The sequence below is a fragment of the Pholis gunnellus genome, assembly GCF_910591455.1.
Source record: "Pholis gunnellus genome assembly, chromosome: 19".
Taxonomy (NCBI): Eukaryota; Metazoa; Chordata; class Actinopteri; order Perciformes; family Pholidae; genus Pholis; species Pholis gunnellus.
In genome coordinates, this window is record NC_136546.1 from 10,074,320 (window position 1) to 10,146,408 (window position 72,089).

Consider the following 72,089-nt stretch of genomic DNA (forward strand, 5'->3'; position numbering starts at 1 on the left):
CATACACAACATATGGTTTGATTCAACTCTGTCCACAAATAAAGGCACAAAACGCCCCTTTATATACTCTCAACAGGCACAAGAAAAATGACAAAAGTGGGGATGAAATAGAGGGAAACATCTGAGAAAAACAACCAAATAAAAACCACAATCTTTATTTCAACTTAATAAACTCTATTAAATAAAGTATACAAAAGGCAAAGGACTATTGATTCCATCTGTTAAAGTGTACAATATCAAATTAGAAAAAGAGGCGAAACAAAACAGTTTAACTTTACAATACGGTACACAAAATATCTTTCCAGTACTGAATTTAAAGCACCGTCAATAAGTAAAGTAACCGCCAACCTACAGAACTATTATGTATCTATTGAGTTTCCTGGGAATTCATTAGTTTACAATTTAAAATAAAGATTCTCTTGCAAATTGTTACTGTACCAAACCAAACCCAAAAAGGTGAAAGCCTTCAAAAGGAGGGAGGTAGTTAAGCCTGTCCAGAGTGTCATCACACCCACACACTCTTCTATCTGTCGCTGGCTCTTTTCCCCTTTTATAGTGATTTTATTTGTTTCTGTGCTGGAAATTCTTTTTCTATTTCTGCCACTACTTTTTCCTGGTGAAATGTATTTGCATGTGGAAAAAAAAAGCAGGAGGGGACATGAAATGTCATGGGTGGGGTTTCAACATGACTTGTGCGGGCGAGGGTAACAACAATCAAAGTTGTAAATTACAGTGTTTTATCAAACACTTTATCGTCATTAACCTCTGTCACTGTATTTGCACTCTGTACTCAAGCAGCGTCCCTTTCTCCTCCGCTACTTCGCCACGCAGATATAAAAGAAGATCATAAACAAACCATATATCCTGAACGAGAGGTCAGCGTCTCTGCTCGTTACACATGAATGGGAAGTGAAATTCGCCGTGGTAATGATGATCGTGTACGTTGACCCACCTTAACAGGTGCACACAAAGCCAACAGAATGTCAGAAAAAGGCCAATCACGCTGACACTGCTGCAGTCAGGAAAAGAAGATCTACTTGGCCAAGAGGAAACATGCGTTTCCACTTTCCACCTGTGTTGGAATAACGGATAACGTGACATTGTGGCAGCCTACTTTCCTGAGCTGGTTTGGAAGTTCGAAAGAAGACTCAATCATCTTCAGGTCTCAAAGATGTCAGACTCGCCACGAAGGTCTTGTCTGTGGATTAAAGTTGCTCCCTGGCTCGTGCTTGGCTTATCTTTCCGTGAGATACGGTCAGACAGAGTCACACACTTTCACGGCACAAAAGAAAATTGACAGATATATCCGAGAGAAAAAAAAAAGACTTCAACCGCTTGAGCAGATCCAGTGTTTTATCAAACACGCTGATGATTGAAGTCGAGTTAAAAACACAACAACCCGAAACACAGTGAGAGAGATGGTATGTTTCATATCTGCCTCTGCAGATAATAACTTGGGAAAATAACTTTTCATTAAATCTTTTATAACCACAAGCATTTTACTTCAGCCTAATGCCCCACTTGTGTGGGAAGCTATTAACAGGTGGACAGCTGTAACCTATACGATAACCTTCAGGATGATCTATGATTCCTATAACACTTCAGCATATTATCACACCTGTTCACATGGATGCTGTAATCTCTCTGAGAGGTTGGATTTGAATCCATTTTCCAGCTTCAGTAATCACTGTTATAGGTTGGATTTAATGCACTGTACCTGTGACCCCCCCTCTAAACAGATGCAGAGCTCTACACAGAAACACATTCACATGCAGTATTACTGTACATGTGAGGACGCTCTCCGAGTCTTCTCTTTAAACCAGGCCGGCCAACAAGTGAGTAATGGGCCTTTGTTTTGCAAAAATGTCGTCACTCTGAAGGCCTACAGCTCTACTCTCTCTCTCACGCACATTAAATGATTTATTTGAAAAACACCAGTTACATTCACGTATATAGCGTTTTAATATTTACAGAGTTTAAGGTTCATTCATGCACACGGTGCTGCAGTGGCTTTGCCTGGTAGAATTGTCAACTCAATTTCAATCCACAGTCTGACATCGCCTCCACTCTAAACTATTTCTGTGGGGACGCATTTGATTTTTCCTAAACAATCACTAGAGACCAACGTAACCGCTCGAATCGATCGGCGTTTTAAGTCAACACTGATGAGTAGCCGCTGGGTTTGCCGAGATTTCTAGAGTGGATCAAAGTGAAGTAATAACAAACTATGTTGGGGCGATTGAGAAGACGCAGCTCGACGACTCTTAACGATAGAGTGACGATGCCGTTAGTCCCGCCCCTTTGCGCCGATTGGCTAATCGTTAGTCCCCCTGCAGTACTCATGTGTGGATTGCATTTTTAACTGAGAAATCGCTGTATCGTGTCACAATGCCAGACAGGGTGCGTTAGGAAGGGCGTCCAACGTAAAAGCTATGACAAATCAAACCCTAAAATTCAAGGAGTCACCATAAACAACAGGTCATTTAGTAACGCCAACTAAAGTCCAGTCAAGTTTGGACAGCTAACAACTCCTTTATTACCAGACTCATCTGCCCTTTGGAGTGTTTTAGTATCTTTCGGCTTTTTGTTTTACTGTTTTGGCTCAATCTCCCGGTGCTCACAAACCAGATGACAGCTGCCGATCACCAAACAGCGGACAAAGTTAACAACTATCTGTTGAACATCGTGCGGCATCTATCAGCTGAAGGGACGGATATTTCCCTCAGGAGTTGGTGGAGACCAAAACAGAGCTACTGTAGACAATAAGGACTAACAGGCTTGCATTCATCAGGTGGAGAGAAACACGACTCCATGTGAGTGCTTCTCCATGTCTGCTGGATGTGTAGATAAGCAACTGTTTGCTAACATTTTCACCTTATCAATTTGAAAAGGTGGTAATATGTCATGCTTTGGTATGCTGCCTCCCGGAGCCCAAATCGAATAAATAAAATTGATGCAGAATAAAGTCAGGAAAAGATTATGGCCCTGGGTAAAAGATAGCAACCCTGACAGTTTGTAGAGGCTGGGACAAGGACATTAGTCTCTGGTATCAAAGTCAGGCACTTTGCACATCTAAACATCCACCCTGACCTCAACTCTAAGAGGTTTTGTGGCAGTTTAATAGCACACTACTAAAAGCTTGTGATGAAAACGTAAACAAAGGTTGGTTTAAGCATTTGAACAAAAGACAAACACTGCTGTTGTTGTTCTCGTGAAGACAGAATGTGTTTGTACAAAGTGTATTAGGTAACCTTAAAGATTCTTGTCCAAACATTGGAGTTTAGTCCCCATATTGTGGGAATAGATACTTGTCACCACAACATAATGGATACACGTATACTTCCTCCCACACACACACACACACACACACACACACACACACACACACACACACACACACACACACACACACACACACACACACACACACACACACACACACACACACACACACACACACACACACACACACACACACACACACACACACACACACACACACACACACACACACACACACGCACCTCTGTGCCACGCCCAGCAGATGGACTCCCGTGTGTCCCCGTGCCTGGGGACCCAGCAGACGGCTAGTCTCTCTGTGAAGTCAGCACTTTAGTGTCAGATCAAATAATTGGATTCACATTTGTCAGCAAACTACACGTGTAACCACACTCAGCAGATCCCAGGAAGAGTGGGGGGTGGGGGTGGGGGGGGGGGGGGGGGGTGGAGGGGGAACCAACAGATTTGGAGACATTTTTAAAGTCAGAGACTGTCTGGGCCTCACTGAGATGCTGACACAGGTCTACTTTCAGTGGATCCCGGTAGAGGCAGCAGTTGAAACTCTCAACGCACAATAAATCCGTATTTTGCTTTACCCTCGGGGACAAAAATCCAATATTGAAAATCTGAAAATTTAAATAACTCAGTGATCCCTTAAGGGTAGAATGTAATCTAATGTGATATAGATACTGCGAAGATGACAAAGCAAGCACAGGACAAGTGGGAAAATTGTACCCGATTACTGTGCATAACCATACCAAAGGCAATAGCTCAATTAAAGCGTTCACATTGTTCACAGTATATGAATAACCCTAATAACACAGGTTTACATGTTTTGTCTGATAATCAGCTGTGCCCGATAGCCTACAGGGAACATTTCCACACCTCAGAATAAGAGACGCAACTGGTCATGCTATGTATTCATTTGTAGAGAAACACAGCTGGTGTCTAATGTGTAATACTAGGATACAGTGCAAGACTGATGACTATTTAGCGATGCAAATTGTGTTACGTTTTGCTGATTATAACTGAAAGAATATCAACATGTGGTCACTGAGATAACCCCGACTGCTGGCTGTCTGCTGCTCTCTGTTTGCGTTTGCTCTCTCTGGTGGCCCTCTTTGAACCAGCCTATAGTGACCATTAAAAGAAGCAGCGTAATCATCAGTTCAGCACTCAGCAGGTATAATACTGGGTCATTAGGTCATTCAATTTGAACTCTGACCCAGTTGCCAATGAGCTCACAGGGAGTGATGTGAGATAGAGAAATGAAGGTATGATATATGGTAGAGACGGGCTTTATGTTTGTCTGAGTTCCGACAAAGTTTACCTGGATCTTGTAAAACAAAAAGTGATGTTGACCATATTCTAGAGGTGCTGTCAGTGGCTTCATCTGAGGCTAAATCATTTGGAAATGTTACCGTCCAATTAACAAGAGCAACCCTTTTTCTATCTTCTTCCATTTATCTTCTCATAAGTTATTGGAATTCTGTCTGGATTAGCACTCATCTATATTGAGACTTATCTTCAGGCAGCAGAAACGTGCAGTAAAATGTAATAAATCTGCAAGACCAAGATACGGACATTACCTCTGTTCCATAAAAAGGGCTTATTAAATGTTTACCAAGTGAGTCATATGCAAGTAGCTCAGTTTGTCCATGGCTCAATAAAAAATGTCTTCTTTTTACCCCTGATAATATTGCTCATAAATAAACTATCGGATACAATTTTCAATCCAGATTTCTTCAAACACACAACCGCTGGCGAGCTCAGCACAGAGGCCCTGAGATCGCCATTTTTGATTCCGTTGAATCAACTTTTAATCAACTGCTTAGTCCAGAGTGAAATATCTTCTACTGCTGTGTTAGATGGAGTTCCATAAGATACCATAAAACAATACAAATGTTAACTCTGCAGCTTCAACTCAGCTTAGCCTAAATTCAGCTTAGACTGATGAAAGTTTAGCCAAATTTGACATTGTAGAGCTGGGTGTTAAGTCCATAATTGATCACTGCACAGAAGACAACCCCTTTAATTTATGGAGGTTGGCATTTCCTCTAGTCGCACTAAAATGTGTTGCCCCGCTGTTGGTAAAGATCAAAATCCAATTTTTCATCCACCCATCAATTTTGTTTCCGTGTCATGCAGAGCATCGCAGCCTCGTGGGATCACTAACACGGTGAGATACTATTGGTTTTGTTGTCTTTATTCCACAACTTTTGCTTTAATTGCTACATTTTATGGCCTTCTTACTTTTGTTTATCTGCATGTGTGCCACACATTTGTGGGTGTGGGCTGGGCTGGTGGCTAAGGGTATTGATGTGATAACGTTTGGCACAATTAGGGATCTGATATTTATACTTCTTGTTAACTTTTCTCATTATTTCTCCTGCAACTATTTCAGGGTCTGTTCTGGTCTGTGTTAGATGTGCAAATAAACCAAACATGTTCTCTACATATCTGAATCACAGCTGGATTTGCTCGTACCGAGTAATGTAGCTACTTCAGAGTTCAAACACTGCAGTACACTGCTTTAGTCACATTGTATGGAAATGATTATTTTTCACTTCATTTAGAACCAAATTGTTGCCTTATGGCAAAATTGCATCAATAGTGACTATGTAACCAAAATTAACTTCATTCTAACATTGCATTTGCTCGTTCATTTAACATTCATTAGAAAATAGTACTTCATTAAAACCTGCTGATTTACCATAGAACAATAAATACTATGTATCCTACTTGAAATAAATACAACTACGAGGGTATTTGAACACAACTATACCATGCATGTTATATTTAAACACACTGACATTTCAAGTGACACAATAGAAAAAGTAACAAAATCTAAGCATGTTTCGATGAAAGATGCATCTTAAATAATGACAGATAGTGTTTATAATGTTTCAAATGTGAATGTGTAAGTGTTTCCAAAATGAATCTCATGAGCCCCAGAAGAAATAATGCTTTTGTTACCTACTGTTGTCAGAGAGGCACAGCGAGGCAGGGGGAAGCCTGTTCACTTTAGATTATGTGTAAGAAATGAGGACAGACACCACTGGACGTCCAACTCTGCAGGTAAAACTTACAATGAAAGACGATCCATCAGACTGTCAGGGACATTACGTGTGTTGTTATGAGAGACATCCTCAGTGGAGATGTCCTCAACAAGCTGACTGTAGTGCTGGCCGTGTCACTCAGCAGTTGTTCTGTCCCGGCCTTTAGTGACCTGAGAATTTGGACACAGTGACTAAAAGGCACAATGAGAAATCCCAAGGCTGGGTGGCAGGATTTCTGTGTTGGCAGGGGACAATCCCTGGATTTGGTGCTTACTCGGCTGTGGATCTTTATACGTTTTTTTAAAAAAAAGAAGGAAGTCTGGGATTATTGTGGCCTTTTGTGCCACTATCCTTTCAAGAAACGTTTGATAAAGGAATGCCTCATCCCCCCCGAAATAAATGGGGGCTGGATTTAACAACAGCAAATATCAAAACATCAGTTCACAAACTCTCACACAACTCGTGCAGTATAATCCAAGTCTCATGTATCCCGTCACATCCTTAGTACACAAACTCATATATGTTCGCCAAATCCCTATTATTTAAAGTTCTTCTTCGTAAACAGTACTCATGGACAAGTAGCACACCTGCGTGTTTCAAATAGTAAGGATGGAGTGAAAATGCATGCGTCAAAAACAAAGGTTTCTTCAAGAGCACAAGGTAACTCAGGGGGTGTAATTGATTAAAATGGTTATTTTGCGGTGAAGTATTCCTTTAAAAGAATAGTTTGGCATTTACTCGTCGTCTTGCACAGAGTTAGATGAGAAGATTGATGCTACTTTCATGTCTGTGCTGAATATTTAGCTACAGCCAAAAGGTGATTAGCGTGGTTTAGCATAAAGACTGTAAACAGGGGGAAACAGCGAAGAAGGCAACACAATTTGCCTATCATTGCTAAAGCTCACTGAATCTGAACACAAACACAAACATAAACACTATCATTTCTTGTTTTATGAGGAGTTACACGCTTTAACTATATTATTTGCAGGGACTTCCTGAGCTTTAGAGGGCCAGGCTCGCTGTTTCTCCCTGCTTCCAGTCTTTATGCTAAGCTAAACTAACCACTTGCTGGCTCTAGCCTGTCAGACCATTCTATTCATTTTCCGTACTGCAAAAATGGATGAGATGACTAGTCCAACAAATAAATAAATTAAAGGATTATGCTAATGTGGCTTTTAATTATGTCAATACGTGTTATAAATGTATAATCAACTCAACATCATTCACTTTCTTCTCATGATGATACACGGCATATTTTTTAGGGTGCTTAACAGATTTTCCCGCATTTAGCACCAAAATGGTTCCGTTTGCTGCAGGATCTGCTGGATTTAAATCACGCCTTAAGGTCAGACTAATATCTCGCTGGATGTGTAGGGACAATCATAGCACTACGATCTATTTCCTTTAGACATGCCCGAAAAGGTCAGATCCTCTGGTTAGAAATTCATGAGACTATCAAGCTTGTTGTTGGCCAAGACATCTCATTTACACCTAGCCGATGTGAGTCAGTGACCTGCAGCTGCCTAAGGGCCTCCTTGTGTCTGGAGTGTATTGGATATTACATGTTTTTTTTCCCCACCAAAGACTGGATAACCTGTGGAATGAACCAGTTAATATAAAGTCTACGTAAAGCCTACAAATACATATTCATCTGTTTTAGCAAATATACACGCAACATGACTTTTTTTCCATCATTTTAGAATTTTATTGAGAGTTTCGCAAAACCACATGACAAACAAGCTATTTTGTTTTATTGGATTTCACCTTGTCGGGTTAATTCTGTCATGTAGATATTCTCATATCATCTCTGTGCTTTGTACAGAATATAGCTTCTTTTTCGTTACCACTATGTGTTGTTTTGCATTCAGTCATTTGCACGAAATAATGGAGAAGAAGAACAAATAAATCATGATTTGTTATCACTCTTCTCATAGGTGGTAAATTCAAAATTCGGAGCATGTCTTTGAGTGAAGGATTGCCTTCCGCACAGCTCTCAGCATGTGGGCTGCTGAGCCGGTGGCTTGCAGCCGACGGTGCGAACGACAACAGAGTGAACAGTGTTTGCCTGGGGGGGGGGGGGGAGCTGGAGGGTGGGAGTTATGCTTTACAGCAACTACGCTGTGGTTTGGGACGGCGCTTTTGGCAGTGAAGAGCGGCGGCGATTAACTTGCCAGTGGGGCGCACGCACTGTGGCTCATATTAATGGACACGTTGCAAGACTGACCGCATAAACAAAGCACAAAGAAGATTTCAACCACACAGAGGGAGGGCGACTTCATTTTTGGCTCATGATGCCAATACTACTGTACATCAAGTCATCAACTTAAGTTACATTAAGTACGTTTTTGGCATTTACATCTAGGATCTACTTTGTGACGTGTCACTTGTACATCCCTGCTGTCTTAGCACACCTTGGTATCATGTCGCACACTCCGTTAGGTGATGCGGGGCTTTTGCCATCGTTTTTTGTAAATCGTGCTCATGCGTGATCGCCTCTGTATTGTTTAATTCCCACTTCCATACCAGTAAGGTGAGGTCGAAAGAGAAATGTTAATTAAAACCACTTGTGAATCGTGCATCGATGGCTACAAACACAAACATGCATGCTGCCGTGTCCCAGCTCAGTCTCCCAGCCTCGCTGCTTTGTCTGCAGGTCTCCCGGGATCCCAGGGAACTCATCTATCTGTAAGAAGCGAGAACAAGGTTTTTGATTTTATTTTTGGCGTGTATAAATTATTCAGAGTGCATCCCCCTACATTTGTCTCCGATGGAGCCTGGCTGGTGTCGAACTCTCTCCATCTAACTCTTACTCCATCTGTCGTTCTCTTGCTCACTCGCTCTGTCTCACAACCCCCACTCCCTTCTTCAAACACACACACACACACACACGGGGGGGGGGGGGTGTGTAGATAAGATCTGTCTTTACCTCATCTCAGTAGGCCTTGGCAAGTACTCTCAGGAATATTGATCATGACACCCTTGTGTGGCAGGCCTTCTCTGCAGCACACAGCAGATAGAGCAGGAACTCTTTTGGGATGACTAGACTGGATTTCAGCTCCATGTTATGAGCTCAGAGTGAGCTCGGTGGCCCAAAAGGTACGGCAGGAAAAGGTACCAACACACCGTGGGGCTCTCAGGGGCTTGGATTAGTCGCGGCGACTCTGCATAGCGTCCCTGCATTATTAATCTAGAAGGAGGCTGAGCCTTACTTTATGTCTTGTGCTACCCCACGGGCTAGACAAACCAATCTTGGTTCGCTCAGACCAGCTGGGAAAAAACCTGTCAGAGGAAGCATAATACTCTATACGTCACTGCACCGAGGTGCTTTTGAGCAACAAACCTGACACTGAATTGTGCAAGTGAAGCTGCTCAGCATCTGATGGTGGAACACTGAGGCTGCACTGGGCAGCTCCCAGGTGGGAATACACTGTATATAGGAGTCGGACCGTGAAGTAGAGCAGAGCTAAAAAAGAACAAGTATGCAAAAGAACATGCGTGCTCAGCAAAAACTTTCCCTGGATATATATATATATATATATTTAAGGGCTCAACTAAGTTCATCCTTTTACAATCTGAAGACACAATTCTGCACATTGCTGCTTTGCATCTCATTATGCTCGTTGAACTTCCACATTAAGTATGCATCCATAAGCAGCGGGGCTACAGTATACTTATGTTGATCTGCAAAAGCCAAAGTGAAGCCAATACACATTGTCCTGTTTTTGAAAAAGCGTTTCACAAGCACAAAATTGTGCACAGTCATGGTCATTCTAACTCCTTAATCCTCACCTGCAGGTGGGTCAGTCTTACCAACTCAGACTGTGCAGCCAAAGGAGAAATGTCCATTAAATGATGCAGAAAACATCTAAGATTTTTGAAAATTTCACTCAGTAAAATTCTTATACAGCAGTTTAAATGAAGAGCTTGAACAAGTTGATACACACATTGCATATGGGATTGTGTGGAACAACATGTTTTTTCCAAACCTTCAAGGGAAAAAGGTTTAAAAAGTCTCACTTTCCATTAAAACTGTTCACTATGAGGTATATATGGATTAACATTGGACCTCAAGCAAGAACATTGTTGTGTTCTTATCCTAAACTGTTCTTACTTCTCTTCTGTGTTGTTTGCTCGTGTGAGGGTTTCAAGTTGAATTCACAAAACCCTCCAAACAGCACAAACTTGTAAATTGCCCGTTTCAACTTGATGAGTGCCACCTGTTCACGAGAAGGTGCCCATTTGTGGGCTTTAGTCATTAGCATAATCAACACACCCAAATTGCTATATCAGGCTACCTGTTCTGCTCCATGTGTGGGCAAGTGTCATTCACGAAAATATCTTCCAAGCGTAAAAAGATGAACTTTACAAAGTGGAGCTTGACGTGGTCTTGTCTGAAAAGAAAAACTTAGCACTCAGCACTGTCAGTCGTAACATTTGGGACCAAAAGGGAAGAAAACATTACAAAAGCTGTCAACACTGTGCCATTGCAGAGCTGTACAGTGGCAGGAAATAAAGAAGGAATAGTTTGAGATTAAGACAGATGCCAAAAACGTTTTGCTAAAGCAAAGTGGTCCATAACTTCGATGGGAGGTGGTCAACGGGACGTGTGACAGCAACTTGCATGAAGACCCTGAGGCAGCTATTGGAGTGTGAGAAAAGTGATAGCTATAGTATAGAATTGCTGTAGCTGTCGCAACACTGTAAACATTACATCAGTTCAAGAAATTCACTAACATCACTCGTACATTTAACTTAGGAATGGATCTGATCATATGACCGCATGAGACTTCTGGAAAGACATGTAGAAATTGAATCGCTGGGAGGACCACAATCAAAATTCGCATTGACCCCCATTGTGTCAAGGTGGATGCAGACATTGCAGTGAAACTAGGACAAAGAAAACCAAAACTCTCCGTATGGCTAGATGCCACTGGAGGTGACAGTGAAAACATGCTTTTTGTTTTAAAAACAATTTGTAAAAAGGTGTTTGCTTTGCAGTGTACTGTTTGTTGCACTAAAAACTCATTACCGAACCTCGGCTGTGTGCCCCTTTGGCTGGGTGACATTAGAATTATGTCATATAAGCATGGAAACTGACATCGTTAGAATCAGCCTCTCGGTAACCTGTGATTAGCCGGGGAGCTTGTTTGCTTTGGGGTATTGCATATGTTATGGATGTTAAGTAAATCGGCAAACATCTGGGATGATATGAATACCCTGAATTTTCCACTAAACTTGGGGAATTAAATAACTCCCGCTGTGCGGCTGATGAACAGCGTGCTCAGGCATCCTAATAAATACTTACTCATAATTTCGACTCGCTCTCACGCTGGGAGAGGGCGACAGGGGCGGCTGCCGAGGTCTCCCTGCTTCGAATGGGCGCATGAGAATAAAAACGCTATGTGTGAGTGTTGGGTTTATTTACTGCCTCTGCGCTCAATTCACGCAAACTGGATCTGCGCTTTTCAAATATAATAATATTGCCTGATGTTTAATTGAGTGATAGAACTTTTACATGAAGATTTATGAGGAAATATGAAAATTGTGACGTGACCCCCCTGACTGAATGTGTGTCAAGAGTGAAATTACACCACAGTGAGAACAAAACAGAAAGTTAAACGCTGTATGTGCTTTCAACAGCGTCCACAAAGGAAGCAAAAGTGGCTATCGATCTTAAAAATACAGTCAAGCCAGTTTATTATCTGCAGACGTGTCCATCCTTCCTCATGTATACGCAGCCAGCAGCCTCCACTGTACCCGAGATGACAGTGGCTAGGATCACAGGGAAGCAGGTAAGTGTGTCGGGTCAAGGGGCGAGGCTGTCATCACAGGGAGACTGGAGCTTGAGGCAGTAATCTAACAGCGTGTCTAATCGAAGCTTCAGACTCCATGACTTCACCCATCTGCATGGGAGTGAGGGAAAAAAAAGAAAAAATCCACTTGGAATTATAAAAACCTTCACCAGGCCAAGCTTCAAAAGCCAGAACTACATGCTCATATCTTAGAGGAAAACATTCCTCACAAACCGATATTAGGTTTTTAGTTATCTGCCGAAATCAAGGAGCTGCACCCTGCAAATAGCTAAAGAGCTCTCTCCTTTAATCCCCCCAAAAGAGAAACAAAACTAAATGATGGAGAAAATATCCCCTGTAGAATTACTCTGATGACTAACATGGATGGGAACATTAAGGCGTATTCATAATAAGGCTTATGGGTAATACCTTTCATCCAAGGCTCCTTTAAACACCTGCTTCCTCTAATATTAACTGGATAATTGTGGGTTGATGTCAGATACATGTGTCTGAATCAACATAATTAAACTATGCATAATCAAACTGACATTGAAACACTTTTTAGGAACTCAGACCAGAATATTTTTGTTGGCGGTCCATTAAAAGCCCGGCAGTGAATTTATCATAGCAGGAGACATTTATGAATACGTCTTCATCTGGTTGGGTGCCAACTGGCAAAAGTGGCTACTCTTCCATTGAAATGCCACGTACACAGTCCATCATATTCTTAGTGTTAATGGAAGACATTTTTTTTTAGAGTACTTCAATTATCATACTCCATGCTGTGCAATAAGAATTTTGCTTTTCTGCATTATTCGCTTGCGACAGAGACAAATGTACAGTCGACGTGAAGAGCTAAACGAGCCAGCCCGGGCTGCTGCACGGACCGGAGCTGGGATCTTGTTAGCCATGCTAGTGGCTTGGCTTTAGAAATGGCAATGTTGGTCAGTCTGTTTGGTCAGCCCAACACTTTAGGCCAGACTGAAATATTACAACAACTATTGGGAAGGATTGTAACGCAATTCAGAGCATCACACTGACCCGTGTGATCACCTGCATTTACCTCCAGTGGTAAACACGTTGTACTCATTACAATATGCAACGTTGGTGTTCCCTTAACTTTTGAGATGAAAGCTTATTCCTCAACCCCCAGCTCTGCCAGTGCCGACATACACTCAAGACTATAAGGCCATAATCGGCCTTCAGGAGGAACAAATTAACCTGTGCAGTAAAGTTAATTGCGCATGCACTTTTAACCAGCGCTTGGTCATCAGGTTTTGAGAGGACAAAGGGATGGAAGCCATCTGGACAGAAGGAACGAGAGCCCGCTCTTCTCTCCGCAAATGTCCAGAGTAGACACAAGAGAACTTTGTCCTTTAGCTGCAGCTCAGGCTATTCTGCTGTCTCACAGTGACACCATAATTACAGAGCAGGGACCAAAGGAAGACAGCCACTGCCCACTTAACCTCCACAGTGGGAAAATCAGCAAGCAGGGGCAATTACACAACTCCTGCTGCACGTCTGAGTCTAACAGTCACTGTCTTTACATCTCTCCGTGTGTTTTCCATAAGATAACAGGCATATGTTCCTCTCATGCCTTTTAGATAACGGATATTTCCTCACATATGCACATCCGAGAAGGATGAAGCAATCCCCCTTTTTCAAAAATATGCCAAATATGTTCTAGTATTAAGATTTAATCACCAGTCTATAGATATGCCAAAGACGTCTGAGCAATCAGAACGATATTTCTGTCATTCTCATTGGTAGAAAGCCCTCAATGTTGTCTCTTTCTGTTGAGGAACGATAACATCTCCTGAGTTTTTGTCGTTGCACCTACTGTGATAAGTGTTTGGCACTGGGCATGAATGGTTGATGTATGGCAGCCCTGGGCGATTATTATCCCCACCACATTCATCTCCCCAAGACCATTGATTTGCAATTAGTCCTGGGGTGATGTTACACACTCAGGTCCCTCCTTTACAACCAGATACAGTATATTCTGTGCGCTGCGCTCAGCTGTTGTTGTCGAGTCCCACTGTGTCGCCCCGGGCTCTAAGTCAGCGTGGATAAAGTATTCAGCAAGTGTGATGTTGTCGACTTCCATCGTGATCCTATGAATTGCTGTGTGTATAAGTATGCAGGTGGAGTGGCGGTGTGTGTCTCCTCCGTCTTCCGCTCCTCCCCCCCCTTTGCGATGTACGCAGGCGGTTTTATCACACCCTGACTTGGAAGACAGATGGCTTTGAATAGGGGAGCCTAATGTAAAAGTGTGTGGAGTGTTGCGGAGGGGGAGATAAGCAGCAGCCGGCCATTTCTCTCTGGCTGTGTCGGGGTACAGGGCCTTAAATCACCTGTTATCTCCTGCAGCCTCAGCCAGACGCTAATGGTCATCACAGCGGGCTGAACCCTGCAGGCAGCAGCGGGGGGGGACGAGGCGGGGGGGGGGGGGACGAGGCGGGGGGGGGGGGACGAGGCGGGGGCTGGAGCTGTGCTCTCTCCTCTCCACAGCTGCAGCAGCAGGCTTCACACAGAGGGATAGTGGATGCATGCTTCAGCAACAACATTAGTCTTTGTGCTGTACAGTAGAACAGGCGTCCCATCAAAACAAAGCCCATTAGGTTACTGTAAAGTGTCTACACTATCACTATCCAGGCAGCCTCATAGTATCAAAGACGGGATATTCCGGTTTCTTACAACTTGTCTCAATTTCTGAGATTTGGCCATCTTTGTGGTTGGTTTTGATGGACACTTTACCCATTAAAAGAATTGCTGAGGTATGGGAAGACAGCAACGTCACATCAGCAAAGTCCAGTGGGGCAAGAACCGTGAGATATTCTGACAAGTTGGGAATGAGCCCAGGTTTGAGCAGTATTACCCAAACCAGGCGCAACAGCCGTGGTGGCTAAGATAAAGTGAGACAAGGGGGGTCTCTCTTGAGCTGGCTTTTGGGTTTACGTACACATTTATCAATCGTGTAAGTATATATTTGTATATGTATTTAAGTGTGACCTCTTCTAGAATATCTTCCCAACAAACAATCCTTAATATCAAGTCAGAAATTTACAGAAAGAGACAGACAGACAAAAGACAGTGCAAAGGCGAGAGAGAGACAGAGAGAGAGAGAAAGAAAAAATGAATTGCCCTTAATAGAGTATAAAGCGATATAATTAGTATGCAGCTTTTATTCCCAAATCAATATAAACAAATCGTTTCCCTGCAGCCCAGTATCATATGATCCATGGTCTGGTATTGGTCCACAGCCTAGGGATTAATAACCTCTTAACCAAACCATTTTATTGAATGGTAAAACCAAACGTGAGAGGTAATTATACCCGGTGGCACAGGAGAACGGTCTGTACATGCAACAGTGGTGAGTACAGTTGGACTGTAAACCATGTTGGATGTTTACTACGTACGGTTTGGGGAATAATTTCAAACATTGCCTTCATTTTCTCTCCGAAATAAGTCTGAACCAGGGGTTTGATTACAGGGCCTGAACACTTACAGTCAGTTTGTTACTATGCGCAGCGCGGTCTTACACAAACACGCTCTTTATTATCATTGGGAAAAGATGATGTCACATTCTTCCGTGTGCCAACATTTGAATCAGAATCAACTATCATCAGACATGTGATGAGAGTCGGTGGGGCTGTTAGCTGAGGGTCAAATGATGTCCGTTTGATCATGACAATATCTAAAGTTTTCATTTCAGGCCTTTAAATCCGGAATAATTGGCTGCTCAGAGACGCTTTCCCCTATCTTGACAATTACTGATATTAATGATGGCCAAAACTCGGAAAATAAGACCTACGCTTGACAATAAACAAAAGTTATCCTTCAAGACATGCTGTCACAATATTACAGTCACTGCCATCATTACCATGTACTATATCTACACTACTACAATGTCAAGAACACACTCAGTCGTCATCAGGCCGGCAACACAAAGCACTTTTGCAACAAAGGAAGCTGCAGAGAGTCGAGTGGCCGCGGGCTTCATTATATTGTGTGACATCGCAGCAGTCTCAGGCGAGCTGTGCTCTTCATGAAACCGTCAACAACTCCACTGTTGTTACCTGCAACTCAGGAAAACACTTGTCAGGCATGTCCTGCTGATATTTCTGACAGAAATCAGTGCACTACCCTCAGCCCCAAAATGAACACATACAGTTATCGCCTCCTCTTCCGCCTGCAGGATGACAGCAGTATGTAGAGCTGCTATTGACTGCTAGCACTATGTTGCACGAGTATGAACATGCAATCCTTTTGGTCTTTAAGTAAAAATAAATCAAGGCACAATGCATGGCAGAGTATACAAATGTAGTGTACAATCACAGCAGTGAAAACTTTATGTCCAAATACACGGCAAGACTCGTTTTTAGGTGTTGTGTTAAACCCTCTGTATGCAGCAAATTAGAAAATACATATTCCTCATTTCATTCATAAAGACAGACAATGTGGCAGCAAGTGATTTTTTTTGTAGAGTTTGAAGTGGTAAATAACAATTTAGTCCTCAGGTGTATCTGCACTCCATTAGAAACATTGATTTATTGGATTCACAGCAGGGTTCCCTGTTTAAGTACAGTACGCGCGCCAAACAAAACGCTTTTGTTCCTCTTGAGTGATGACGTACTTCTCAGCGGGCTGAAGTTGGCCCTGCTCTGTGCCAAGAATCAGGTTTATAACAGGTGGCATTCAAAATACGGAGCTAATAAAAGCAAAGCTGCGGCCGATTGCCGAGTTGATTTAAATTGAAAAGGAGCAAGATTCACACCCTATACAACCGTCTTTGCCTTGTGGAAAACCCGACCGTTTCTTGTTCTAGTTCCTCCGCTCTGCTTTGAAGTGGCCCAGGTACCGTAGGGCAGACTTCACTTCTTACTGCTGCGCCAACAGAGGACTGATTGGCGCTGGCCAGGACTACAATAATCATTTCCATTTCCTCTCCCTTTTTCCATGAGTCAGTCAGAATTAATTCAGCTGCCCTTTACAAGATTAGAGTTCCACCAGGCGATGGCGTACCCACTTATCTCTATGCAATATGAATTCCATCAGAGTTACACGGACACATTGAAATCTTGGTCCATGTTCTTGGAGCGCTAAAGGACAGGTTCACCATTTTTTTTTTTTTTGTCCTAAAGCAACACTCGCATGCCCATATGCAAATTGAAAAAGTGATTGGTCGCTCTAATTGTTCATATGTGAAGGGATTGCTCTCTCGGCCAATCTGTGCAGGCTTTGGCTATGGGTCTGATGATGGATGAGCCTCTGGGGTGACCATGTAGCCAGCAGATATCGGCGCATAGCTCGTTGTTTACAGTCCGGATAGGAACTTGGAATGCATATCATGTTGCCGACAGATTCTGCATATGAATGCAGAATAAGTTTATTGAGATTATCTCTCAAGGTGATCCCGGTGTGATGGAGACAAAGGCCAAAGTCTTAAATCTATCAAATTCAGACGAAGCTAATTCAGCAGTTTGACTTGTATTTAAATCAAGCGTGTGTCTTTCAAAGTAAGTCTTTTCAGCCACACCAGCTGCACGGCCTTTATGGATGGCAATGTCAGTCAGTCCACCACTTTGGTCCAGACTGAAATGTCTCAACAGCTATGGCATGGATTTCCATGACATTTTGCGCAGACATTTAAGATGCTCAGAAGATTAATCCTTATGACTTTGGTGATCCTCCACGAGGCTGTCATTTGTGATTCAGAGTGAAATATCTCATCAACTATCGGCTGGATTGCTATGAAATTTGCAACAGATACTCAAAAGTCCCGAGAGAATAACTTCTATTGACCTAAAACCTGCTTACATGGAATACAAAATGAATGACATTCGCATCAGCCTCAGCTGTACTTTGTGCTAATTAGCAAACGTTGGAATGCTGACGCTCTGAGATGGCGAACCAAGTAATTAATACCGGCTAAACATCGGCACGTTGGAGACATCTCTGTGTTTGCGCGCTGATCTTAGCGCTTAGCTCGACGCACCACTGTGCACAGGTAGAGCCTCGTGGATCGCTTGTTGCTATGGCCATGCGAGTGTTGCTTTAAGACAGACTTTTAAAGATAAAATAAAAAAAGTAACATGTTGACACATGCGTTTGGAAATGGATGAGGCACTTAAGATGGGACAGATTCCCTTTCAACGCACAACTTTCATGTGGGAGGCAAACGGCTCGAGCGCCGCAACAATTAGACCACAAAGGCAGAGAAAGAAACCCGGAATGCTCTCGATCAAGAGCGGAGTCCAATTAACAGAATAATTAACTGAACCAACGTCGCTCTTAAACGACTGTTGCAGGCCACTGTGACAGCGACGAGTGCATTTTAATTAAAGTGCCCTCCAGTTAGCGTGTGCGTTTAGAAAGCCCACGAGGGACTCTTTCCCAGTGAATTGAGACATTCAATGAACTGCTGTACGCTGCATGTGCATTATGAAGGCTTTGTCAACGTGGGCTAAATTGGTTGCGGATTGTTGTCAGGCAGGAGGGGGGGGGGGGGGGGAAACGAAAAAAAAGAAACAATAAAACTATTATTCTCCCTCGCACACACCGAAACAGCTCATCTCCGCTACCGGCGCCGTGGGTTTCCTTATGGGTGTCCAATGAAGCATGCAGATCAGCGTTGAAATTAAAGAGGGATCTGTAATGAAACTCCCAGAGCCCCCTCAGTAAGAAAGTAACAAGACAGCCCATAAATAAGACACACAGAACGAGACCATAAACGATTCAGACGTGCAGGAAGTAGGAGACGAGACGAGAGCAGGAAGTCTACGGGTGTGTTTTGGCTCCGTGGGGAGAAATGTTTGGTATTTGGGGCAGAAATGTCACGTAGCCGTCACGAGGAATATCTAAATGAAGAATGGTAATGTCTCTGTTGGAGGTATTCAGTTTGAAATGTAAATCAAAGACAGATTTAAGAGCTTTTACTCTGTAATGATTGGAAAATGGATTGACACTAACTGAATGATTTATAAAACAAACTACTGAAGGTGTGAGTGGAGCTCTTATCCCGGATGCCTAAATGATTTCAGAGGCAGGGTTCTCCTTTTTATGGAGGTATCAAAAGATGAACTTCAGGTAATGACTTTTACTCTTCAAAAATAGATAGATAGATAGATACCCTTCAGGAAATGAACTCTTCAAATATTAAAGTAAGCCTTGATTCCCAGTTTGGAATATGTGTAATGTAGTTGAAGCATGTTCAGCCTGATTGAACGAGCAGGTGTCGCCGGGTAAGAACTGGAGGAGCAGATGGCGAACAGAATCGGGCTGAAAGGGGGGAAAAAATAAAAAATGCCTCGTTGGTTTCTCAAGTTTATTCGATCTGTGGTTATCAAAGACAATGCCCAAGAACATAAGTTATGAAAAAAAGCCTTCATGATGGGGACTCTGAGTTTGAGATGACATAGCATTATCATTTTAAAACATAGGCATATTTTCTCATTTATTTTAAAACAGCAATGTTAAAAGTAAAAAAATAAACAAACAAACAGATGGACAGGAAGAGACAGCAAGAGATGCCGAAAAAAGGACATTATCTCGGTGGAGTGCTTCTTTTGGTGAGCCTCGGGACGGCTCCTGTGTCTGTGTGTGTGTGTGTGTGTGCGCGTGCACCATGAGTTCACCATACTCCACATAATCTCACCATTGTTAACTAGAGGTCCCCCAGCCGAGTGACTGGAGTTCACCATTGTTCCAAGTGCTGGGGGGGGGGGGGGGGGGGGGGGGGGGGCTGTCACCGCCAGCCTCCCGCTGGCCACACAAACACTATTCAGTCAGGAGGAAAGCCAGAAATACACACACACACACACACACACACACTGCTCATCATTAATCAGGCACCAGGTCGTGACGTGGCCCGTTAGACTTAAACAGCACACACACACACACACACACACACACACTTAATCACGCGCACATCCATCCATCCACACATGCACACACACACTGTACAGTATACAATGCACAAGCCCCATACGCGCAAAATTAAGACCGTTAAAAACACACCCGATAAAAGCACAATATGGTATTTTAAAATTAATTGCACATGAAGAGACAAGATGGAGGAAGCACAGTGAGTGGAGCAGGAAGAAAGGTGAGGGGGGGGGGGGGGGGGGAGTGTCAGCGGTGAGCATGGCAAGAAGAGGATACAGTACATTCAGTAAACAAAGAAAAAAAAAAAATTTGGAGGAAAAGGAAAAAAAAAAAAAAGGCAAGATTAGAATCAAAACCACTGAAAGGAATTAAATAAAAATCAAAACACTTCTTTTCCAGTTTGTCATCTTTTTTTCGGTCATTGATTCGAAAGCTCACTCAGGGGCGTGCGAGTCCTACAGTAGTCTTGTCTCGGGAGAGCGAGCTCGGTCAGTTGTGTGGATTTTAATTGTTTTTCTTGCTTTAGTTAAAATCAATGTTCATGTCTACATCTCTACAGGCCCGAAGTTTAGAGCATCGGGCAGGGGGAGTAGTGGTAGGGTGCAAGTCTTCCATGACCTTTCATACGCACAGGCATTTACACAAGTGCGCACACACACACACACACACACACACACACACACGTTCGCGCGCACACACACACACACACACACACACACACACAAGCTCTCATAAACACATAAGAGTGCATTCTCATTCCTATCACCCCTGGGTTCAGGCTTCTTCTTTTCTTCCCAGCTTAGCGCACTAAGTACGCATCTCTCTTCTGTACAAAAGCAGCCTCCTTCCCTGGAAACGGAGTCCGCGTGTTTATCCTCGCTCCTTCTCTTCTTTTATTTTTTTAATTTCCTCTTTTATTTTGACTTTTTTTCTTTTTTTTACTTCTTTTGAGAGCTGAGCAGTTTGTCCGCCTCGGGGTACGTCGGGTACTTCACGGTCTCGATTTTCTCTTTGACCTTGTAGGATGGGTAGAGGCCAGTGCGGCCCATTTTGCGGTTGATGCCTTTGGAGTATCCGTCCCAGTGGTTGCCGGCCACGCCGATCACGTCCCCGGGCTCCAGGGGAATGTCCTCGCTGTCGCGCGGCTGGTGGGGGTAGATGGCGATCTGGTTGTGGGCGTTTTGACCTCCGAAGTAGTAGATGTCATCCAGGGAATAGAAGAAGGAGGAAGCGTCTGGATGCAGCGTCTGCATGATCTCGTAGGCCACACGGCAGACCTGAGACAGAAACACAGGCAGGGATTATTTTTCTTAGATCTATTATTAGTATTTGTCTTGATAACGAGGCTGTAGAGGCGAGAGAACATGCTTTTAGAGGGACAAAAGTACTTGAAGCCCCGGTAAACGAGGGATAAACTGTGCTAAGCGACTCATTCCTTGCCGTGGACTCTTAAACCCAGAGTGTGAATAGGAAATACGAGGCTCACACTTTATTTTTTAGGGCGGGCAGAAAGCCAGATTCCTCCACGTTATAACTCACTATAAAACAGCACTTTAGGGGCTGAGATGATCAGAATAATGGATGACAAATGCCATTGTAATGTCAAAGCCGGAATAAATGGGCTTTGGACCATGTGACTGAAAATGGGACAATGAGGTTGTTGACGATCACACGATTGTGATTATCAGACGCGTTCTGGATCGCCTTGTGACAAACTGGAAACATCGAGTGGTGATCGTCTTTCCTGTATCTCTAACAGGCCATTTTAACACAAAACCTTCAACTGGTTGACCTAAATCTGTTGTTTTTTTAAACCCTTTTCATAATTAATAATACAACCCAGGTGTTCTTGTTTTTACATGCGATATTAATTAAGGGTTATCTCTATTACTTGGTTATTCTTCTTCATGAACTGTAACTTATTATTATTGTTGATTCGACAACTAAAACATTTTGAGCTTGAAAGCCCATTACATATATATATATATACATATATATATATATATATATATATACATATATACATATATATACATATATACATATATATACATATATACATATATATACATATATATACATATATACATATATATATATACATATATATATATACATATATACATATACATATATACATATATATATATATACATATATATATATATATATATATATACATATATATATATATATATATATATATATATATATATATATACATATATATATATATATATATATATATATATATATATCTATCTCTCGGTAAATCTAGTTTGACAAATCAAATCTAAGCACAAGGTCCATATTCCAGAGCTTTCAGGCTCATCTGGTGGCCTTCATAAGGGGAAGGAGTTTGCTCTGTTTTCATAGACGCGGCTGAATTGTTATCACCAGACCTAAGCATGAAAGTTTGGTTATGTGACAACAGGAGGTCACACTCAGGTCACGTGCTAACAACAGAACTCCATCCACGGACAAAGGCAGCGTTTAAGAGCCTTTTAATTGTAATTTATGTGCATTCAGAAATCAAAAATCCCTTTACTACATGTCCAAACATTATTTATTTTATCCCACTTCATTGCTTCCTTGTCTATTGGCAGGCACACATCTAAATCTTAAACCTAATAATCCAATCAGGGCTCCTGTCTGTCCCCAGAGTGAAAAAGAAGTCCAAAGTCCAAAGGGCCTTTTCCTATCACACCCTCTTCCTCTGACATAACCTCCCTACGGACATTAAAACAGTCGGATTATGTGCAAGCCTTTAAATCCAAACTCAGACCTCATGTTTTTGCCTTAACTGTCAATTAGTTGTTTATTCTTTCATTACTTGGCTGGCGGAGTCGGTCTCTGTCTCAATGTGTTATTTAAGCTTAGCAGTCAAAAATAATTATATTAACTTTAAAGCCACCACTTCTCAAGAAGCCTTGTTGTTTGTGTGCCACAAGCACCGCAGTCAGTCAGTCTCTCTCTCTCTCCCTCTGTGTGTTTGCTCGTTCTCCCCGTCTGTGTGAATGATGTACTTGAGGTCGCCTGTTGTGTGTTTGTGCAGCCAGGTCACATGGTGGAGAGGAGGCTGCCTGGCTCAGGCTCCATCTGTTCGGCGACACCTGGAAGATGCTCAACATCCTCCTGGCTCCAATCTTTTTCAAATACGTTCAAGTATCATTTTTGTCGTGTGTATTGCCTTTATTGTCATTTTATTATGTTGCTTATTCTGGACACACAACATCTATTGCAATCCTGTCCGTCCTGGAAGATGGAATCCCTCCTCAGTTCCATTTTGTCCCCGTTAAACGTTTTTTGTTCTCACATTGCTGAGTCAAGACAAGTCAAAAATGACTTAAACTTGACCCCGACCTTCAGTGTCATCGAAATACTAGAGCGTAGAAGTGGACTGACCTGTGAGGAGAAGGTGCAGACCAGGAAGTCGGTCTGAGACAGGAAGTGGATGTCCAGGATTACTCCTCTGAGTGAGTTCTCAGTGTAGCGGTTGTGAAGGCCTGCCGACCACGAGATGGAGTTATCGCTGATGAACTCATAGTCTGGATACCTGCGAGGGACAATACGTCAAGAGTCAGAGGACGACGAGAGAGGGTAAAATGATACAAATACAGAGGAAAACACACTCTCACCAATCAGATGGACAGACTCACAATGGGCATCAACACACACACACACACACACACACACACACACACACACACACACACACACACACACACACACACACACACTGACTTAGTTTTGGCTTCCTGCAGCAGGGAGGGGTCGTCAGTGGCCAGGTAAACTCGTTTCTTGTCGATGTGGACACGTCTGGCCAGAATTTGGAACTGCTCCTCCACATGCAGCATGTACTCCTCTATGGGATGGAAGGCCGCCTCCGTCCCCACTTTATCTGTCCTTCTCACGTGGACTCTACAGACAGACAGACAGACAGACAGACAGACAGACAGGGACAAGGACAGCATTACAGACTAGTACTGTAATTTTTGATAAAGTTGGCGTTGAGCTTTGCACATCCGCACTCTGAGCTCGTAGGGTCTATTAACACAGTTATGTGTTGATGGTGTCCCTCAGGATTGCGTATGTGCTGTAATGCACCTGTGCACTTCACCTCAAACTTCAAGAACCTTTTTGCTAAGTATGCACCAAGAGCCATTATCCTCACATTGATACCTTGGTTAGGTTACCACAAAGAAATCTAACCACAACTGATAGCTTCTGTCTCCCACCGGGGGTACAATGATGGATGTTTGTTTGTACAGAACAGCTTGAGATCCATCAGTTCACTTTGAAGTAAAAGTATTGTTTTTATTGCTGAGCCATGCAAATTATTATAAATGCACAATTATATAGTTGTAGTTTTTGCAGAAACACACCCATCTAAACCCAAATAACACAGAAAGAAATGCTTATTATACTACTGTACATACTACATTTACTGAAGGCCTGCCTGAATAAGTAGGTCTTCAGTGTCCCAGAGTCGAGGACCGTAGTAGCTAAAAGCAGTCTCCACACTCACTTTGTAGGCTGCTTAGCGGACACTTAAAATACATCATCAAAGGACCTAAGAGCTCTTTCTCATCTCTCAACATCCTGCTCTGTTAAGAGCCGCCTTACTTTGGCAACATTTCTAAAAGGTGGAGAAACGCTGTCTTGGTCACTTTGCTAATATGGGCTTTAAAGCTTAAATCAAGAGTCCAACATCTAGTGAATAATTGAAACACTTTTATCTTTGTGAGCTCAGCAAGTCATAGCGCGGTTTGTATTTTTGTATCTTTATTTCAGACAACCTAGTTTAAACTGTTTGTTTTTTGGTGTCGACGTGTAATCGCTGTCAAGAAAAAGGAAAAGAAATAAAAAGGCCCTTCCACTTGAAAGCCATACCGTGGAAATCTTTCCATTGTTGCTATAAACACAAACAAAGAGTGACGGGACAAAAGACAACGAAAGAAAAGAAAAGGCAAGCGGTGACTGAGAGAGAGGAAGTTTCAGAAATAGAGAGAGAGAGAGAGAGACAGCCAAATAGACAGACAGAAATATCCAACATAACTCTATTTCTTCGGTTTCCTTGTCATCGCTCGCAGTACACAAGGACAAAGAGAGATTGCTGTCACCGGCTGTACATATGAAAGAAAGCGCACAGCTGGTAAACGGAACAAAAGATGGACGAGAATGGAAAACATTTCCTCTCCTGACGCAGAGAGGCGTCCCTCAAACTGATGGACGCTGAAACACTATTTTATGCCGTCCACAACTATTCAATTACAAAAGCACCCGGCCACATCTGCATCGTGACTTCTGGCCTCGAGGAGCAAATTCAATTTCAAAAATCTAAGAGAAAGAAAAAGACCTTTTTTTCAACCTTTACTTCACAAATGAAGGAACGCGTACACGTTTCCCCCACATTCATACAGTGCCACCTGGGAGCTTCCCAATACAATCAGCTGTCTACTGCCTACCAAGGAGCCGCTCCACTGGAATATCTCGGGTCGAAAGCCTTTTTAAGGACACTTTGGTGTCGAACATTAGTCCTTTACCTTCCACCATTCAGGATTTCCCAAAGTGCTTTAGTGCTTTTCAAGGGCTGCCTCGAACTCTTTTGTGAGAATGAGGTGGAAGAATAAAAAAGTAAGAATTTCTACCAGTGGCCACAAGAACAGCTCCTTTCTTTACGTGGCAAATAAAACCCAAAAGAATGGAGTGAGGACAAGTTGGTGTGTCCGAGCCTTTTATTCTGTGTCTCTGATCGGACCGAGGTCGTGACTCTGAGCTTTTTCCATCCTTTGTTGGGGTCCGTCTCTCCTGCTCCCCAACGTCTCTCATGTCTACGGTGTTTTTGTTCCTGTGAACTCTTTTATCTTGCCCTTTTCTCTCTCTGTCAGACCACACTGAGGCATTGCTTAGCCCTTAGACATCTATTCCCTACCTCCCCTCCCCTCCCCCCCTCTCTCCAGAGCTCACCCACTACCTCCGCCTCAATAATTCAATTTATTTCTCTCTATTCATACTGTACTAGCGAAGCAGGGCAATCCTCATGGTGGGCGTAAAAGCATGCATTAGAGACATCAAACACACCCACACCCGACTCAGCAATGCTGATTCGGGCAGTTAGTGACAATAACATTTATAGACTATAGAATAAATGATTTGACCTCTGGATGCCTGTCAGCTGCACGAAGAAGAAATGACCACATTACATGTACTGTATGCTGCAGAATGACATAAACAAATTAAAGGGAAAGGCCAACATGAAGGGTCTTATTAAGTTCTGTACATTCATAAGCACAGGCGCCAAAAAACCTTCTAACATTCTTGGAAAGTTATTAAAAAATGGTCTTTCTAAGCTCACCAAGTGAAGAATAAAGAAATACCTGACCTAGAATCATATTATCCTATTTTTGTATTATTGTTATATTTATTTATTCATTTATTGTGTTTACTCTGAGAAATGTCTTTTATTAATTATTATAAAAAATATGTATATATACACATAGATACACAATATATTGTAATAGACCTGAAACTGGATATTATTAAAGATATTTAAATTAAAGTAAATCCATCTCTTGGTGACCACATTGCCATGGCGATAGGGCTACTCTGGTATCTGCAATAGAAGCCTCTCTCTCTCTCTCTCTCTCTCTCTCTCTCTCTCTCTCTCTCTCTCTCTCTCTCTCTCCTTTTTCTTGCATTGACACTAGGGATCTCTTTCAGTGTCCCCCCCCCCCCTCACTTTTCCATACAGACGTACATATCGCCTTCCCCCCACAGTGCTGACAGAAGCGCAAAAGGCACTTTGTTGCAACATCAGTGCAGAGTGGAGTGGATGTATCAAGAGCTGAGAAGGGATGGGAAAAGAGGGATGAAAACTTTGTTCTACCCAGCACATCATTTCAATAAGCCTTTCCCCATGTGAAACGGAGGGAGGAAAGGGTGGGATATACGAGTGTATGGAGGGGGGGGATAGAGATGTGTGTAAAACCATGAGAGCAAGAGCATTGTGGGTAGGGATGTGCACCCGGGGAACGTGAGGGAGATATAACAATATAACAATTTGAAATCTCGAAGCAGGATGAACAAATGAAGACTGAGCAACGATCACACATGAAAGGCAGTGAGAGGTTGGGGAGATTGAAAAAGTTGGGATGACTCACAGACAAGAAAAAAAAAATTGAGGAAAAATAGGGGGAGGAGAGTCAAAGAGCTGGGAGAAAGAGACGGAAGCTGCCGGGTGATGAAAGGCAGAGAGGTAAAAACTAAAGAGAAGAGAGTGACAAGAGAAAGTCAGAACTAAGCAGAGCAGGACAGAAAAGGTACGGAAGAACGGCGACGGCTGCTTGCAGCAAGACGCAAAGAAGAAGAGAAAAAGAGGAGTTATGAGAGCGAGGAGCTGGCAAAAGAGACTATGAACATATGGATGTGAGAGTTATGTTGAGAGCGACAGAACTAAACCCGGCTGACTTCACAAACTAAAATAAACGCTAAGAGTTATATTGTAATACACTACTTCCTTTACCAGGCAGGTGGAATCAGCCTCATGGAAGAGTCATTATGTGCATTGTCCAAAATACTGGACCTCTTGTGCGAAGCTTCCTGAAAAGTAATATCTAGGTGGTGCACTCCGATACCAATGTGGAGATCACTCTTTCTGCAATGAGGAAGTTCTCTTGGGCTCTTATGTGGATTTTTTAAAAGACAAGGAAGGCTCTGGTGATAGCAAAGCCAGACTGAAATATCTCAGCAGCTGTTGGATATATTGCCATGAAACATTGTTCATTCATGTTCCCCAGAGGATGAAGTCGACTGACTTTGGCGATCCCTTATCCTTTAATTTCAACATGTCTTTTGTTTTCAACATATTTCAACATAATAATCAACAATGATTACTGATTACTTGTTATATGCGTCTCTTTCCTTGTCTTGATTGGTTTTACTGGTTTTTAAAGATACTTTTACTTTTCAGCTATTCAACTGCCGCATCTGATGAGGAGGTCTTCAGTATTAAATTAATTGGGCTAGAGACTGAAAACCCTCATGGAGACATTAATACATCAAACAAGGCAGAATCAAACAAATATTACTAGAGAGAAAAGAATGATGGAATTTCTTTAACCAAGTTGATTTGCATTAATATAGTATATAATATAGCTGTATTAGTGTAGAGCAGAGAAGTAATAAAAAAAGCAAAAGGCTTCCAAGGGCAGATAAAGGTAGAAAACTAGCCAAACTAAACACTTCCATAGATTGAGTTACTGTTGATACTATTGTATTAACCTCTTATTAACCTCCCGCAAAGCAGTGTCTGTATTCCACCACAGCCCTGAGGGCGATGTCTTCATTTTCTTCTTCCTGTGCCGTCTGTTTGCTTTGATTGTGAAGCATTTTGTAAACTTTATTGCAGAGATATGCTGTAGTGACAAAGCCATTACTATTTGGAAGTGTTTAAGAGCACCGAAAAAGGAAGATAACAAAGCGAGCCACACTGAGCAGTGATAACCCGAGTGTCCTTACCCGATGATGGGGTGTTTGAAGCCCAGCTTGGCGGTGGTCTGCTGGATCTCCTTCTCCAGCCACGTCTGCGGTCGCACCAGGTACTTGACGAACTGGGACACCCACCAAACGGAGGGGTCGCCGTGCAGACGGTGCAGGCGCGGGGCCAGGTCTTCAGGGATGGCCAGGGGCAGGTAGGGGGGCCGGGGGTGGAGACTGTCCACTATAGGCAACTCCACAACCTGGACGTCCTTATCGTGGGCCTCTCCTGGATGGTCCAAAGAGGAGAAGGTTGAGTATTAAGACGCTCATTATTCCGCTCACATTTGGAGCTGTAACTGATGATCATGTGCATTATCATCAATGCAAACATTATGTTCATCTAATTGATTAACTTATACTATATCAGAAATAAGAGAAGCAGATTCACTATGTCTTCCCATGTCTTGCTTTGAAGGCCAGCAGACCAAAACACAGAGCTGTCCCGTTTGCAATGACACAATACAGAGAAAAGCAGCGATTAAGCACATTAACGAAAATAAAACCAGGAAATGTTTCGCATTTTTTGTTTGATAAACGACTGAAGTGATTAATGGATTATAAATATTGTTCGTGATTTATTTTCTGCAGATTGACTAAAGGTTTCCGCACTACTCAAGGTAAAAACCCGTGACGGCCCCTTCCTTATCAAAGCCGAGGTTCTAAGGATTGAGCGGCAGATTGTAAAGCCCTTTGAGATTTGTGATTTTCGTTTTGTAAATAGTATTGGCATGAGTGACTTGGCTTCAGACCTTGTATCAGTAACAAGTTTCAGTAGGATCAAGAAAGCCACAGACTCGTTTTAAGCTCTGACATGACACCTGTTTCCGTAAGATAACTTAGAGCTTTTCTTCTTTCCCTTTTTAAAGTATATGGAGTTCGGAGACATCGGCAAGTCGTCAGCGTAGCTTTCTGTCAAGCGACTGACAACACTGACTAACATCTTTGAGTTCACTGAACCTCTTAGTGTCTTTTTCTACTGAACTAACTACTACACAATATGACACTCTGTCAAAAATAAAACATTATGTTGCGATGCAGTGAGATTTTTTTCAGCATTATTCTTCATCCCTATTACATTCATTCCTGTTCTGTTACCAGCACGAATCCAAATCCCCCAACCCCCTACGAATCCAGCTTCTGGGATTGACAGCTGCTCTTTGCCCGTCCTTGTTTAAAGGCCAAGGTAAGCTCCTTTCTATCAAGGCTGTGTAGGGCCAGGGGCTGGTGCAAGGACCTGGATTGGAGGGGGGGGGGGGGGGTGAGTCTGGCATTGGCGCCTTCAGGCTGAGTCCTGCTTGGCAAGGGGTTGAGCACGGGCTGATTACGAAGGTCACCTTTCTGGGCAGAAGACAGTCCCCCGTGCACTGCCAGACCTCCGTGCACACCAAGGCCAACTGTGCATGAACACGCATGTGCCCACCCACAGAAATGCTCATGAGGACACACACACATGAACATGCATGTATGAACACACGGGGGTCTTGTGATGAGAATGCGGGGAAAAAAAAAAGGTGATCCAAAGAAAACAACAATAAAAAGAAATGCGCACACACACACGCGCGCACACACACAGAGCCCCAGCTAATCTCATCGCACCAAAAGGGATATGCCTGGCAGACAAAACCTTCACTCTCTTTCAGTCTTAAAAACCCAAGGAGAGTTTTGTTTTGGTCCGTGTGTGTGTGAGTAAACCCCTGATTTACACAAAAACAAGTCTGAGGCCTGTGTTCTTTCAGACTAAAGTGGCTTCTCTAACTGCCACAGACGGGCCCTAATACAGCCGCAAACACACATCCACGACACGCTTCCAACTAAATGGCATAATGAGTCATTAAAAATGGCCTTTCACAGAAAGGGTACGTAAAAAAACATGCGAAAAACAAGGACAGAAACAAGAGGCTTCAATTCATGTGTGCGTATGCCTGAACATGAACTGAATATAAATTGGTAGAAGCATTAAATATTGAACAGAAAAGATATTCCCAGGCCTGTCTTTGCTTATATAACAGCATTGGCATGATTCACATAAGGGGGAATGGGCACTTTTTGAGGCCTGCACTTATAAATGTACTGAGATGCAGTAAGTCTGCCTCCCACAGCTCCTTAATTACATCACAAAGCTCTTTTAAATGTCATCTCATGTATGCTCCTTAAAGCTTATAGGTCTGAACTGACACAGAAACACTGTATTTTAAGCCCGTGATGCATACTTCGCCTAATAAATATTGCACAAGTTCAACACAGCTACTGGAGAACCAAGAGTGACACCATACAGACACAAAATGCGGAGCCTTTCCATTCATAATACATTTGAGAGGCGGTTTATGAACTTGGACAACTCTTGTTCCAGTCTTTACATGGCAGGGAACATTATGTTTCCCCTGCTGCTCTCAGACTCACTCATAAGGCAGTAATATCTCTACAGAGAAGCTCAAAGGAATACACCCTCTTTGGCAAATTAGCTCTTTGATCAACGAACCATTGTTCCACAAGGAGACTCGTTTCCCCTTTGTGTGCTCAGAATTGAGTCTGTTTTACCAAACCTGTGAGATGGTGCTGTAAGCTCTCTCTCATGCTGCTGTAGTAAAACAGCAACATGCTCCAGTGAGTTAATAGACAGAAGTGCTGGGTTTGGACCTTATTACTTTCTTTTGGTATTGACCGATTTGTCCGAAGCGCAGAGAATCTAAAATTGTCAAGTAATATAAACTTGTATTGATTGTCTGTTCAGATTCGTAGTCATATTTCCAAACTAAAAACTATTTAAACTGTTTTATTCAGGCAACGATTATTGGTTTGGTCACAGAACCAAAATGTGGGTACTGTGTCGGCATTATGACTGTATTTAAATATGGATTTTGTTGTATTGCTTTGTTTTTCCCACTTCCCGTATGAGGGAAGGAAATCAGTAGGTCCTATAATGATCGCTACCTTAGATTTTGTCACAGATGCATATGCCATGCATCATCTCTCTGTCTATAAATAACTGACATCCTACAGGAAACAACTCAAAATAAAGTGGGCAAACCATGTACAGATAAATGACAGCGCTGCTACATAAAATACCAACAATGTCAATTTCCCACATAAACACGAGGTTAGGCCAATAAAAGACAAAAACTGTATCGTGTAAAATGATACAACACCCAAAGCAGCACGCTCATCCCATTTCTAAGTGAAGGTTACTAGAAAGGATTGGTGGCATTTACCAGGAATGATACAACAGAGACCCGATGTCTAACAAAATTAGAAAACGACGACGCTGCAAAGTCCACTGCCATCCTGGAACAACGCAAACCCTTCATCATCTCAAGGCATTTGCATGGTAGGTAATAAACACTGGCTAATCATAGAATAAAAGGCCAATAATATACTGCAACACTGGCAAATTCAGGCAAATATCCAAATGCATTAATTGTACTGGCATGGGCAGACATTCCACTTAATTAGTGATATATTCAATGTATATCTACTTATTCATCCAAGGCTTTAGTATCCCTTTGTGGCCCAGTGTCCCAAGGAATGATTTTACCTACCCTGTTAACAAAACAGGCATGACCACAGCAGTAGCCAAGAACCCAACAGGCTTACATTAGCTATGCTTGGCTCGTTAGCTGGCTTGGTCAACAGAAAATACTGCCTCTGCAAATTACAAGACTTATAAGGATAAGAATTCAGAATGCTAAAAGGCCTGGGGAGTGGCGTTTGTAGTTAGATGGCTGTATGGCTGCGAGCAGCCAGATGGCGTATATGGATCTATAGGAGGCGGTTTGTAAGACAGACACCAGAGAAAGACATTAGATAGTGGAAAAGGACACATGAAAGGCAGGAGAATAAGAAAGGGAATGCACTAGGAGAGCAGGAGATAAGAAGGGAGAGCCCAGGAGAGCACAAATCAAATGAAGCGATAGCAGAAATATATAGAGCTGAAAGGATGCAGTGATGAGAACAAGAAAGCAATGACAAAGAAAGTGATAGAGAGCCAGAGAGAGAGAGAGAGGGGGGGGGGCATAGTCTCATAGTAAAACCTCCAAATCATCCCTGATCTTTGGTTCTGTCAGCTTAACAGGAGGATAACACACCTATACTGTAATCCATTAATCATACAAAAATCACTATTTCCACTCATACTGATGCGCAAACTCATTCATAAATGATTCTGCTGCCTGTGCATTACCAGGGAGAAGCACTCTCCCCCAAACAAGCACATCGATCTTCATTCTAAGGTCTACTGACACCAGGTACACATAGAAATTAGCTTATGCTTGAAGACGGTGTTCATTACGGACAGGCCATGACTGACGCATACATTGTACATACGTACAGCTTTTGATTTAACCGAGCAAGCATCCTCGTTACCAAGACACAACGCAAACGTGCGGGGGGGGGGGGGGTGATCTTTTTGTTGTAATACCATCTGTGGCCACCGGACAAATTGGAATCAAGGCGCAGTGGCGGCGCTGGATCTAATTCTACAATGAATCCTTGGTGTACATCTACCGCTTTACTGCCAGATCGCCACATCAGCATCAGTTTGGCGAACAACAAATTAGCATGAGAACAATGTCCTCCTCTGCCCCCCCCCCAATACCAGACTGCCCTTTAAACTCTCGCCTGTCCTGCAGGTGTCGCTGTTGATGCATTTTAATTAGAATTTGAATAATAGATTTTTTCGAAAGAAGAGAAAATATATACTAAATGATACTGAGGTAAAGGTTTATTTCAACCAATTACTCTTTTTTTTATAGATTTGATCTCCCCATGACTCAAAAATAAAGGAGGAGCCTCCTCTGCCTCTAAGACCGGCCTCCTCTGCGGAAACAAAGTCTTCTTGGCACTGAAGCCTTTGAACAGTAACCTGCTGCTGCTTCATTGGCTGCCAAAGTGCTTTAACACGAATTGCACAGTCCTGCTTAGCCAGGGAATTCACACTTTGTTTTTCGCTGTAGCAGCACAAAAGATGTGTGGTCTGGCAGACCCCATCTTTTAGCAGAGACAGACCAAAAAACAATAAGGGCTATTTGAATATTAAGCAACCAATCATAGTCGTTTGCAGGCAGCACTGAGGCTACGGCTGTGTGTGGCTCTCAATGGGTGATGGTGTGTGTGTGTGTGTGTGTGTGTACCTTACCTGACCAGTGTCCAGTGGTGGCCCCGGAGCGGTCGGTGCAGGTGTTACTGACGGGCAGGAAGACGGTCTCCCAGCCGCCGGGGGCGTAGCGCCAGTTGTGGGACTCCAGGATGAGCGTGCGCTGGGTGCCATAAGCGATCATGAAGCAGTAGACGACATGGTGGAGCTGGCAGCCATAACCACAGCCCTTATTGATGTTGCACACCAGCTTTCTCGCCTTACTGCAGTCTGGGGGGTTCTGGGAGAAGGACAGGAAGAAATGTTTCAACCTTTTTTTTTTATTGCTTGACCTTCTTCTTGTATCTCTCAAAGCCCTGCTCTCTGACTTGTAATAACACATGGCTGATATTGTTCTGTTTGTTCCCTTTGCCCGTCTGTCTCAGACTCCACTTCGCTCTAAGTTTATACCCGTTCCCTCTTTTTCTCGGTGCGGCTGCTCACCTTCCAGTTTGTTTTTCCTTTCTTCTCCCTCTGTGACAGCCATGAAAATGACTCTTTTCCCATCTTTTTTTTCTCCCGCCTCTCATCTTTTGATTGTTAAAAGGATACAACTGGTAATGTTCTATATTTTGATACGCTTTGGTAACAAGTGTTGTCTGTGCATTCAAAGCCCGATATAGATGTTTTCACTTTAATGTTACCAGAACATTATAAATGAGACAAACCGTTGCAATAAGTGGCACATTTCTTCAATACTATGAACATGGCCATAGTAGTTCCTTTTAAATTGTACCCACATACATTGTGCTGTTGCACTGGCACATATTGATAGTTGGCTGATTATAATCCCGAGCAAATGCACTATTTGCCTCTGTTTGAGTAACATTTGCAAGAAATTACTGAAATGCAGCAAAAAACTTTGTTTGTGACCAGCTTTTTCAGATTTAAGTTGTCAGTAGGAACCAATGGGCTCGGGGCAGCGTGGAGGATGGAAATTATTGAGAGATGGATTCATTGGATTTGGTCTTTTGGTATTTGTTGGCAAAAGGAACAATCCCCCAGCCTCATTCTTTTATATCTATTCTTCATTAATCTCTTTTTGTTGTCTGTAGTCTCTTTCTCTTAGTATATATCGCTTTTCAATTCAAGGCTAATTTATTGAAACCACAATATGGCTTACTGTAATTATCAAATGGGAGGCGATCCAATATTTGTAAAAGGCAAAATGTATGTCACATACCATTTTAAATTAAACATCGTGCCGCAGAGACGTCCAGGACTACACGTCATAATACACAGACTTAAGAAAACATCTTTGTTTGGTACAAATCCCAGCAAAAAAAACCCCACAATAGTCATTTCAATGTTTTTCGATGAAAATGAGAATAATTATGTACATTTATTTCATATTCTCTCTAATATGGCAAATCATGTGTGTGTGTGTGTGTGTGTGTGTCATTCACAGTCCCTCCGGATGCGGCATGTTGATACATATTGGGCAGCAAGATATGCCTCGTCTCTTTCTCCAAGTACATTTTAATTTGAGAGGTCATTAAGCTCTTTGAAATCCGAAATTACAGAGTTGACCTTGTTTAAGTAAATGTTCCTTATTTCATTGAATGTATGACATTGGAGGAGATGGATTTCTGTCTCAGCCTCACCTGTTGAACAGTTATCACATGTTCTATTTTCGCTTGGTCGCCAGGATCTGTCTTCCTGTTTTTGATTGCCAATTTGTGGACACTGAGACGGTGCTCGGTTAGGATCTGTGTCCGCTTTTGTTTTCTGACAGTAAAGAGATATTCTGAAAATTCATAGTCTCTGTTTAGGACCAGATAACATTCTAATCTACTACTATCTGCTTTTAGTTTCGTCTTTCTAATGGTCCAAATGGGGTTTCTTTCCATTGCTTATAATTAGGTTTACTCTGATAGGTCTTTGGAGAGCAGTGTTGGTCACAGTGTGTCTGAGCGGGGGCAGTTAGCCTCAGTACCAACCTTTCCCCTCCCTCCCTCCCTCCCTCTCTCCCTATGTTCTACCACCCTCTATCCTCATAGCCTATTCTCTCAGATTCTCTACTTCACTCACTCTCATTCGTCATTCTTAATTTAGCTTCAATATCTTACAGTCTGAGGGGAAGAACGCCAAATGAGAGGCAATGGGGAAAGTAACATGGATTTTTCATTTTTTGCGTAAAAAAAAAAAAACCCCAACAGAGCGACGCACGCTGCGTTGGCGATGGGTCGCAGGGCGGTTTGCGATTCGCTCGGCTGCCGGTTTGAGCGACTCCGCAACGCTGGTGCCAACCAGCTTCCTAAACAGCAATTACCGGCTGATGGGAGTGTTTTCCTCATTAGGCTGCCGCAGCTGTGGATGGTTCACCGTAATCAGGCCGCGCGGCACCCACCGGCTAACGCTGCCTATCACACAATAGCAGGCGAGGGAGAGGAAGGGAGGCAGGAGAAGGAGAGGGAAGCGAATAGTGGAAGAGATGAGAGGATAAAAAAAACCCCAAAAAAACAAAACAGTGGAGATGAAATGAGAACGAGGACAGAGGCAACAGAAAAGAAGGGCATGGGGGGAAAAAAGAAAGAGAGGAGCTGAAAACCGATTGCTGTTCAATAACATCATGGACAGAGTGCAGCAGCCACCGCGCTGAAAGGACAAGCCTCACAGGCATTTCCCTGGTGTTACAGGCTGCCAGTTCACTACTATTCCAATAGCCGTTAACTTACTTTGCAAATAATCTACAGTGGCTTCCTGACAAAAGAATTAAGCTTTTCTTACGACAGCGCTCGGCATCTGAGCTGCAACGTGTGGCGTGGAGGCCAGCATTGGATTCCCTGGTTGGTAATGATGAGGCTGGAATGACTCCGAAGCGCCGAGAGACTCGGTTCAAGGATAATGGCGGCAGATGCGTGCACAAAAGGCAGCCTCTGAGTACCGCTCTGTGTTGTAGGTTAAGTGCCTGTTTAAACGGTGTGCTTTTTGAGTGTGAAACACAGAGGCAGTTGCAGAGTGATTCAGTTCAGAGAGACCACAGTGATATTGTTTCTCATGGGAAATACGGCTACGAACAACTGGATAAGAGAAACAATATGCCAGGCTCAGGTAATTATCCGCTGTGATGGCCACATTCAAAGACAGAGTGGAAGATGAAAGAGAGCTGCTCCCGCTTTAAGATATCTGTGGAAAAAAACCTAACTACATTTTGGTAAATGTCTGTTTTGCCACTCTCTGTTAGCAGTTTCACACTATATCCAGCTAATTAAAGTCTTTTCATTCTCCTCATAGACGCGTTTAGTGTAAAACCACCTGTTGTGCTCAGGTTGTGAGACAGTTGTTTTGCATGAAGAGGCAACACTGCTGCTGTCATTTAGAAGGACTGGGTTGTTAGCAAAAGCAAAAACAGCCACAATGACTCAACTATGATTGAGCTCCACCGAGAGAAAACTCAAATATTGTTATCAGAAAATCTTATTCCAATGTTATTATATCAAACCCCATCTTTGTACGATTTACTGCTGGCAATAATTCTCAGTAAAAGCCATTTAACATTTTGCATTCTGAAATTGCCTCTTTGTTTAGAATATTTCAGTGTTCTTATTTCTTGCCGAGTTTGCCTTTTCCACTAATGGATTGAAATGATGTACCTACACACGGGATTCACGGAAAAGGACGCATGCGAGTACTGGACAAGATGTGGGAAACATAAGCCAGTGCAATGCGAAAATTTCACATAATGCAGAAGACAACATTTGATTACGGGTTCACTGTTCTGTGTCACAATGATGCCTGTTGTCTTCTTTCGTTTTCAATATAAAATGAATGCAAAACAGATTTGTTTTCCCAACGAGCTGTGAACACAACACTGACATATCACCTTTAAGTTGATACGTCACGTTAAAGCTGGAGTCTGAGCTGCAGGACTTTCTGGGCAACCTGCACGCCGTAAATCTTTTCATTTCATTTCGCGGGGAATCGGACCCGATGGCGAGCATTAAGAATAACGATAAAGGCACCTTTAGCATCTAGCATCTTTGGAAGCGTTATAGCTCGATGTGCTCGGCTACCCAGTGCATCAAGTGATCTTTGGGAAATGAAGTGCAAAGATACCAAGGAACAAAAAAACACCGTCTTCCTCGCTATCAATTAATACCACCATAAAAAGGCTCACAGAGCGAAAATAGATGAAAAGCGTGTCCAACAGAAATCCATCTGAAGAAGCCGGCCATGCTCACTGAATGCTGCGAGTGGACAGATGGAGCAGACGCAGAGAACGAGTTAGTTAAACCAGGAATGAAGGGAGAAGCTGGTGCGGGTGGCAGAGACAGCAGGATAGGAGGGTGGAGTCTGTCAGTGTGTGTACATATAGATGTGTGGGTGTGTGTGAGATGGAAAGCAAAAGACACACACACACACCCACACACACAGGGCATCTCTTTGCATACGAGCATGTGCATCAATCTTGTGACTGTGTGTATGTGTGCGCCAATTGCTTGCGTAGGTGCGGGTGAATTCATCTGTACACGACTCAGTGTGTGTGTGTGTGTGTGTGTGTGTGTGTGTGTGTGTGTGTGTGTTAGTGTGTGATGAATTAGTGACAGCAGCTGGTGGAGCGGTGTGATCCCTCAGCGGTGGTGACAGCAGCTGTTAGTGGTGCCGTCTCCGCCCAGCCAGACTGACTGGGTCCTCTTCATCAAACACACCGGCTCATTAATGCTGCAGGGCCCGGTGCCGCGGCGCGGCGCGGCGCGGCGCGGCGCGGCGCCCCGCCCCGGGAACCCGGCAGCACCAGAGCTGGGCGGCTGGGGGTGAATGGATGTGTCATGGGTCTCAGGGTGTGTGTGTGGTGCTGTAAGCATATGTGCATCTATCTCAGCCTGAGTACATATGTGCGAGTCTGTGTGAGGACTTCTTTTAATTTCTGCATACGCGTGTCTGCCGATCTGTCATTTTTTTGCAAGTCTGCATGCGTGTCTGTGTTTTGCCGCTTGTGTGTCACTAAATCGCTGACAAGCAACAAGAATCCTGATTGTCAGATCCAACGGCTGAGACAGTCTGCTATCACACCCATCACCTGCTCCTTGTGGAAACTGATGCTGACAGTCATGGATGGTGCAAATGAGACAAGCGAGTGGGAAAGATGTGTAAAAAAACTGCATATGTGCAGTTGTACCTGTGAAGGAAACATTCACATAAATGCTTACTATGTATTTGTGTCTACAGTACATGCGGTGTGAGTGTGTGTGTGTGTGTGTAAGTAAGCGAGCTTGCAAGGCCAGTTGGCTGAGCAGCAGGTGTGTCTGTAGATACCTGTAGGTAGGTGATTCGGTTCTGGACCAGATCCGACACGTCTTTAGCCTCCTTCGTTCTCCACTCGCCCACTCCGTCCGCCTGGCTGAGGTAGTACAAGTCTGTCATGATGGATCTGCAGACACATGCACATTTCAAAACTATAATTATTCATGTATTATAACCAGCTGAAAAGAAACACTGATTGCTACAAACTCTGTGGGGTGGTTTTCTTTTTGTGTGTGTAATACAACTTGCAACAGTGTTATCAGCCATCCACTCATAATCAAATCTATGAACATTGCCCGGACAGCAACACCACATCTCTGAGAGGTTTGGCACTTAATAATCTTTGCAAAGAACACCTTTTTGTTTCCAGGATACACACTTCTCTCTTTTTCTCTCATTAACAATGACAATATCTGGCCACATCACATCAAAATTGTAAACATCTCTAAACAGCAGAGGTAATTGAACATTTTACGTAATTTCGCTGTTTTTGACAATGATGGAAGCATCTGAAGGCCATCCGTCATTTTGACCGACTAGAGCACGTCTACTGTAACATTAAGTAATTCACAGTAACGTGTTGAAGAGCTGGAGGCCTTGGAGCTTGCTGCGACCACATTCTCTGACAGTCTGACAATGACGTGGATGAGTTTGCACATTGGAGTTCGCTGAAAGCCCGGTGACTCCGCGCGTCGATATCAGACGTCAAGGAGCACTGACCAAGCGTTGATATTGGGTGAGTTGGGAGTGAGAACCAGTTAATCAGAGAAGGGTGGAGCTGCTCCACCGGTGCAGAAGGAGCGCATGCAGCAAGACTTCCTCCCAGTGAAGTGAGTGCTTGCCAGGATACATAAATCAAAAAATTATAATTGTCTAATTTGCAAAAATGAGCATTTGCGTTGTTCAAATTTGCCTGTTTACGCACAATGATCGCAGTGTTTTTAAAGGCTTCCGCTGGCCAACGTATAAACTGTTAAAAAAGGAAAATGAATGAAAGAAAATTGGCAGTTACAGCGTCTGTATTTTAGATTAAAAAAATCCCCAAAAGATTGTTCGACAGGTTTTCAGCCACATGCATACAGCTTACACACACACACACACACACACATAAATATATATATATATATATATATATATATATATATATATATATAAATAATACTGATTGAGTAGGTCTTCACAGATCGAGTCGGTTCATAGTAAGCAGAACCTGAGTCTAACTGGGTTGAAACTATATTCACTCACAATTGGGTAACATAGGGCTGTGTTGCAATACCCGGGTCTGCATGTCACTGTGTTAGCTGGATCAGAGGGGAATATCGGTGTGTCACAATCATAATAGTTGAAAAAATGTGTTTTCGATGCGAGAGTGTGATACACAGAGAAAAAGGAGACAGACTTTCTAAATGCGGCTGCTTGTTAATATGTGAAGCATCTTCCTGCTGCCAGTGTTTGTGTTCTTCTTCTATTTGGATCGACTGCATCTCGGATCGAGCCTGGATCTCCTGATCTCTCTTTTTTTGTATCGAGTCTATTTTCTTTGTAAAATTATTTCTCCATGTTGGGTTCAGGCAGGTTTTCCAGAGATCAATTTCAGATTGGCTACAAGACATTGTAAATACTTTTAATCTCTGGTTGTTCTAGACATTGCAAATCTATCAGCAGGTCAGTTTTATGGTCATTTTATGGATTTACATGATTTTTGTATCAACTTACTCACAGGATCAGTAAAAAAAAAAAACAGGCACTCCCACCTGGTTATTAACAGTTTCTGAACTGTATTTAGAAAGAAGATTTAGAATATCACGATACAGTAAATCTACATCAAAATACAACAACACTTTAATATGCAGAAGAGTTATGTCAACCCGATCTTGACGAAGCAGAATTTCATATTTTACACATCTCACATTACACACTTGCATATGTAGTCTGTGACCTTATTAGATATGATGCTTATTTTCCATTTCACATCAGGGTAGACCTTCAGTCCTTTCTTATTCTCACACAGAATAAATTAACGCTATGAGGAATAGGAATGAGATTTGTGTCAGGCCCCCTTCTCCTACAAAAGTTCCCACAACATTACACAGGGCTTTAGATAAGAACATCCAGCAGCATATGTTAACAGTACACCGAGCGTTTTGACAGTCCCGAGGCTCATCGTGCTGTCAGGATGTTTATAGAAAAAGTGATGGGTTTGTCAAGCCGACTGATGACAACGGCGTCTTTCTGGTTGTTTAGCTCTGTTTTGGATTAAGTCTGCCATCTGCACGCCTCTGACAGCGAATTTGTGTCATGTCACACACTGCCAAATATCGTGACCATCCACTTACAAACATGCCCAAGAGCTCCGATACTTGCAGCTAAGGGCGGACGCAAACACATCACACTCACTCTTTCTCTCACACACACACACACACACACACACACACACACACACTTATGCAAGCTTAATCTATTACTCACTTCTTTGACCCAAATCAGTCACATCCTGTGCGACTGAGAGTTCTTATGCATATATTCAGTCATGCATGCAAAGACACACACACACACACACTCACACAAAGCAGATAAATGCAACATGTCCCATTTCAACTGCGCGGCGGGGTGAATAGTGCCTTTCTCTACAATAAGACGGTATCATTACTCATTGTCCCATTTTGAAGCTGGAACCACAATGTGTGCACGGATGTCAAATGCTTCTCCAGAAGCGCACGGGGGAGCAATCATTGGCGCTGTGCGGGCGGGAAGAACTAACCTGGCTGGTCACAAAACCTAACAGGAAGGAATCAACATAAAAGGGGGAATTTGGCAGCCAAGACACCACATAGCCCTGATGTCCATGTGTATCGGGGAGTGTGTGTGTGTGTGTGTGTGTGTGTGTGTGTGGGGTCTTGGGCATCCAGTATGTGAAGCTTGTGGGCTTCCCCAGGGCTCCTGATTGGCTCAGACTGCAGACGCTGAGGCTGCAGCCGCGGGGCTTGGCAGCAGAGCACAGCTTTTCTGAGTACCGATGCTGCGCCGACGGGAGAGCAGTTACAAGGTGAGAGCATGTACAAGGTTTCAAGTAAGACAGAGGATGGGGGGGAAAACAGGAGGAAAGAGAAAGCCGATGCTTTCCCTGGACTATAGCGGGCTGTTTGATGACATGATGGCAGCCATTTGGTTGTGAAATAAACAGTCAAATGAGTTTACCCAACCTGATCTTAACCTCTTGTTTTCATTTCTTGCTCTGCCTACAACACAACAGCTTCAGCCACACCGTTCCGGCCCAGCCTGTTGTTGTGAACAGTGTTACAGTATTCTGTTCCCTTAAGACTGTAATGTTTCACTGTTCATAATGCCTAACTACATTTTGGGCATGCATCTCTTTTCTTTGTCTTCTTTGTATTAAGAATAACGATTACTACAACTATGTTTTAGTTACTCTTGTTCATTTTTTCAATGCAGTTATAATTGTGGATCTCGAGTGAGATTTTTTTTTCTTCTTCTAAACACACCGTGTTCAGGCCACACACTGCATACGTTTCCAGGATATACTGTGAAATACAAATTAGTAGTCGCTGTGTTTGAAATTCAATATTTCACTCTTGATTGATTGTTGCTTTACAAGTATATTAGAACTGCAATGATTGTGGAGTCATTGATGAAAAGAAAACTAATCTGTGAGAATTTGGATTATTGATTAGTTGTTTAAATTATATATAGAAGTAAAAACAACAAACAAATCCACTGCTTCCAGCTTCTCAAATATGAATATTTTCATATCTTCTATGATAGTAAACTGAGTATCTGAACATAACTATAGACAGTTGGTCGGATAAAACTATATATGAAGATGTTTGAAAACGTCCCTGTGAGCTCTGAGACAAAATGATTCATCAGAATCGGAAACACATCATGAAAATAATAAAGAGACGTGAATCTAAAGCAGATCGATAGATCAAGATCGTCTAATTATTTTAGTCAAAATGCAGAAGCGTTCATTTCCTGTTACAGACATCTGAACTTTCCGTCAGATCTCCGTAAACGTTCACGCCGTCTCCGTTCAGCTGCCAATACAACTTTGTGGAACGGAAAGCTCTCCACAACGCGGTGATTGGTTTTAATGGGATGGCCGCTAAGGTGCTAACATTTTTCATTTCACTTGGGAAATGTTCGCAGCAAGGACCTTACACCCTCCCCGAGCAGAATTCAAACGAGGGAGCGATGCATTTATACGAGTTAAACATTTCATCGCTCTTTCCACCTCTGCCCCTATCTGCGCTGGCCCTCCTGGCCTTTGCCTGCACCAGATACAAAGAAAGCTGGGGGGGCTTAGATAGAGTAGAGTGAATGCATGTGAAAGTCTGTGACTGTATATATGTGTGTGTGTGTGTGTGTGTGTGTGTGTGTGCACATGCATGCCTATGTGTACGGAGTGAGGATCCAGTCTTTGGAAAGCTGCCTAGGCAAGCAAACGCTAAGACAATGGGACCTTTAAGCCACTTCAGCAGGATTACAATGAACCACTCGGCTAAGTGATCGGGCCTTTCTTCATTCAGCCGTGTGCGAGCCATCCAGATGACAGACAGAATGCAACGATGGCCTTTGCCCCGCCGCCGCCGCCGCTTTCAAGTTCACCTATCAAATGTGTCAACGTTTGACATCGGCAGTAGGCAGAGCTGGTAAACAGTAGCACGGGGGTCTGTGATCAACATCCACAGAGAGAGAGGGATTAAAAACACTGAGCAGGATTCTGAGCTGTTTCTTATACAGACGACCATTGAGCGCGAACAATCCGTCCACTGAGGACTTCGGCTAATGACTGTATTCATCATCAATAAATCTGTTGATGATTTCGTTGTCTAGAAATCTGAATTTGAAAAGGTAGAAACAGAGATTGCTTAGAAGGTGTGCGGATGACGGCTGAGCCTACTTTTAGGTCGAAACCACCTAAGTATTGGGGTTCAATACGCAGGTCTGTATGTAGCAGGTGGACCAGCTGATTGCTCAGGTCGGCTAACAGTCACAGTACTAGATATTAGTGATTTGTTAGAACATCACTATCACCAAAACTCACAGTATTAGAGAGATAATAAGATAATTATTCAGAGCTCTACATCAGAAGGGTTTATATTTATTAATTTGAATTGCATCCTTAAGGAAAGACTGGCTGTGGGAGGAAACCGTGGCACACATAAGAAGAACATGCAAACTCCACACAAAAAACAGCCCCACCAGCCAGATCTGCTTCTTTCTGGAGGGGATCTTTGATGAGACACTGCCCCAACAACGGCAGCTTATTATTTGTTTTACTGATTTCAGCTTTGCCACAAATTTCATACTTTTCTTCAAATCCTTGTCACCCATTTTGACATTTCCACCTTAAAGCAGCTAACATGCTCACCTCTCCTGGTGTCCCAGGTCCTGCAGGAGCGTGTCTGCATACTTCAGCCTTTCGCTGATCTCGGCGTTGGCCAATTTCTTCACCTCGCTGCGAACGAAGTACCAGAACTCCTTAACGCCGTTCTCCACCCTCCTACGCAGCTCCTCCTGAGTGGGCCCAGGGCCTGCAGGTGGAAGGGGGGGGGGGGGGGGGTAAGAGAGACCGGCTCACAACAACACATAACAAAAGACACTCAGCCGGCTGGCATTCGATGCACAGGTATGATCTTAAACAATCAATTGATTACTTCAAAGCAGCTCTATGGGAACACAGCTCGGGAGGTTTAAAGAATGCCAAGAGGTCTTTAAGAATGTCTGAGCATTGGATTATATAAATCGAAATAGGCTAATGGTATAAAGCAAGGTTTTGGAAAATGTTCCTCTATTATTCGTTGTCCCTGGGTGCCGCTTTGACCTCAATATGGAGCTCTTGATCACTGTTTTTGTCTCGTGGCTCTCTCTCATGTCTGTTCTCACACCGTTCTAACAACAGGAAGAAACTCTATACCCCCACCCGAGCCAAACAATGTGGAGTAACCTACATGGATAACCCAGCTGACTGCTCTGGTTTCTGCGGAGAGAAACAAACAAACAAAAAATAATCTAGGAAAGGGAAGGACAGCCTCGAGCAGAAGGAGGAGGAGGTGGTGGTGGTGGTGGTGGTGGAGAGGAAAAAAGCTCTTTTTTTTTTACCTTCCTATCTTGCACTCCCCCTCTTCTCGCCTCACTCCCTCCCCGGGTGAAAAAAAAGCTGGAGGGTATTTTTAGCTTTTTCTTCCCCTGCGGCAAGATTGAAAGGCTGACCCTGCGCTGCCCTCCTCGCTCACATGTCCTTCTTTATTTTCTCTCCGTCCGTCTCTTTTCTCTCTCCGCCATTCTTCCATTGGGGCATTCACACTGCTCGCACTTCATTCACACACTTCCCCGCTCACCTGACAGAGTTTTCCTGCCCGTCTAAATACTGCTTAGATTGGCAAATGCACACATAACCCTGCCCGCCCGACGGCACGGCTCTGCCATCATCGCTGCCGAGCCACGGCGGGGGGTTTAACAGCGGACTAGACCGAGTTTCCCGCTGCAGGCAAAAGCTCACAAGAGCCGTTGACTGGTTTATAGCATATATAGTCAACCTCCCCCCCTACCTCCGAAATCAAGCCTTTCATATTTCCAAGCTCTGTGCCAAATCCTCCCCTGCAACCTTTTCCATGGCCCTGTCCTGCTTACCATCGCCAGTGAGTTTCTGGAAGCTGTGGATCTTCTGTTTGGCTCTGGTTAGCTGGTCCTCCAGGGAGCGCAGTCTCCCTGCAGCGAGGGACCCGGCTTCTGCCTGTCCGTCTGGTATCCTGGGGGAGAAAGACACACGGAGAGGATGCGACGGGTGAGCATGCGAAAGGAAGAGAGCGCAAAATGGTCTTACTCTGCAGAAATACTCTGCTGAAAGTGTCCCAGTAAACAAAAAAAAATCATACTCAATGCAGAGGTGCAAGTAATAATCAATTTCATCATCATAGAAGCCATCCATCTCTTTTTGATTACTTAATAAAGTGAAGAAATAATGACAGCCCAACGTGCTTATTAAGTAAAATAGAAAAATCCAGCTGTTTGGCATGTTAATATGCATTTACTTTCACTTTACTGACTTTTATTTTGCTAAATACTACTTTAAACAATTAAATAATTATTCTAAATTGCTGACATTCACTGTTTAAGCAACTGGTTCAGCCCCAACGTCATGTAAAACTACAGGATCCCTTGTAGAACATGTTATTACATATGATAATTTTTTGCGTCACAACCGTGCAAGACGAATCAAACAAAACCACAGTTGTGTAGTTGCGATAAAAGTGAAGGCAGAGTTCAAAGATGGGTGTGGAAGTAGGGCAGGTAGGAAGAGGGCAAGGGGCCACTGTCCACTTTACACCCTGGGCCAGTTTAGCTGGTGTGAGTCCATACATAGCAAGATGGTCTCTAGTCTTTGCTCGGGATTTTTAAATCTGTAAAAAACATGTTGGATGTGCTAATATTATGAAATTCAGCTTCCAACGTCAACAAAAAAAATCAGTCTCTAAATACAATCTGTCCACAAATACTCCAGGCCAATTCTGCTTCATATTACATCTACAACACCTAGTTTAAAATCGTCACTAATGAGGAGTTTGCAGAGGCACCGAGAATGTTTATCATCCCAAACCAGACCGTTTAATCTGATATCTCCTGTATTTTGGAGTTAAAAGTTACAGTCGTCTTTTAATATGTACACACCAGTGAAAGTTCTACTTGATTTGCTAAGACACCAGAGTGGAGCCTCTTGGAGCCCTGTCCCAGTTTATTTATTTGAAGCTTAACACTATCTACAAAGCACAGAATCATTTTTCATGTTTGTAAAGGTCCAGCCTATCTACTTCTGAACCATACATCCAATAATGATACCCGCTTTCACGATCCAATTACTCTTCTGTAATAAATGGCGAACTATGGAGACAAGTGGCAGTTAAATGACATTTCTTTGTGACTTTGATTTTTTTTAAAAACTCTACAAAAACCACTATTCTCCCTCGACTTTGCTTAATGACTCTAAGAATGCCTGTTGTAATGTAATGGAATCATTTTTTTCAGTCCCTTTAATATTTCACACCGGTAAACGCACATTTTCTCAGCTCTGTGTCGATGAACAATCAATAACTACTGCACGCATGTAATGGAACCACAAATGAGCCCTCTGACGTAGAACACAAGACTTCAAATCAGCAGAGAGAGAGAAAAAAATCTGCTACCACTGACATTATACAAAATAAACTCCTCCACATAAAACTATTAAAGATGGAATATGTTTGAATGCACAGGGGCATCGGCGAAATGCTGCAAAGGCCGTGTTAATGAGTCATCAAGGCATGCAAACTCAATTTGCTCCATGAGTGAGGAACATCAGTCGCTGGCGGGCATAAAGATGAGACTTTTCAAGTTGCAGCAGCCCTTCTCTTGCTGCACATCCCCCCCCCCCCCCCTCGCTGTTCAAGCCTCGCTCCCTGAGAAGCCCTGGCCTCCAACTCCACTGAGCACTCACCGAGCATTGTGCTTCAAAGCCATAGAAAATATGGAAAATGATTATGTAACTGTGGGATGGACAAGGATAAACCTTCCCATACTTTTGCATCATGGGCACATAAATATTTGTCCTTCCTCTGTGAAATCTGTGAATGCCTATCCCAGCTGCCTGACACGGATCTCTTGAAAGGAGACCCAGGTGCATTTCCTCTTCAAGTATCAACTCTACTGTCTGTTCTCACGGCTCAATCCGAACAATAATCAACCTTATCTCCCAAAGGCCACACCCTAGCCTGCTCGTGACGGCATTGTGCAGGAAGCAGGACTGTTTCCTCAGTGACATCATTTCCCTTGGGTTTTAAGTGAGGCTAAAACTGTAACATGAAGCAACACGATATCTCCTTGAACGAGGCAGAAGAAATAGGCCACGCCGGCACAGGCTAATGAGTGGAGACGTGATGCAGAGGTTAGCCAACATGCTCCGAAGAGACACAAACTGCTAAGACACAATGCTGGTGGAGACAAACCACAAGCATCCCCAACCGAAACACGTCAATATGAAATATATCCAAACACTCGGTGGAATCAAATAGCAACAGACACAGACAGACACAGACACACACACACACAGGAAGGAGGCAAATACAGTTCACAAATACACAAATGACGGTATCTCTAGAGGACCTGAAGCGAAGACTAGAAAAGGCAGCTGGATTCAACAGCGTCTTAATCAAACGATACAGGAGACGTAACAGATGAGAAAAACTCTGACTCGGGGGAGGCAGGGAGGAAAGGTGGGGGTGGGAGAATACTGTGGAGTAAAAGACAAGCTATGAAAAGCAGGGCCTGATGAGCCCCGCTGGAACTAAGCACTGAGTCGGAAAGCAGGGGAGGTTCAGCACGCAACCCGGTTTCCTCTGAAACGGTGCCCCGGCTGTCGCTCCATTGGCTCTCCGCCGGCCTCATCCGTTAACCGTGGAGTTCACAGGGTGATCAGAGCCGGGCGGAGCGGTTTGAACGGGGGAGGCCCGGGTGGAAGCATACATATTTCTCTGGTTAGATTTAATAGAATCTGCCCCGACTTCAAAAGAAAACCTATGCGCTGACCTGGGAAGCCATACATATGGATGGAGATGGAAAAGTATTCTGGGAGGCGCAGATGAAAGCAGGCCACATGAACGCAATTTGCCTAAATATTAATAGGAACATTTGATTTAATGTTCCCTCACTCGGCACCTACTTTCTACAGTAATGCTTCACAAAAGGCACCGACATGTTCCGGCCTTTGCCGTCTACTCAACTGTGTTAAACCAAACCCCTTGACTCCAATAAGTCAAGCTAATAAACCGCGGGAATGCGTCAGTGGGAAAAGGCAAGTCGACACTATACGTGGCCGGAACATCTGGTCATTACAATGAAACCCCGCTACCTCGGCTCACAAATCGGTTTGAAAGATCCGTTTAAAAGAGGCATGAACAGTGCTATCCCCATATATAGCGCATGACTGTACAACAGTGCGTTGTGCATGTACTACAGTGTCTCTGTTGTGTCTGTGCAGATATTTCTTCATTGTGTCGAATCAGTTAATCTTGCTTCGACGTCGCCTTCCTTTGCCGTCTTCCTGTTTTGTCCGCAGTGTGATTCCAAGTAAACTGATTCTGTTCGGCGCATTCTTGCGTCGCGCCTGCTTCAACGCCTCGGAGCGCCCTCGGAGCGATCCAGCTCCATTCGAGCCCATGCTTGACAGAGATGTCCTGACCACAGACAGCTCCCGCAATGGGGCTAGTGTGTGCGGTGGTAGAGCTTCCCTCGCTGGGCCTGAATTGGGAGTTGAGGTCTGGGAGCCGCCGCTGCAGCATTTGTTGGGTGTGGCCGGACTGGGATAGAACTTGAAAGATAGGGACCCAAATGAGGCAGACGTATGCAAAAAGTACCAGACAAGGTCTCGGTCCGCATTTTCCCCATTTCCTACGTGCTGCTCTTTACTTCGTGCAGTCCTCACGCCATCCATCATGCTTCCCTCCTCTCCGCCTCCTCGTCCCCTCCCTCCCTCCGTCCCCTCTGTCGGCATGCCTGGGGGATCGATCAGGTCCTCATCGCTCAGCCCAGCTGTCACTCTCACCCTTCGCTCCCTCCGATGTCGCACCATCAGGGCCCCGCCGCGTGTCATTGTCTACGCAGGAGCCATGGCTCCGTGCCCGAGGTGACTGACAGCTGCAGAGAGGGTGGAGCCAGACAGACGGAGCGACTCGACCTCGTGCTCACCTCTCATTAATGCTGCTGGGTGATTGGTGGGCTGGCACGCTGCCTGTCACTCAAATCGCCCAGGAATGGCCTGAATAACTGAATCACTGGACTGAATCTGTAGGCCAGCCAGGTGATACTAATTTGAATCTGAGTGGTGATTGACTGATTGATTGATTTCACATGACATCTCCACTGTAAAAAAACGATGGCGAGTTCAGCAAAAAAAAATAAAATAGATCAACCATGATCGGTCGTGTGCGACGAATCGGTTTAGCAGGTTGCATCACTAAGTATCTTCATCCGCTCAGTGATGCTACAAAGAAATGTGCATCTTGTGATAAAGAAAATCAATATCTCATGCAAACTGCTCCAGCATGACTATCGCTCTCTATCACAAAGTGAATGAGAAGATGTAAACAAGATCCCTTCAGGTGTATGATGAATGCAAAACACTGCCCAATAACGCATTACCCATCCATCTAGTACTGCCGCGGTGTGATGACGCTAACCAAGTTAAATCCTACACTGGACTATAAATCATTCTCAATGCAGCGGGTTTCTGCTGCACAACAACTCAACACAAAGGTGTAATAACGTCAGTTTTATGTTGATGGAATCTCTCGGAGGCCACTCGTAAAAAAATGAATGCAGTAATGTGAAGGTGAGGTGCTTTGGATGAAACCTTTTACTGTCTAATGCCAGCGGGATGCTTGCAAATAACCGGTTCTGCCTCTTGTGCAAGCGTTCGGAGATTCTTGTTCTCGGCCCAAATCGGCAGACGGTGCAAGTCAGGGAGTCGGGGTTGGGCATGCGTGGAAGCTCGTCGATCAGCGAGCTAGTGAGTTGTTACGTAGACAGTCAGTCTGTGACAACCTGCAGGGCTGGAGTCTGGCTCGGTGCCATGCCACTGTCAGCACTTTGGTAGTGGAATGAGGAGGAGGAGGAAGGTGAAGAAGGAGAGAAACAAGGAACAGGAGGAGGCAATGAACTGAGAAAGGGAGGGGCTGTGGCAGGAATGATGGGCAGCTCACTAACAGCCTCTTTGTGTCTATTAGGGCTCTAATATAAGGATATAGAGACACGACAGGGTGGTGGAGTACTCTCCTAGGCCTGTATCTGACCACCGCACACACACACACGTGCAGAAAGACACAAAATTGAACAGAGGACAAACCAAGTTGTCTCTGCCGATAGCTCATGAAGCTTAACCTCTGCAAGCCAGTAGCCTGCTTTTGGCTTGCTGTGCCAGGTACTTAGCTGAAGCTGGAGCTTAGAGGGACTTGAGAAGGCACTGTAGCGCTGCCCCAGTAAACAACTGTGGAGGCCTCGGCCCAAGATCAACTACCGGACTTAATAACAAGCAACAAGCGTGCAGTGTGCCGGGGACCCATCTGGACACTGGTCGACTGAAAACTGCACTTGTTTTTCTGTTTTTTTTATATGCCTGAATTCCACCTTTGTTTGTGAGCCAATTTTAAATAATTACAAAAGCAAGGGATTTAATCAGGGACCAGCTGTCTGAAAGCAACGTGTGTGTGTGTGTGTGTGTGTGTGTGTGTGTGTGTGTGTGTGTGTGCGTGCGCGTGTGTTTTTATGTTTATGCGTGTGTGCCGATGAGGGCCCTGCATCAAAGTGAATCGGAATATCACAGAAGAGCAGCAATGGCAACATCTGAAGCTCGAGTTCCCCGTTAATATGGCAAATGCCCGGGGACAGGACGGCGCATTCCCCGCACATGCGTGCACACCCATGTAGAGACCCGATGTTTGTGTGCAAAACAGAAACACTGTCAGCATGCGGAGATAAGAGCAGAAACCATCTGTCTCTCTATTACGCGTAGCTCGAATGTGTGAACGATGCTGTGTGGTTAATGTATTGTCTGCCAAAATAACTCAATGAGATCTGGTGAGGTGTGTGACAGTCGATCCATCTGCTCTGTCTGTCGCACTCTGCATCTCTGGCTGATCAGCTTTTGATGACAATTTTTGGAGCAATGTTTGTTTCACTGTATGCGGCACAAGATGCTGATTTAATCATATGCTGATGAGATTTTGACAAAAAACTAAAGAAACAATCATCAGAATGCCTCATTCTGGGATTTGTTATGTCGGTCTGATTAGACTACCACGGAGCTAGAGGCTGGACTTTGCAAAAAAAAAAACATAAGGGGATGATGCAATGCACCATTGATTTTTTTTTATTTTTAATTTCAAAAACAGAAGTGTACTGGCCAGGGAAGCAAAAAGGATGAGACACATGCACTATGCTTTTGCACAAAACCTCAGATCCACAGATTTAGTAATGACAAAATCCTGGGAACTGATGCGCATTTTACCAAAGCACTCAAAACGTGACGTAACATGGGACTGGCTTACGTGAACATTAATGTCCCGACTTTTGTGTCAACTTTGTATGGCTCATAGTTGAGATCTGATGTTTACACTGGAAAGAGAAACCTGCTAATTCATATCCTTGTATACAGGATTTTAACAGTATCCAGGTTTCTGAACTCCATCAGCATGCAGGTACTATAGGTTTTGTTTTTTACATCAAGGCCACACGGTTATATCTGTACCGCCCGAGTCAATAGTTGCTGATGAACCCACTTTGGTTTCATTAAGAATGGCTCCTCTCTTAATTTGCACGTCTAGTTACACGATTACAAGATAATTGCACGTAGGTATGTCTAACTATCGTAGCACTGACTACAACAGAGCGAGTCTTCGTGTGTCGGTGGGAGGAGAACTAGTTAGAGCTAACAGCTAAAACACACAGCAAAGGAAAAAAAGGTTCGTCAGAGCTTGTTGTTACCTGAGCGATTCGGCCATGCGCCGCAGGTCTTCATTCTGCTGCTTGAGCCGCTCCAGCTTGGCCAGGATCTTTGAGAGCTCCCGACTGGACCGCTCCGGGTGCTCGCTGTCCCTCACCAAGTGACCGCCGATGTAGAAGAGGAGCGTGCCCCAGGCCAACAGCACCAGGGTAATCCATCGCCATGACCCCGCCCAGGGCCGCATGGTGCAACCTCGCCCACCCCAAAGATGCCTCTCGGCGTGCCTGTACACCCACCGACCCGACGGCCTGCCTGCCTGCCGGATGTGCGCGCACACACTCTGTGCCCCGTCACCACAAGTGCCACAGCGCCAACCTTGGCTTTGGCATCTTTACAGGGATGCTGCGCAGTAAAATGACAGATGGGGGGGGGAAGATGTGTGTGTGTGTGTGTGCGTGTGTTTTTTGTGGCACCGGAGTGTGTGAGAAAAAGGCGGCGGGTGTGTCTCCAGCGATCAACCAGCCTTTTCCTGCGTGTGCTAAAGCATGGCTAGCATGCTCAGATGTCTGTGTTTTGATGGCTCTGTTGGCGTCTCCTCCCCTCCACCCAGCTCCGTGTCGACCAGGTTCTCCCACACCGTCCTGACGTTTCCTTCCAGTCCCACAGAAATATTTTACTGGAGGTGTGTCCTGTAGAAAAGAAGGAAAGACACGGGAGTTAGTTGAGCTGATTGCACAATGTTTTTGTCCTGCAAAATGCTTTTTGTGCCTGTGTGTCGAACAGAAGCAAACTAAAATCACGGGAGAGCTAGGCCAGCAAGCCGGTGTGCGAGTTTAACTGGTTTTGAATTAACTGGTTTATGGTAGAGTGCGTAAAGCAGACGTGTGGTAGGAGTGGCCTCTCAGGACCCACGTAGAATAAACAGGAAATAAACATTTCTGTCGTTTCTCCTCTCTTTCACGTAGTTTCTACGGTTTCTTTTGAAAGAATATAAACGGAACACTTTGTTGGAATATGTACTACTCGTTAACGAGGCTGTGGTTGAGATTCCGAGGACGCATGACGAGGACCAGAGTGAATGACAGAGTTGATGGTAGGTGTCGATGCCTGTTCAAAATACTCACGTCAATAAATCCTTTAAGAAACGCTCTGTTGTCCGTCTTATATTTGTATCATATATCGTTACTAATCTGATGTCAAGTCGATGTGAGACCTGTCTGTGCATTCATGCAGCCTGTGAGTTAAACATACTGAGCTCAAACACCGCGTACAGATGACTGTCAGCTGTGGGGAACTGTGATCCACCCAGATTAAGTTGTGATTCAACTTCTGTAGGCTATCTCACAACGCGTATGTTTTATGTTAAAGACTACGGACATTCATGTTATGTTAACGATACTCTACACTGTGCAGCACACATTAATCTAGATTAGACATGACTGGTAACTGTCGTTTTGTTACTAGAGGGACCGAACGTGAATAACTACACGCAGGGGTTAGTGTGTCTGTTGAAACATTACGATGGAGAGGCTTGTTGCAGCATTAATTTAGGATTTCGACAGCATTACCACGACCAATTATCCATCTTCATTACGAAAATAAGATTTGTTGTACGAAAATAAGATTTGTTGTCTGATGACATAAAATTCGTAGAAATATGGGCTCTACAGGAGTCGATCCTTTGACTCTGACTGACCCTTAATGAGGAATTGACATCTGACCTACCACTGAGCCACGGAGCGAAGATAACACGTAATAGCATTCATCGTGCAACATTAGTAAATGCTTCACAATAATGAAATCGTAATTTGAGCAGATTACGTATATAGTAACCTTGGTAAATATTAATATATCTACAATATAGTCTAGTGGCTAACTGTCTTTTCGCCTTGCATCATTTAGACGAGACCCACCGAAATCAAATACGTAATTGCATAGGTAAGATGTCCCTATGGTGAGCTACGTGCACTAACGTTAATGTGACAGAAGGATACACAGTTCATGATGAGTGGCGACACTTAATGTGAATGTTACATGATGAGTGCTGTGACGTGTTATCTTCGAATCTCAACCACAGCCTCGTTAACGAGTAGTACATATTCCAACAAAGTGTTCCGTTTATATTCTTTCAAAAGAAACCGTAGAAACTACGTGAAAGAGAGGAGAAACGACAGAAATGTTTATTTCCTGTTTATTCTACGTGGGTCCTGAGAGGCCACTCCTACCACACATCTGCTTTACGCACTCGACCATAAACCAGTTAATTCAAAACCAGTTAAACTCACACACCGGCTTGAAATAGAGCGCAGAGCACGAGACACGCCTCATACGGTGCCATACAGAAACAGAGTGCACAGAACAGACAGACCGACCGACAGATAAAACAGAGATGCAGCAGACTGGACCCGACACAACCCCGTCTCAGCAGCCTACAGGATTGATCGGCATGACACAGCAATTTGCATTTACATAGTGATGTGCAATCCCCGAGCCACAGTATGCTGCATTGCTGCCGAGGCAGGACAACAATGTTCACTTACAACGTTCTGCACGCACGGGCACACACACAATCCCTAAAAAGTCTCACTTTTACAGTCTCACTTGCACACACATACACAAGCCATGACACAACATATGATACATCTCATATTTCCTCAACCACAACCTACCACAACCCACTTCACAACAATTTACTGTAAGTTAAAGCGCTGCTAAGTGCTGAAGTTAATGGGTCTGTTTGGAGAAGGCTAAACCCCACAAAGTTCTTCTCGAGCATTATACTCCTTCGCCAAATGCCCGCTGCCATCCCCGTGGCCTCCGTGACGGAATGCAACATTGTCAAGGTGATGTGGGGAGCTCAATGGAGCAGAGGGGACAACAATAAAAAAATCCCTAGATCATCACTTCCCTTCATCCCGAAGCAGCGGGGGGAGACGAGACGGACGCGTGCCGGGTTTATGAAGCAACCTTCGCTGTCAACTACCCAACAAAGCCCCGTCACGCAACTGGGAGTAGTCATGTGATGGGATGAAGACTGGCAGGTGTGTGCGTTGTATGTGTGCTATCATCAGTGTGTACCACAGCGTGCTGGAATAATGCCAAGCATCTTAAGACTTTATGCGATTTGGTGGGGGTGGGGGTGGGCGCTTGATTGACATGTCGCAATATCTCTGGTGCGTCCGCCTCGGAGCGTTCGAGACAGAGGAGAGTGTTCCTGCTGGGGGTTTCACGGAAGTAGGTTAACGGTCGCTCGTCCCGTTCATCGTGGCGACATCGCCGATATGTAGGAGGTAAATGGTGCCACGCTGTAATACCATAGAGACCGGTTCATGCCTCGCTGATGCAAACTGGCCGGGATGCAGCAAGCTGAGATCCCTGAAACAATGAGTAGCAAACAATTCTCCTTCATTCCTTGTTGAATGATGCGGGATTATTGAAATCTGTGCAGACGGTCCCTTCCTTGCCGGCGCTCCTGTTGTGACTAACCCAGGCTGACTCAAGGGTGGCTCCTCTTTATGCATGCGGCACAAAGATGTGCTGAGCTGTGTTTTATTATGGAAAATACGAGCCGTGAGTGGGTAGCACTCCACCAGCTAATGCACGACTGGGACTTTACTAAAAGGCAGGCAGCAAAAAACCCTTGTCACTGTGTTTGAGGAGCCATAATGAGGTTTGTGCTCAGTAGACTAAAACTGATAAATATGAAACTGTTGGAAGAGGCAGGCAACTGCTGCCAAATAGGATATGGCACGTTTCTTTTTGTTAGATAACACTTCTAGCTAGTAGTTTGGCTTATACTTGAAAGTCAAGCTGATAATATATTTCTGGCATATTAACAGGACTTTGGGGAAATGAACATGTCACGTATTAATTAATGGCCTCTCTGGTGCAATGGTTGTAAATGATATCAAATCAGATAAAAGATATGCTATACACACACCTGACTATAACAAAAGCAGTAAAACAAGTCAGTTATTTAAAAAGGTGCTGGTGATGTCATCAGGGCCCTGATGATGTCATCAGGGCGCAGATGTGCGTCGTCTCCAATTAAGCTTGTGACTTCAAATATTTGACAGAAAACCTGGGTTACAATTGGAGGCATGGAAGAGGGCATTTAACAGACAGGGGTGGTCTAATACAAAATAAGCTTCTTTGGAGTTGCATTATGGGAAACGTAGGTTGTGGCTTTTCAGAAGCTTCACTCATACCGAGGACTAAAAGTCAGGATATCTCACCCCTGTTGCTTTGACGTTGACTATTCTTTTTTTAAATTTGTCTTTCAACTTCAACCAACTTTATGGAAGCGCATCACTAAATTGCTTGAGCGGCCCTTTAATTGCCTTCAAACACAAAGAAAACATACATTTCAAAAAGTCAAAAATAATAAATCTGCTTAATCAAATCAACCACATTGAAAAATTGGAATTGATTATTGGAAATGACAGCAGAGTCTGCACCATTACTAGCCAAAGCTAATTCCCCTTCATGTTTGAGTATAGGTCTTAGAAGTGTGTGTGTGTGTGTGCTCGGAGTAGTGTGAGCTTAGCTCAGCGTGTACAGGTTAGGTAACAGACCCCGAGATCAACCGCTTGTAATTAAATACTGGAAGCACCCAATAATCATTACTTAGGAGACGTACTCTACTTCAGAGGGTGAAAAACTGGCAGGATTATTGGCTAATTAGGTTTTAAGATTTAAGACATCTTTACTATATGCACATTACGGCAATTATCAAATCCAGTAAATGGCTTCGGGAAATGGGTGAAGAAGGTTTTTACGGTTTCCTTTTAACACGTCTTTCAGCTTAGCCTTGGCTGTGATGTAGTGGCAAAGGAGCGAAGAAACACACCCACGGTCCCTCTTTGATAGATCGCTGTGTTTGATAACTGAAAGAATGAGGAGATATCTATTGAGTCCCGTGTCAGCAGAATGTGGCCTGATTAAAGAGAAGATGATACTACGATGAAGATCTGTCTGTGTAATATTCCACCAGAGATACTGGAGCGCGAGAGGAGCGCTGAAGATTTTTTGCATTTTCTTAAACTTCTCACATTTGCCCTTGAGTCGCCATGAACAGCGGGCATTAATAATGGAAATTATAATAATGTCAGTTTAATAATAAAAAAGCCTACAGTGGCACAATCATTTCTAGATTGGACTGTGTGACAGATATGCTGACAGTGGGATTTGAGATAAAATGGTCATATTCTGGCCTCTTTCTTCCACCAAGCCCCTCCTCCCTCAGCTTCCAAGTAAAATGCAAATACGATTGGGAGGTCCCAGCTACTCTGGACAAAAACAACATATGTCACTGAGTCCTTTTGAATAAGCAGCGCTCCGACTTGAGACATTAAAAAGGAAGAAGTGGGGCCTGTATAATGCTTCACCTACACTTGCATTTTCAGAACACCATCTCTCTCCCACAATGCCCTTCACTTTGCTGTCACGGCAAACCGGGGGGGGGGGGGCTGCTCGGCCGGTAAAGGCTGGCGTGGTACATGTGGCACTGCGGGGTGGACTGTCACCGCAACGCCCTTGTGCCGCAGCAACATGCAGGGGGGGGGGGGGGGGGGGGGAGCCTGAGGGGGTCAGCGGAGATGACCCGTTTTGAGTCCCGCTGGTTAATCTTCAACGTGACTCGGGCCACAGCGGAGGTCATCCATCAGCGCGCTCCAGTCTCCGGGCAATAAGCACCGGGGTCCACCGTTGAATTATGCATGGAGCTCAGCTGAGGACGGCTTCCACTTCACCAACATGACCACCACACAGCTCGGGGGACAGCTGCAATATATATTTACATAACCTATATGTCGCTCCCGATCCACGGATGGTGCAGGAGAGCGTATTTAGTGGGATATGCAGCAAGATGTATTGCATGGTTATAGGCATGCAGTGTGGTGGAAAAACACGAGAGTTATCAGAAGATCAGGAGTAAATGCAGAGTAGCATTGGAAGGATGCCAGCGGGAATAAATGGAAATAGAAAAAGCCGTTTCTATATCTGGACGATTGGACAGCTGCTGTATTTGTTGTGCTGATACTGTCAAGAGTGTTCGAAATAAATTGTATTCTGGAATTGGACCAGTTTGATTGGAGACGTCCGATTCTCTGTACCAGCAACAGAGGGGGCATCTTGCAGGTGTTTGGACTACAGAAACACAGCGAGAGAAACATCAACTCCGACAGCAATTTTTAACCATTATTTATCCGGGGTCGGTTTGCTGAGCAAGCTGTTCTCGAGAAAGAGCCGTCTTTACAGCCATAAAGCTACACTCATTTCCACCTGATGGCTGCATGGTGCGGCCACAGTTTGCTACAAATGGCCACTGAGCAGCTTTCTCTGGCTATTTTCTCAGCTGGTCTGGAGGTTCAATCCAGCGACCTTTCAGCCTCTACCCCAGTTCCCAAGTAATAGACCACGCCGGTGTCAGGAACACAGGGGGAATACCAGAACCAAAGTCACCGCACAGTAGTGTGAAATGTATTCACTCCAAAAAGCTGCTGCAACGTGAACAAAACAACAGAAATGTTTCAGGGAGGGTTGTAACCTGAAATGTTTGCTCCCTTGTTTCCTGCCATTTGCAACAAAAAATATTCCGATTACACTTTGAGTGTTACGCCGTGATTTCTTTTGTTTTTTTTTCATCAATATGTATATCAGCGAACGTCTGACTCATGCAGCAGCAGAGTGCTCCTACTCCCGGCGCTCCTTCTCTCTCCTCAGTTGGCTCAGAGCCGAGATGCAGAGACACCTTTAGCTTTTCGGGGCGCTGAAAAGCTAAAGGTGTGTGTGTGTGTGTGTGTGCCCGTGAGTGGTTGTGCGGGAGTCAACGGGCTCGGTCGGGTATACCTGACACACACAGACTCTCTCTCTCTCTCTCTCTCTCTCTCTCTCTCTCTCTCTCTCTCTCACACACAGCCTACGGGAAAGTGGTGAATATTTCATGAGCGGCTGTTTACTTGACAACATTTCTAAGCTTAATGTGGAGGAGTCCATTAACTTAGAGCAAATGGCAGAGAGAGAGCCTGGCGCGGGGAAAGAGAGGAAGCCAGATAGATGGCGAGCTGTGGCTGATGGCGAGCGAGAGTAAAGACGGCCAAAGTAACCGCCATGGGTTTAATACAGAAAGCCCCAAAGCTCCAGGTCGTGTCCTCTGAACTGTTTAAGGGAAGTCCGGGGTTTTAGTGCCTTTCGAAGGAAGCTCGGTTTCATAATTGGTGGGCTTTTAAAGGCTGATTTTGATATTTTTAGGAGTCAATATATTCAAATGTGACTGTTTTTAATGCAAAACAATTAAGTTGAACTGAAAATAGATGGATTTAGTTTCTTCACCAGTATTATACTGACAGGGTGAAGAATTATTAAAAAAAAACATTTACAAAAAACAGAAAAATTAAAGTTTGAAAAGAAGGTACGATGCTTTTTTGGTATCAAAGCAAACAGTTGGGGTGGTGTGGTCGCACCGTGAGATTTGCTCTCATTAACTCAGTAGTCTCTTTTTTTTATCATGAACTCCTAATTTCACACTAAAAGTATCTGTACATACCAGTCTATGAGCGTTTGTAACTTGTCAGTAATTATAGATAAATACAAAAGTGAAAATTTGCAAATTTCAGCAATATCAACTCAGAAAGGCCCTACCTGTACGCCAAGTCTTGTAGAGGGACCCTAAGTCAAAATCTAATTGTAATAGCGTTATTAATCTCGCATGATGCATATTCCTGTAGTATCCCAGCATTGGTGTACTGGTTGCACTTCACCTAGCGGGAACTTGGAGGCTCCAGTGTACAAACTGCACAACAGATGGTAGGTAGGGTGGGGGGTTCCGTAGGGGCCCAACAGTTACCAGTCTTCACAGGTTCATTTTGCAATGAAAGTATATCAAAATCTTCCAATAACGTAGGCCTGCCAATGTAACAGGCGGACTCTATTAAAGTCACTGTATATTTTGGACAGGGTTAACTTCTCTAAGAGGGTTGGTGTATTCACTAAGCGACACATCCTTGAGCCTGGACCGTCTGAGCAGGGCTTCCACTTGAAGGCGCTGAAAGCAGCACCGCCTCATCGCAACTTTTGAGATTAAGTCTCTCGCAGAAGTGGCTAAAGGTCTCAGGGAAGCTGTGGCCGCGCGGCCGCTGAGCCGGCTGCAGCTCGGCATTCAGTATCAGAGCTAAGCACACAGCCTCTCTCCTTCAAGGTTATCTCTGTGTGGAGAATTCGCTGACAGCAGGGTACGCGCGCACGGGCGCATTCACACGTGCGCGCACGCGGTGACACAAAGATAGGTACCCACGACTACAAACACAGCGGCGCACGTACACAAACACACACACCTCATTGGCCCGGTGGGGGATGGTGCGGCATGTTTGTGCTGGCGGTTTATGCAAACAAGTATTTAATTGGGGTGGAGGGACAAATGATTAACAGAAAAAAAAAAGCACCAATCATCCCTCAGTTCTATTACTTTTTATGTCCAAATAAAAACGGACCTTGGTGGGGGCCCCCACCTGCCAATCCAATCCGTCTCCTGTCGAGCAGAGGTTGATCTCGGGGCTCAGGCGTGGTCAAGGACAGCATTGTAAATTCACCGTGTCGGTGAGGGTGATGAACTGGCTCTGCAACGTGTGTGTGTGTGAGGTTGAGAGGGAAGGGAAAAGAAAAGAACAAGAGTCACTTCCACTCAAGCAGCTGCATTTATCATGCCTGGAGAAGAGAGGACATTTAAAAAGTCCACGTGTGGGTATTACCTTGGGAGGGTTGCCGAGAAATTGTGGAACCAGGCATCATTACATATTGATCATTTACTTTGAGCACAGCAGTGTTGAGGAACACAATCCTCTGTGAAAAGCCCGAGAGCGCGCTGTAAGGAACCTTGACCGCCATTAATTATGAGCAACCGAAAGCAGGAAGCTCAAGGTCTGCGTTATCCAACTACCTTGAGCTATATTGTGCACGCACACACACACAGACACACTTCCTGTCTGTTCCACTTTCAGTTCCTCGTAATGAGTCCCAATGACGGCTGACCTTTCACGGCCCGGGGTGCCAGGGACGAGCTAGAGGGGGGGACGGGGGGCGGTGGATGGGCCTGTGATGACCCCATACAGAGAGTGCCAACCTTCACTCACTTCCTTTAAAGTGACCTAATGATTGACTAAATACACCAGAGAAAAGACGGAGCAAAAAGAAGGGCTACTAGAGGAATACATTTGTGGCCAGAGAGGGAGGGAGGGAGGAGGAGAGGCAGAGAGAACAGCTACAGAGACACGGTGCTAAATTGTGTGATTTTATCATCTGAATATGCGGTTGACGCATAATGTGATACGCCGCCTGGATCCACTGAATATGGATTTTTGCTCGGATTACAATCAGACCTTTGAAACAAGACTTGGGAAGTGGTCAGACTCACATTGTGATTACAATTCTATGCAACTTGGCTGCAATCCACAAAGAAAGATGGAATTAAACATGTACTAGCAGATTTCAGTTAAACCCCCCCCCCCCCCCCCCATAGGAAGTGCAATAGGTGTATTCAAGTGAAGTGTGGACACGCAGCTGTTGGACGAAATGTAACAGTCTTTGCGATCAGTCCCACTGACGGGCCTGGCCGGGAAGATAAAAGGTGAGAAAATCAGAAATGGCACCGCAGTGAGAAGCCCGAGGTTAAAGGACAGCCAGAGCAAAGACAAGTAACAGAAATTGTCCTGATCTCCAATCGCAATCTCCCAATAAAAGCTAAGATTGACTCGAGCAGGGTACTCGGCGGTCTCATGTGCCATAAATTACGTCTCCACACAATAAGCAGTGCACCACACCCCCGGAACACTCCCCACCTCACTCATCTTCTGCAACACAATTTACGGTCGGCGGTTAACTCCTATTACACCCAGGCTCAGGAGAAAAAGGCCCCCGCCCCGCCCGCAAGAGTCAGTGCCCTCTTTAGAGGCTCGAGGCTGGAATGATAAAGCGAAGACTGAGGAGACCCAGACAGCGGCAGAGTAGAGGAGGAAGACCAAGAACAAGCAAGAGCAGAAAGTAAACGGCACAAGAATGCCCAGACAGCAAGAACACCAAAAGTGTGGTAGTGAAAGTGGGAGCCAGGGAGGTGGTAATCAGAAGAAAGATGGCGGCTGGAGACTCAGAGACAAGGGTGGGGGGGGGGGGTGAAGAGTGTCCCCCGAGGGTTGAGAGTCCTGATTAATACACAGGAGGAGTAATATAAACAGCAGTAACACACAGCTCCCGAAGATTCATCACTCTCCGCTACTTTACTTTCGTGCTCTTGTTGTCAACCCTTAGCTCCTACGTCAGCAGCGACAAGTGACCTATCTATGTTTCCCTCTGCTCCGCCTTCAAAGCTGAAAAGAAAGAGAAAAATATGTGGAAACTGCAGGCGGCCGTTGATTAAGAGATTAAACATTTGTTCAAATCAAAACGCCCTCCCTCTTGAAATAACGCACCATTCTATGTATTTTTGAAATGTCACCGATTTGAATTAATTCCGCTCACACGCGGCACATAAAATGACTCTTTCCTTGAATGAATGCGTCTGGAGACATCTATGCAGATATTGAAATTGACCTCCCAAGGTAAGAAGTCCCCCGACTCTCAGCTCTGGTCTCTTATGCATCGACTTCCGCCGCCACGTTTGCTCTTCCCTTTGACTTCCCCCTCCAGGTGCTCCAGCTTCCGAAATGAAATGGAAAAAAGTCAAAAATTGCCCACAGCTGCATGCATTGGCCTGTCTGCATTGGCCCCTGCGATGGACTGTCGACTGGGCATGAATAAATGTTGAAGCGGACTACAAAATGAATAATTGATAAGTTGAGATGGGGCGTTTTGTGCCACGCTCCAGCCTGACCGCTGTCCTCCTCTCAACCCTCTGCTCCACACTCACTATTGCTTCTTTTTTCCTGGTCGCCGGCCATCGCTTCACTCCATTTGCTCTTCCTCGTCTTTGCAGATGTTTTTGTGAGAGCTTGACATTAAAACCCAACCCCACTGGGATCTGCCCAGAACAGACTCGGGTAAATTTAAGCTCTGAATCTTCTATTTAATTGCTTTGCTTTGGGTCACGATTGTTTAAAAAAAAAAAAGAAAAAAAGGGGGAAATACTCTTGTCCTTACTTAACGATGAGAAAGTACTTAACGACGTTGGAATTCGGTGTGTGGATATAGCAGAGTTTGGCTGTAGATTAGAAAGACATTACAAGGGTTTGGGAACGCTTAGGCACCGCCGAACAAACGCTCACCACCCGTCCATCTTTCTTTAAAGAGCCTCGCCTCCTTCCTCCTCCACCACACCACCACCACCACCACCGCAGCAGCAGCCTGCATGCGTCACAACACAACCCGTATTGACAGAACTCCTCGTCCCCGTCAGGTTGTGTTTTCTGCTTGGGGTCCGTGCTCATCCGTGCTCCTCCGTCTCTTCCACTCCGGCTCGACGTCTGGCGCTTGTGTGTGTGTGTGTCTGCTCAGCCCATCAACTTCTGCTCGGATGCCCCCTTCCACTCGATGTGACCTGTTTTGCAAGTCTTTTGTAGTTAATGTACAGACTGTGGAACAGTTCCGTGTTAAACTCTCAAGTGGAAGGAGATTTGTCAGGGATTTGGCATGATTTCATCTGACCGGCACAGAAATAGTTTCCTCTGGAGTTCTAGGAAAACAATCCCGTCATTCAGCGTCGACTTGCTCGGCTCGGATATACCATCGGTTGTTAGTTCAATGAAACTGACAATTACAGGCTACAGTGCAAACATTCCCTCTGTGGCTTTTCATAACAAGAGGCTTTTTTAGTGTAGTCATTCGGGCTTGGCCCTGAATGGATTTAACTCTGCATTCCTCCAGAGGACAATAAAAAAATAAGACGCCAAGACTCATTGGGAAAAAATAAAAATAAAAACAAACCTGCCCCACCTCTAGGGGGATGAAGTCGCCTAAATGCGATTAAAGAAAAATACTGGCACACCGTCTTCCTTGACCCCTATTAACGGAGCCGGAGAAAACAGCCCCCGCACCGCTCCTCTCCACGGACCCCGCCACTAAGCAGGACCTGTTGCTCGAATCACATTAACTACCCGCAGATGAACAAAAAAAAAAATACTCAATACACAGCGTGCGGGGCTGTCCCAACGCTGACCTGCTGCAATCACACCTGCAAAACACCATCCCTCCTTCTACTGCTCAGTCTCTCACAGAGAAAGGAAAGGACTCGCTTTCTTTCTGGTCCCTTCCTTCTATCCAGTGCCGGCACCGCTGAGGCCTTGTTAATGCTTAGTAAAGCCAGAGCAGGAGTTTACACAACACGACTTCGTAAAAAGGCCGAGAGTGAAGGGAGAGACTAAGCACTTCAGCTGCTGGCGGAACATTTCGATACGACTGGGAGCAGCTGCACCCTTGTTTCAATAAAACACCAACAACAAACTCCCCCCCCCCCCCCCCCCCCCCCAGCCCCCCTTCCGGAAAAGGAGGATCCGTCGAGAGACATCCTGAAGGGGAGACTCTTGTCGTCTCCCTCGCCGTGCTCTCATCCACGTTGAAACATCGCGATATCATCGTTACATACACGTAATGTTACATGTGCGTTAAGTCACTTATCGCAAACATCGGCCCAGACAGCACAGGGGAAGTCCATCAATCTTCCTCTGGGCAGGGTACCAGTTTGTTGCTTATTCGGTTCCCTTGTCGGGCTTTCACCCCCTCACTTGCTCGCAGCTCCTATTCTCCGAGTGTGTAACCACAGCTGTCATGCGTCTGGTGAAAGCGGTGTGACTGACGTTCATTGTTGGAGATTGAATATGCATTTCTCCCTCCAGGACTGACGCATGCCAAATGAAGGACATTCCCTCTGATTGATGGCATCTCTTTAAAAACAGGGCCATCTTTCTTCGCTCTTGTACAGACTTTTTCCTCCATATTTTTCTCTCAAGTCTGCCATGCTGACCTTTTGACAGGCCCACAGCTAGAATCTGACACTCCGTAAACAGAGGGGAGCTGAACTTGAAAAGCCTAATCCAGAGTTATTGGAAACCTCTTCACAGTTCACACAATTTCCATTTAGTGGTGAGAGAAGGAAAAAAAAAGTATGCATGGGCAGAGGGAAGGGGAGGGGGGGGGGGGAGGAGGGAGGCAGCCCTGAGCACCAAGGTTAGATCACAAACTTAATCAATAATGCACCGCCTATTGTGTTTCGGCACTGCAGTCAGCCCAGCTCAGTTCCATTCGAGTGAATCCACAGCGCCAGATTGGCCTGCGCCAAGTCAACAGTCCAGGTGACTGATGGGTCTCCTTGAATTGAAAACAGCGAGGAAGACGAAGACGGGACGAGGGCCCGAGCCGACGAGCGGAGGGGGGGCCGTGGGAGGACTTGGCAGGAGGACGAGGCACAGAAGGAGTCGCCTGGGTTGCCGCTGCTGCAGATGTTGTTTGTGAAACTTCACACAACTTTGCACTCCATCCCCCAAATCCACCAAAAGGGACGGAGACTGTGGCCCTGGGCTGAGGCACTCGATAGTAAATAATGATAATAACAACACCTTTCTTCTCTTGAACACTCTTGATAAATACCTAATTTGATACATTACATTTGAAATGTCGTTCACAAGTACTTCCCTGCAGCATCCTATTGATAATAGCCAAGCCCAGCAAAGAAATGCTTCCTCTCCTGCTGACCCAGCCCTCGGGCAACATCAACGGTGTCATCTGAAACCCTGCAAACCAAAAATGCTGGCAGGCAAAACCGCAGACAACTGCATTAGTGTCTCCGGGATCCCGCCCCTCGTACCGATCAGTGTTTATGGGCCCTCGGAGTGCACTCAAATGTGTATTACTATCCATACAACGTCCGTACCCGCACATTTATTACCGCGCGGTGTACAGAAAGAGTTATTCCCATTGCTTTCTCCCAGTGACCATTCAGCGGGCATGGTGACAAACAGGCCGTGTTATTGCTGCTATAGTGCCTTGTAATGCAGATGAGCTCGTGTGTCTCCCACTCAATTATTGATCTGCTCAGGTGGAAAGTAAACACAATAAACGGTCATTATAATACCTCTCCGTCACAACACGCAGGATATGAGTGCGAGTGTGTGTGTGTGCGTATAGATCGCTAATCATAGATAAACATAGACCATCTGGAAAATACTCAACACAAGATCGTAGAAACAACTCAACCGTGAAATGCAATCGCAAAATTCTTTTATGTCCTAAAACACCACAGGCGGGATGAATTTTTTTTTCCATTCGGTGTCGTGAGCAAGTCTCATTTGATTGTGTTGGAAGATCCTCAGCGAAGGCGATGCCCGTTACAAACCTCTCCAATTCAAAACAGCGGCTTGGCTGAGACATTCTAAATCACATCCCTGTTGTATACATGACCCCGGAGAACCTACGAGGCACATTTTGTACAAAGTACGCATTGATCCTAGCGCTGCTTGGCCTAAGCATTGATCTAATGTCAGGTTCTGTGGACGGGCGAGGGTGTTGGCTGGATCTCGTGTGCGAGTCAGTAATGGTCAGGTTTGGTCTCGGGTCTGTCCGGAGGTAGAAATCTCTTCCTGCCTCCTCGGTCTGTCGGATCCGTCCCTCCCAGCGTGTCCTCTTGTGGCGTCTACTTCTTGTTCCCCCTTCCTGTCGCTGGGCTGAGCTGAGGGCCAGCAGAGGAGAACGGGCTCCCAGCATCTTGGCCTGGGAGCCCGGTCTCCCCACAGCCTCGTCATTACCGCTGGCTAACAAGCTGAGAGCGAGGGACGTCTGCGGCTGCTCTTCCCCTTAACTAACAAAGAGAACGACCGCACGAGTAACTGTGGGAGCAGCGGCAGCGGCAGCACAGAGGCACACAGGCTCCTGCTGGACCCATAATGGGGCTTTCTCATTATATGCTGTCTCCTGGAGAAGAAGGGAGAAAAAAAAAGGGATGTATCCGCTGGGCTACAGGTCCTTTTAACTAGGCATTGTGAGACTAGCGAGGAAGTAGCGAGGAAGGAGCATTAAGTGCACGCCTTGTCACATGCCACCGCTTTGAATTATCTTTACGCGGTGATAATTGCGTGCATGCATGCGTGTGTTCTGTGTTGTCCTCATGTGCGATCAGCTGGGATGTTTACACACTTCCTTTATGTCATCTTATATTTGTGTTGGTGCCATGCAGGGACATCGGAGGAAATCCTTAAAAGGGGGGGGGGGGGGGGGGGGGACGACAAGAAATGAGTTTGACTTGATGCGATCTGATTCCAGTGGCTCCATTAGAGCCGGGGGCGACACAGGGGGGTGGGGGTGGGGGGGCTGCAGGGCTCACACAGCCCATGCGTACTCAAGCGTACATGGCTGAAATCAAAGCACAGGCGCACATGCTCACAAACATACACATCACCTCAAACACACACACACACACACACACACACAGAGAGAGGAACATTCTGCTTTCTTTAAAGGGCCCACACACGAGTAGTATACGCAGCGGTTCCCAATAGTTTGGCCGTCACGTTAAGTGATGTGGGACGGAGGGAGGCGTGGGATGTGTTTATTAATGACTTGTAAAACGCTCTTAAATCCCCGGCCCGCCCCTTGTTTGACAGTTGTTTTCATCAATTTTCCCGTTGTGTGTCCACACTGGAGTGGGCTGTACTTTTGGCAGCATTTTTGTTGACATTTCATTTAGTCGGCTCAATATCTCATCTTTGCTTACGCACGAAAGTCTCTCGCTCTATTATAAGCTAATGACAATAGCGTTACCCAACTTGATCGTGCAAATTTACCGGACTATTATACTCCCAGCTGATCATCGCCAATCTTGTGAGACAAATATACCCTCAATTATCTCCGTAATTATCTGGTTTAAATGTCTGCTTCCATACAGGAGGTGGCCAAAATATCATAAGATGTGTAAATTCCACAGCCCGGCAATATATTCTACTAGTGGGAAGGTTACAATACACACCTTTTTTTGTTCACATTGTGTCAGAGAGGCGTCGACATAACTATGTAGTTTGTGGTGGTGCTGTGCTGGATTGCATTATGTTGGCAGTGTTTTCATTATTTTTCCATACAACACAAACGTCTTAGAATTGAATTGCAATATGCTGTTGGGTGTTATTTTTATTCTCCATTGGGTCGACACAAACACTATACATTGTGACCAGCTGCAACCTCAAAAAAATGACTGCAGAGTTGGATCAACTTCTCTCTAACACAAACATCAAAAATAATCAAACACTAATATTTATAGCAGGGCTATTGCACTGGATTGCATTAGTTTAGAAGTCTTAATGTAATGGTGTCCACGCGCTGCATCTTGCATCATAAGTGCAATATGTTATGATCATTGCAGTTCAATAACGTACTTGTTCTATTTCTCAGCTTTGAATCTGCACCGATTTATCATGGAAAAATCACAAAAACTGCATGAAAAGGCAGATCAATGTGCAACGTTTGAAATCTTTGTTTGGAATAAATACCAGGGATGAATACCTGATTACTGCATCGCACCAGCCAACATAAATATAAATCCAAAATGTACTTGAGGGGCCATTCATTCACCTCGGCCAGCTGCACAGTTCAGTTCAATATGCGGAGAAAAGGCAGAATCAGCTAACAGCTGTTGTTGCCCTCCTTGTTTTCTCAGTAGCTGCTACACTTGTGATACACGGCCGACACCGGTCACCTCCTCACAATCCAGGCCCGCCGCACATATACACTCCGGTCACGCAGCTGATCTTTGGCAGGTTGCACACAGAGGCTTTCGCAGAGCCGCCCTGAGACCAGAGCTCTGACCCCTGGTAATGGGTCTCTGGGGTGGGGGGGGGGGGCTATTCTGCTCTGTACAGTTGTAAACGGCTGGACCCTCCCCTGGGACTGACCTCCGCATGCTGCAACCTCCCATCATCTTCCCTCCCTCCCTCCCTCCCTCCTCCACCGCAATGAAGCAAAAACGACGCCGTTGCCAAGGTTACTTGGGGGGGTGGGGGGGGGGGGGGGGGAGTCAGGAGGTACAGATGCGGTGGTTTGTTATCTACCGACATGAATGATGTGAGACGGAATATGATTGTGTCCTGGCGGTGTATAATGAGGGAATTATGGGAGGTATGCTGCACAGGTGAAGGCACCGAGGACGAGTAAATATGTATGTTTCTGTAAAATTGCAAATATATCAGCGTACGTGTGTGTGTGTGTAAGCAGAGCAAAGGTTGGTGAAGCTTAGCGGACTCTATGGAATGTAAACTAGCCACTGCAGCACTCCTCCTTGGCCTCAGCCAGACGCTACACACACACACACACACAAACACACACACACACACACACACACACACACACACACACACACACACACACACACACACACACACACACACACACACACACACACACACACACACACACACACACACACACACACACACACACACACACACACACAGAGAGAGAGAGACAAGCATCCAGCACACAAGGCCGCCATCCCTGTTCAAACCCACCTTGCGTTCCAGTTGCTACGGTGACTCGCTCACCTTCTCTCAATTTTTCGAGCACGTGCCGATAAGCAGAGCTCAAACAAAAGCAGAGCAGTCACTTACCATGCATTATCATTTCACAGCTATTTGATACTCCGTCCCTCGAAAAACAGCCGCGGCTATCTCCCCCCCCCCCAGATGATTACCCGAGGGAGGGTTCAACGATTTAATCTAATCTGATGACAAATGATTCGATTAGCCCGGCCGCTGATTAACCTCTTCCTCTGTGTTGTGTGCACCTATAGCTGAGCGAAGTCTCATTTCATCCCCTCCCTCGCTCGACGTGGCTCTCTGCAAATGTCAGCGTCGGGCTGCACGTGTCACGGACTTGATGCATTGTTTCACGTGTGTGTGTGTGTGTGTGTATAACGGCGGCTCCGCTGCACCCGTGGCTCACCAGCCATCTGCAGCCGACTGAGGGACACACGATGATGGTGGCTGAGTCACCCATTAGCCCAAATTAGAGCCATCCTTCCACCGTTCAAGACGGGGCCGCCGGCAATGCCACGCAGTCAAAGCCATTACGAAAAAACACGCGCTGAACTGATTTTGCTCTGCAAACACCATTAGCTGGTGCCCCGAGATTATAAATATCCGAACTTCCGATCTGACGGAGAAAATGGGCTGGGATGGGAAACCGTGTTAAGAAAATCTCGCATCAATGTCATGGACTTCTTCACTGGTAGCCAGAGGGCACAGAGAGAGAGAGGCGGGTAATGGCTACAACAAGCCAAAGATGAAAGAACAAAGAAAAACACCGCGGTGAGAGAGGGTTTACATGGACCGCTATGGCTGCTGCTGGGGGAGTGCAGTGAGGAAGACACCCAGAGGGAAGATACACACTTTAGCAATGAAAACAGTTACACGCACGGCAGCTTAAGATCACTTTAAAACTCGCCGTTATCAAAATCGGAGAGAAAAAAGATGGCGTTGGTTCGGTAAACGTCCGTCCTGCCTGTGGGACAATTTGTCACAACAACAGAACCACTTCAAGCCCGGGGACGGTGCCAGCTTGTCAATCCTATTTTTGATCCACGCATGTTTACATTTTGCCCCCCCCCCCCCCCCCCGCCCCGCCCCGCCCCGTCTCTTTCACCCTTCCCTTTACTCGAGGATTCCTGTCGAATGCCAACAACTGTTGCCTGGCAACTAAATATTCACCCTGCAGAAAATCCTTCAGATTATTATTTTCTTTCCAAGTTCCACATTTCTGAGAGAGAGAGCGAGAGCGAGAAGATAGCTTTGTGATTTCAAGTTTACAACTCCCAGTGGTGCACCAAGCACTGGTGTGCTCCTCGAGTGAAAAGGGGAACCAGTCACAGAGGCATTGTGGGTATTTCAGGACACATTCAGGACAAATTAGACCAATGAAACCATCCAACACCACGTTACAGATGATCTAAATGATTTAAATGAAGCTCTAGCGAACGACTGTGCTTTTGCACGCCTAGGCCTGCAGTTTATTTCTGCCATTCCCTCCTCTCACGCACGCTCACTCACAATTTCCTTGCCGTCACTGTTCGGGGGCTGTCAATCATGATATCAGCTGTTCTGATCAGCTGGTCTCTGTTTTGTATATGATTGTCAGCTTCATCATTCCATCAGCATCATCATCAGCCGCCACCACCACCACCAGTGTCTGGACTCCATGGGGAGTCTTGCTCCTGCTCAGGGATGAGGCTCCTCCATTACTCCCTGTAGAGTCCAAGCGCCACAGACTTTATCATCACATATCTGTTCATAATAAACATTTTCTTCATCTTACTTGTCACTCCTGGTTGAACTTCGTGTTCTCCTTTGGTCAAATCAGGCATCTTATCTAAATAAATAATCTCCTCACTTCTACTTTACGACGCCGGCATATTCCAACTGACTTGCGGTGTTCCCGCCCAAATGCTGGAGCAGTGAACATATTTCTTTCCCTTGAAGACTGAAGCGTGTGCCTGTGGCGAGCAGGCCGTGTGGGCTGAACTCTGGACTCCCAGTAATACGCCTATTTATTCAAGACAACAAAGGCCCTCTGTGACGGATACCATTGGGTGGGGACTCACAATGCACACAGTCAAACACTGCGGTCGTGTATCATTTCCAGGCACAATTTGGATCGGACCGCGACAGAATGCGTCTCCTGCCACCGACAGCAATGTGACCAATTCA

The 72,089-nt window shown here is 44.7% G+C and overlaps 1 protein-coding gene across 1 annotated transcript; it reads right to left on the reverse strand.

Annotated features, from left to right (window-relative positions):
* Positions 1–19,449: 19,449 nt before the first annotated feature.
* fut8b (fucosyltransferase 8b (alpha (1,6) fucosyltransferase)) lies at positions 19,450–53,481 on the reverse strand. Its single transcript, XM_079179945.1, has 9 exons — positions 52,467–53,481; positions 45,588–45,706; positions 44,326–44,488; positions 38,946–39,060; positions 33,690–33,927; positions 28,538–28,784; positions 23,762–23,938; positions 23,423–23,573; positions 19,450–21,294 (listed from the first exon to the last, which is right to left on the reverse strand). Exons 1-9 carry the CDS (start codon positions 52,667–52,669, stop codon positions 20,956–20,958), a joined length of 1,752 nt encoding a protein of 583 aa, XP_079036071.1. The 5' UTR covers positions 52,670–53,481; the 3' UTR covers positions 19,450–20,955.
* Between the last annotated feature and the right edge of the window lie 18,608 nt (positions 53,482–72,089).

Bases quoted from the DNA above. Each gene is read 5' to 3' on its own strand.
- fut8b (XM_079179945.1), bottom strand. From the start codon at position 52,669: ATGCGGCCCTGGGCGGGGTCATGGCGATGGATTACCCTGGTGCTGTTG. The intron at 45,707-52,466 runs GTAACAACAAGC...TTTCTCCCCCAG, and splicing joins CGCATGGCCGAATCGCTCAG to GATACCAGACGGACAGGCAG. The intron at 23,939-28,537 runs GTAAGGACACTC...GTCTGTCTGTAG, and splicing joins TTCAAACACCCCATCATCGG to AGTCCACGTGAGAAGGACAG.